This window comes from Rattus norvegicus, chromosome 19 (genome assembly GCF_036323735.1).
Source record: "Rattus norvegicus strain BN/NHsdMcwi chromosome 19, GRCr8, whole genome shotgun sequence".
NCBI classification, from domain to species: domain Eukaryota; kingdom Metazoa; phylum Chordata; class Mammalia; order Rodentia; family Muridae; genus Rattus; species Rattus norvegicus.
The window spans coordinates 29,956,995-30,029,083 of record NC_086037.1 but is presented as its reverse complement, the minus strand read 5'-3'; the positions used below and the strand labels follow the sequence as shown (position 1 = coordinate 30,029,083).

The window sequence follows — 72,089 nt, the reverse complement described above, 5'->3', positions numbered from 1 at the left end:
TGGCTCAGTGGTTAAAAGGACTTTTTTCTCTTCTAGAGGATCCAGGTTTGGTTCCCATGACTTTTTCTGGCGTCTGGTAAAACCAGCATAAACAGGACATATACATGGAGATAGATAGAGAGAGAGAGAGAGAGACTTGGACATGAATATATTATGTAAATATGTATCAATTATTAATCCCCAGTAATGATCAACATCATTAATTAATACCAGCACTGACATTAGCTATCATTAATTAATATTAATTAATAATGATTAGTATTATGGCAATATTAATTATTGCCTGTGGATATTTATTAATATCAATTATTATCAGTTGCTACTAATTAACATTAATTAATTTCAATGTATCAATAATATATAATATACATGTTAATAAATTATAATAATATCATTATAAATAAAATATAAAATTAAATCTTTAAAAAATTCCCCCAGAAAGTTAGAGTTGCAATTGGATAATCAAAAGCTGGGCGTGAAGGAGGGTTCCACAAATGGCAACTCTGGAGGTCCTCATCCCTGGGGTGAGCTTATTATCCCAAGATTCACACCCATGCCCAGCACTTGGTCACATAGGAACGATGTGACAGCCCTCAGCCTGAACACAGTGGCACATTAAGATGGACGGAAGCTTGGGGGTTGGGGATTTAGCTCAGCGGTAGAGCGCTTGCCTAGCAAGCGCAAAGCCCTGGGTTCGATCCCCAGCTCCGAAAAGAAAAAAAAAAAAAGAAAAAAAAAAAGATGGACGGAAGCTGGCCAAGAACACAGGGAGTGTCTACATTCCTACCCTACAAGGGTCTTCTCCCTCATCAACCTCCTTGGTCATAAACAGCCTTCCTGATGCTGCACCTCTGCCCTCTGTTAATGCTCTAAAACTTGTTCTGACCTCAATCTCCTCTAAAACCCCGTTCAGTAATTGGCCTCTAAACCCGTACACCAGCCTAACTTCCTATAAGGAACCTGTGACAGATGCTCTTGATGACACTTGTTCCTGTTCACATCCTGGCTCCTGTTCATTTCCACCATCTGTCACTCTATAACCAGGGGCTCTTTGTCTGGTTACTACACACTGTTCTGCTCACCCACACAGCAGCCCAGCAGAAATAGCCACCATTTGGATCAGGTTTACCCTAACGGTAAGGGGGTAAGGGGTCACTGGTAGATTAAATACTCTACTCAGTCACTACTCAGGTGCGATCGCCTGCTGGTTTCCCAGCACTCCCCAGCCCCAGGTCTAGTGAATATAGGCTTAACTAGGTACCAGCCTCTGTGCCTTCCTCTGTCACTGCCTCCTGTACCAACTCATATTTTCTGGGATCAACTCCCTTTACTCCGTTGCATTTCAATGAGATCCACAGATAATATTGGCACAAATCAAAGAGGACAATATCAAGATGCTTGATGTTGGCAGTTGCACATTTGCAAATGTTTGGGTATAAGCCAGTCACAGAGCAAAGGGGTAAAATAAGTGTCCTTTTGTCTAATCTTAGGGGCTTACCTCTATGTCCACGGGAGACAATCACTGATGGGACACCGAAGATCACATCCCCAATCAATTCCAGAAGTTGGTCTTTATTTCTGTCTGGGTCATCTGTGTGTCTTAAATACTTCTCAACGGCCACTGGAATTGCTTCTTCAGGAAGGTTCTAGAATGAATGATAAAAGTGACAACATGACTTGTAGGACTCCTCTGGCTCATTCATTGACTATAAATCTCTTGAGTCCTGAACAAATCCTGCATAGTGATGTGGGAACATCAGATAAGAGAGAACAGAGAGAACACTTCATTCTTTTCCTGACATTCTGTAGGTTAATAACTTGGGGCGAGTTCTCAGCTTTTCTTTGATTTACAGCCAGTTGCCATAGTCCCCAGGGTGCTTACAAGAAGAAAAGAAGACTTCTTCAAGAGCGATGTGGCTGTCATCGGGTCCAATTTCATATCAGAGGGTGGATAGTTCATCATCTATTTAAAAACATGGTTAGCATTTATTTTAAAATAGTCATTATCAGTCACAGACCAAACAGGCAAACTACAGCAAAGCAAATACAGATATTAGTTTGGTAATGGCTACTTTGGAGCTTTAAAACAATTGGGGAAACAGATTTACTGATACAGAAATCTAGTCATGAAATGTGATACTCTAAATATGTGTGTTGATCAGACCATGGGGCACAACGACCCTCAAAGCAGAGAGGAAACAAAACCTCACAGATGTGAGAAAGAGAAAGCAAACGCCATCCATTTCATTCTTTGCTATCTACAAAACCCTTCTGCAGTGAGAGCTGTGGAACTCTCAGCCTGTCTCAGTCCTATACAGAGACTTGGCCTAATTCCAGCATAGCTACTAGCACCTGAAAGCCACATGAAGAAAGATACTGGCCTCTCTACAATGACTGTGCTGGAAGTTTGCTGTGTTCAGAAATTAATCTCTAGCTAAGACATGGTATAGGTAGACAGTCACCAACACCTGCTCTAGACAGACTACAGAATACTTGGAGTTAGCCTCACCTCTCTGCCTATGGCAACCTCACATCCAGCCAAAGACCCAAACGCTTGAGAATAAATATGGTTCCTCTTTTAGTAACTCTCTAAAATGTAAATACACAGGGCGGCAATTCTTCTCCATCGTGGTGTCCTTACTTCATCTTGACCTTCTGTCACAAAGTGTTTCTCCTGCAGAAGAGTTTTGAATAAGAAATCTAATGTCTAGCTATTGAGACTCTCCACTCACTCCACAGTTCCTCTCCAAGCTTCTCCAGCCTTGAAATACCTGGGACTTGAGTCCAAGTCATGTTTGAGCTTCTTCCTCTTGCTTCCCTACTACTGAATGAAACCAGCTTTACTCTTGAACCTAATGTCTGGCTTTTGTTATTATCTTTGTAAAGAAAAATCCCTTCTTTCCCTTTAACAGGGCATTCTAACTCATGATGAAGTGTCTTTGAATCTTTCAGTGATATGAAATGAGAACATATGTGGAGATTTATGGCAAATGTGTCCAAGTTCATGGTGGAAGCTGTGCTTCCCATCAGACTCCTCTGAACTTCCAGCCCTTTCCCATTTAGAGACACCCATGTTTGTCTGATTGCCTGGATCTTATTTTTGTAGGCCTTCTCAGCCTGCACATTCTGAGCACCTAAGTTTAATGGAGTGACAAGCTGTTCATAGAGATAAGATTCCCAGGACTGGACCATCCAGGCTTAAAGGTTAGTCAGGCAGAAAATGTCCCCCTGGAAGTATGTGTGACAAGAGACAGATGCCCTAGGCACAAGCAGAGGTCCAGGAAGAACGTGTTGGAGGAGTAACGGGTAGGGGATGGTCTTATCAAAGAGATCTGTTCATGCTCACTGTTGGCAGAATCCAGCCAAACTCTTGCTTGTTGATTCCCACGATGTAGGGCACAGTGTTGAAGTCCTTCTCAGCCAGGATCTCCTCAGGCATCTTTGGCAGCACCACTCCATCAAGCACAGTGGGAACAAACGGATAGCTCTGAGGAAGAGAACAATATCGTGTCAGGGATAAGCCATCTCCCTTTCTGATCTTCTAAGCAAGAAGACAAAATAGACACTGTGGCTTGGGTAAGGGCTGTGGGACTTAGGGTACTAAGAAGGAGATAAGAGTGTCTGTGCCCCTAAGGCCTGATTTCGGGTACCTCAGTAGTAAGTGGAGGGTAACAAGGAAGAAGAGGGGTCTTAGCTGAAATTAAGTGTATATTATTGTAGAATATGGAGTTACATCTGTAGTAGATTATACTGTTTAGGGTGATTCTTTCCATTCCTGATAGTAATACTTGTGAGGTTGACACAAATTCTGCATCAGTGACTCCTGAGCCACTGCTGCTAGAGACTTACTGAGCGAGGCTCCTGGGAAGTTGCTCCCAACATTCTCATCCTCCTCCTATTCTATGTGGGTTCCAGTTTTAAAAACGTGTGTAATATAATAAATTTATTACAAGTAACCAACATGTAAAACTTATTTATAATAAAACTCCAGATTAATAGGATTTGGCATTTCCCCAACAATGGATAACGTAAGAATAAATTTCCCTGGGCTCAGATTCACAATCATGAAGGCTATGAATCTTTAAAAGTCTGTGACTTTTAAATGCATTGTCTCATGAATCCACTAATTTACCTAATTTCCAATCTCTTCCTGTTGTTTTTTACACACTAAAGGTATCACATGACTACTCTTCAGCATGGTTCCTGGAGAGCCAGTCAATTCTCTTTTTCTTTGGGGTGTAGTGTCATGTTGAGTCCTCAACACTGACTTCAAGGTCAAAGGCACCAGAGCTCAGGCCTGGCAGAAGCCCATTTATCACTCTGGTTTTCTCCCCAAGGTGACAGATCAGCATCACTATGTTCTAGCGCATCTTAAGCAGAGGAATATGTTAAAGTATACGAGCATTGAGAAGTGGTAGTAAATAGCCCACTGGTGGATACATGTGATTAGCGATGATGAGACAAGAAGTTAAAGCTCGACTGCAAATGGGATGCTATCTCCACAGACTCCCACTTGGCTCCCAACTCTCACTGCCACCCCTCCCAACCAATTTAATTGTAATCCATAGAAAACATATGTCATTACATCTTTTTTTATTCCGCTACTTGCCTCCCCTACTAGAAGAGAAGTCTCCAAAATAGCAGAAGATTATATGCACCTCACCGCCATGTTCCAGCTGGTAAATCAGCTCCAGACACAAAGTGAGTCCTTAGTAAATCATTCTTAGGTGACTGAGAGAGTCTCGTTTTACTCTTTAAGGAAGTTCTGGGATCCACGAAGAGTTAAACACAGAGGACAGAGGATAGCTGGTGCTAGCTGGGTATTAAACAGGCAGAAGGCAGGAGAAGAAGGCGATGGTAGACTTTCTTAGGTCATGGGAGAATGAAAGTCCAGGCTACTCCCTGAACAGCTCATCAACTGTTCCTTTGACAAAACCCTTAGTAGCATATCTGTAACATGATCGTGGAGCATTCTAGTGAAGCCTGTCCCTGCAGGCTCCTTTTGGGAATGAGGAATAGGAATGAGAAGGGGAGACCAGGAGAAGGGGAGAAAGGGACGAATAAGCCCAGTGTACAGAGTTGTTGACCAGAGCTCTCTACAGAGTTGGGGGTAAGTTCAATTCCAGTCTACAATCCTTCTGCCTATGCTAACTGACAAGTGAATGAGTGATTTCTCCTCTCTTGGCCTCCATAGTTCACACACAGGGATAACCAGAACCCCACAAACAGAAGTCTTATTCATAGTCATTTGGAGGGAAAGCACTGTTAAAACTAAAGAGGAATCTAATCCGGAAGGCGGTAATCCTCACCTGCCTGGAGTCTCCGTGCAAATCCAGCGAAAAAAGATTCTGTGAAGATAAAACAGAGGTTGTGTTAGGAAGCCATCCTGGTGCAAAGTTGATTCTCTGAGTTGGGTTTAGGGTGTGAGTGCTCTTTTCTTTCTGATTCCTACAGTGTTCTCTGCCTATGTGCACTGTGTGTATGTGTGTGTGTTGGGGGGGTAGAGTCAGGGTCATTGGAGCTCTGGAAAGTCACCTTCTATGGGTACCTGTCCTTCTCTTCATCTTTCCACCTGAGTGTTCTCCTACAACCCCCCATGGTTTCTCTGCAGAAACAGTGAACACAATATGATTGTATGTGGGGCATACGGGGACTTGAAGGGAGATTGTGAGATGGACTGGGGCAGCCTGGAGTGGCAGGAGATAATACTTGCCCAGCCCTCACTTGCCTCTTCCTTATTCTGATGTCATAAGTCTAGGTAACTACAGGTGCCATGGGGCTATACCTCCAAATATGAGTAACAGCTCAAAAATACCTACAAGATAGCATAGAGTTTATGCCAAATGCATTAATAACATTTGGAGAAAATTGGCTTCCAAAGAGATGCCATATAGATCTTTAGTGTTGCTGTTTCCAGCCTTTCAGGGAACAAAACCCCTGCATAGAGAAGTCAGCCAGAAATAATAGTCAACGCAGGGATAGAGAATGGCAAATGCTAAGCATGATCTCAGTTCCTGGATAGCTATATCCTGAGCCCTCTCTGCTCCTGAATGCCTTAGGTCTTAGTTACTGGAAGGCTCAGTCACAACGCATACCTGAAGCGAATGCTCTAGTCTTGTGTTTGAAAACTCCAATAACCATGCTCACTGAAATTTTCTAGTGCACACATTTCTGTGTTTCATATTTACCTTGTTCAGTGTGATTACAAAGGGAAGAGTTATCACATCCCTACATCTTCTGTTTTTCAGACATGTGTCCTGTGGGGTTCCTTATGATGACCAACTGCCAAAAGCATCAGTCAGCCCTCAAATGTCACCTCTGAGTAAGATCTCTTGGATAGCTGTAATGATGTGACTCCTCTCTTGCTGCCAGTACCCTGGACTACTCGCCGCTGACCCTACATATCCTGGGGGGTTGGACATGAAGTGGTGTGGAGTCAAAACAGTGGAAAATGCTGCAGCAAGCTCATTTGAACACTGCTGCAAGCTCCTTTAATAGCCTCCACCTGCGCTCCATTGTTCCCAAGAAAGTGTCTCTTCTGAACAGCAATTTCCAATTGGCTGGCATTGTCTGTGCCAGCAATCCTTGGTTTCTGCAGCAGTCCTCAATTAGCTTCTCCTGCTGGAGGTGCTTTTGTGGCTGCACGGCCCCCAGCATTTACATAGTGGTGGTCCTACCATTCCTGCTACACTCTCTGTATTCGCCATATACTTAACCCATTTAATATATATCTGTTTTTCTCTTTGAACTATTTTGGTAAACAGAAACTATTCAGTCTATTCTGAATCTCCTACCCTGACACCATGCTCCCTCAAATTATCTTCATTGGATTTATGGAATTGGGCAATATACAAACTGTTGATGGGCTGGAAAGATATTGACAACTGTTTAAAGTATTGGGTAAAAAGTTACTGATACTGACTGAATGATTCATAGATTGCGGGCAAATTGAAAGTGACAAGTTATGATATATCTATATAGATCAATGTACTCTCTTACATGAATTGGATGGAAGGATGGATCTATGGAAGATAAGAAATGGTCAGGCAGTTAATTGTCTTTGAATCTGTAGAAGTAGTCTCTGGAAACATGAAAAAGTAGGTAGTAACTTATAATTTAGGTAGCTTCTACATCAGCCAAGTGAAACTTGATTAATGAAAAAACAACACTGATGGTTTTTCATTATAAGAGAGAGAAACAATCTCAGTAATACAGAAGGCAGCCACTGTTGCCAAAAGGCAAAAGAATGCCCTGAATAGTTTCTCCAAAACAGCAGAAGAGATGAGGTGAAGAAGTCTGAGGTAAAATACAAGGTTGTGGAGCACTGGGACAGGCCAACCAACTTCACCTACCAATTTTAGTGTGGTCTCCAAGAGCTCTTCCTCTGTCTTCTGGCGAAGGCAGTGAACCATGGCAGCTGAAGTTGTGCTTTTACAACCAGATACAACAGCAATTTTCTTCAACAGATCACAGGCCACAGCAAAGGTCAAGAGTAGTATTTATACCTCTGTAAATACAGCCTAGAGTTCTATTCAATCCTCACTTTCTACTGATGGTATACGGTTGCCCCAGATTCTCAATATGAACAAGTAGGTGTGGGTTCTGAGCTCCTCAGAGTGTTGCCTTTGTTGGTTATTGGAATTTGATACAGACTATTTAAATATTTGCATCTTTATAATTTGTAGAAGCAGGTGGGTCTTGCTGAGTTCTAGGCCAGCCTGGTCTATAGAGTGAATTCTAGGGCAGCCAGGGTTACATAGTGAGACCCTCTCTTAAAACAGAAAACTAATTTATTAAGTGGGCATAATATTGTGCATGTGAATGTGTTAAGAGAAGCCATGTCCAGTGTGGTAAGGAAAAAGAACCAAGAGTTCTACTTCTGGTGTAGAGCTATTTCCTCCATGCTCTGGCCAAGTGTCTTTTGCCACCCACATATGAATTGTATCTTTTATATGAAGAAAAATAACATGTGATGTTTTCAGCTGACACACCAAAACTTGTACTCAGTGGTCAAGTGTCTAAGGAACATGATTCATGCAAAATCACTTCAGAACATGCACTGCTTGACCCAAAACAGGCTAAAGCAATTGAAAATGTCAGCTGTGTCCCATAACAAGAGAGATTTGTGAGGAGAGAAGACAAAAGGGCATAGAAACTGCCCAGAGTAGAATTTACCTCAGCCAAGGGCCTGGTGTTCTTCTTGACCAGGCCTGCAGTGAGGGCCACGCCACTTTCGGAAATGGCCTTGTGAAAGAGATTCTTGGCCAAGGGAGACAACACCTGTCAGAGATAAGTAGAGGAGTCTTTATGCTCACAGTGACTCACGGGATTCTGTGGGACCAGCATTTGGACCACCTTAAGGACCAGTGTGAAGCTTCCCCACTTGGTTCTGCTGGCTCCTGGCCACTGCAGGATTGCCTCGGTGGCTCTACAGGGCAGCCAGCAACAAATTTTACCTGATCCTGTAGCTGAACTTCATTTGGACAGCCCTCTGGAAACACTCATAGACAACTTCCAAAGAGAGTCAGAAGAAGGAAAAACTGATAGGAAGTCCATTTCAACAGACAGGGGTTCACACACAGAGTACCAAGGCAGAGAAAGCAGATTACCAAGCAAATAGTAACTGCAAACAGGCAGGCATAGCTACCCTTGTAGCTGATGAAGTATATTTTAAACCAATGCTAATTATAAGAGATAGGGAACACTACATATTAATAAAGGAAGAAGAATTCATCTAGAAGGTACCACAATTAAAAGCAAACATTTGGAGCCTCTTAATTTCATAAGACAATCACTAAGGGACATAAAAGGCTACCTAGGATAGGATATCAGAGGACTTCAATATGCAGCCCTCGTATTTGGAAACGTCTTCCAAACTAAAAATAAGCAAAGAAATCTCAGAGCTAAAATATATCATGAATCAACTGGACTTAAGTGATTTATACAAAATATGTCACCCTATACATAGGGAATACAAAAGCTTCTCAACTGCAAATGGAAACTTGTCCAAAACTATCATATCACAGTCCACAAATAAAATATTAAAAAGTACTAAGAAATTGAAATTATTCCTTGTTTCTAATAAGATCTCAACGAAATAAAAGTAGAATCAATAACAAGTATTTGAATAATCTCATCTTAAGCATATTATAATATCAATATGCATGTAAACACGTTAAAATTAATTAAATTTGTCCTTCAAGCCATTCGAATTTATCACCAGGTGTAAGTAATATATGGAGGAAATTAAAGTTATTAGATTGTAAGCCTGAAATCAATGTGTCATATTAACAACATTGGAACCCAGGAACTAAAAAAGAAAATGAACTGTGATGGCTTTTGTATAAATTAGGAAATTCTTAATAATATTTAGTTATCTCATCAAGGGGATAGCATGAAACAGACCTTGGACTTTTATCCTAGAACTAAACGATTTAAGTTATTGAACAAAATAATCTGTGAGAAAGTATCCAGAATAATCATGTGTTGAAGTATCCAAATAGTTCTCCATTTGCAAAAGCTAAAGCTAGATTTTAGGTTTCCTGTGGGGTCAGAGTGGAAGACAGAAGCTCTAACTCTATATAATTGTTATATAAGGGAAAATCATGGCAGAATAAAGCTAAAATTCAAAAATTGGAAAAGGCTATGCAACATAGGTAAATAAGAGTCCCAGGGACACACATACACCACAATGGAGAGGAGAGAGAATGGAAGGCAGGTCTACAGGAGAGAGATAGTAGATACATGCGGGGATGGATAAAAGCTGTGAAAACACTACAGTAATACATGTCCAATTGTCCTCCTTGGATTTATCTGCATCTTTCCTTATCTCTGAGGAAAACAAGACCATTTTCCTCGAAATATTCAGCCACAAGTTTGAAAATTATGGTAATATGTCTGCACTCTGATCAGTTCTCAGGAGGCTGGACGGTCACTGAGGACTCCCAGAAGTTTCCATCGATTCCCACAGTGTCTTCTACTCCTTGTCTCTACCCCAACTTGATTCCTCATATCACCAGAGTGTGTTTGAGACTGCTCCCTCTTGAGCCTCTACCCATCCTTCCTCACACTCATCTCTCCATTCCCCCCTAGACCCTCAGTCCCAGACACTGCTGCCCTTTTCTTTTGGTTCTTTTTTTCGGAGCTGGGGACCGAACCCAGGGCCTTGTGCTTCCTAGGTAAGCACTCTACCACTGAGCTATAATCCCCAGCCCCACTGCTGCCCTTTTTATTGGGGTTTCAGAGCCACAAGGCCAATTAAGATGACTCACTGACAGCTCTGAGAGCTCTAGTTCCCTCAATGTGTAGGTCTCGCTTGAAACAGTGATGCCTGATCTACCTTACACCCTTCCCCTTTACAATCTGCAACTTATTTCAACACTTCTCTCCCCTCTTCCAAAATGAATTATATGTTAACACAACGAGCAAAGAGAAAAAGAACTCAACTAATTGAGAAGAGAAATAATATATAGCAGTTGCTTTTTATTCTGGGGCATAAAAGTGCCTCTTAGAAGTCAAGGAAGCCAAACTAGATAAGATGGATGAAGCAAAGAAGTGCAGGTTGACAGGAACCGGATGTAGATCTCTCCTGAGAGACACAGCCAGAATATAGCAAATACAGAGGTGAATGCCAGCAGCAAACCACTGAACTGAGAACCGGACCCCCGTTGAAGGATTCAGAGAAAGGACTGAAAGAGCTTGGAGGAGCTTGAGACCCCATATGAACAACAATACCAACAAACCAGAGCTTCCAGGGACTAAGCCACTACATAAAGACTATACATGGACTGACCCTGGACTCTGACCTCATAGGTAGCAATGAATAACCTAGTAAGGGCACCAGTGGAAGGGGAAGCCCTTGGTCCTGCCAAGGCTGGACCCCCAGTGAATGTATTGTTGAGAGGAGGGCGGTAATGGGGGAAGGATGGGGAGGGGAACACCCATAGAGAAGGGGAGAGGGAGGGGCTAAGGGGATGTTGGCCTGGAAACTGGGAAAGGGAATAACATTCGAAATGTAAATAAGAAACAAAGAATTTAATAAACATGGAGAAAAAAAAGTCAAGGAAGTTTTTAATCTTCCACTGTGTATTGCTGAGCAATGAAAGTTTCAACCTGAATCTAGGTATTGAAAGCGAAGTTCCCATGGCTGGGGTGTGTCTCGTCTCCAAGGGATTCTATCAGAAGATATCACACCTAAATAAGGTCTGGTGCCAGGGACACTTACAAGAACAGAGACACTTTCACCTCCTGCTGACTCTCCAAAGATGGTCACAGAGCCTGGGTCCCCTCCAAAGTTGTCAATGTTGTCCTGGACCCAGTGCAGTGCAGCCACCTGGTCCAAGTGACCCCAGTTGCCCCGGCTGTGTTCATCCCCTGTGCTGAATGAAAGCAGGGTGAAATTAGATATGGCATGGCTGGACTCTCAGAGCTAGCAGTAGGCTGGGGCTCTTAGTGAAGTAAGCTGTGCTCTACATTCCTAATACATGGCTTCACCTGCCTCTCGTCTCTAGCAATGTGCTCTCTGGGACTTAACACTTATCTTCCAGGAACTGTGAACTGTGAAGATAGCCTAAGAGCTAGTTAGTGCTCCTCTAGAAACAAGACAGTCAAAAATCTCCAACTTCTGAGAGTGTAGTCAGTTCACACTGCAAAGAATAATAAATGAGTGGGAAGAAGTTTTAGTATCAAGTAATGAAAGTTCTTTGAAAATAAAAATAAAACCAGCTTATTAAAGATGTAGGGATGGGGGCAGTGTGTGTGGGTGTGTGTGTGGGGGGTGGTACTTCAGACTGCAGGACCAAGAAAGGCCTCTTGGGAGCAGTGCTAGCTGTTTAATAGAGACTCGAGTATAATGAGCAGGTAGGCTTATGAATATCATAAGATGTTACTGCTTGTCATAAAAGTAGCAGTTACAAAACACTGGAGCCATGGAAACAAACATCCGAGTGTATCTAACAGCAGACACAGGCTCTCTCTGGCAAGGGATTCCACACATGTGTGGAAACCATTTGAAGAAGCATATTTGATTCAGCCCCTATCTCTTATAGCATTCTGACTACTCTGTAGAAAATTCATGCCTTAGAAGTAACGGGTTTATAAAAGCTGCTGGTTATAACAATAATCCAGTCCTAAACTGTAAGATTTTTATCAGTGTGGAAGCAGGGAGTAGATGATAAAAGTAGATGCGGTCAGTTTGTTTTGAAGGTGGAGCCAAAAGGACTTGCTCATTGGTTAGATATTGAATAGTGGAGTCCAAAATGCCCTCTAGGCTTCTATATCAAGCAATCAGGAGGTGGCATAGCCAGTACCAACAGTGAGATGCAGGAAAAGGAGGAAGGTTCTGTTCTTTTCCCTCTGCTCAGAACAGCAGAAGCATGGCGTAACTCAATCCACCTCCTACAACAATGTGCCCACTCTGCAAAAGGTGGTCTAGAGACAGCTATTATCTATGCCTTGAACCATAAAAGGAACAACTCATAAATCTGCTTAGAAGAAGTGCAAAGAAGTAGAGAATTAATGGATAAGCGAGGTCCGCTAGTGGAAGAGCAGGATGCGTTCTGAAGGAGCCTGGCAGAGGTCTATAGATGCTTGCCATCACTAGAACTGAGTCCTGGCATCTTTGATCTGGCAGCTGTTACATTGGGATGTGCTCATGTGAAAGAATGATGGGGTACAAGAGTACTGCCCTTGGTGAGATCATAGCACCAGGGTTAGTTTCCTAGTGAGCCAGGAATAAAAACTGCAAGGCTTCCTCAGTTTCTCCCTCCAGCTTTGTGTCTCCTATGTGATCTCTTCTGCAAACTGAAGACTCCATTTTTGTCCCTCTAACAGGTTGATCTCAATATAAGAGCCCACACCAGACTCCAAACAGAAGGAAAAAAATGTATCTTGGATGATCAGCCTCTGAAATTCTTAACTCAATAAATAGTTTCCTTATAAATATCATAAGTATTGATCTGGTATTTTGATATATAATGAGAAAACAAATAGACTAATAAGAGTTCAAACTACCTGAAGAATCCCCAAATACCCAGACGGTATTGAATGACCACTACCACCACATTTTCATGAGTAGACAGGGCTAGTCCATCATAGGTGGATGCCCCACCTAACACTAGTCCACCTCCATGGATCCACACCATCACCTGGAGAAGGAAGCAACAACACAGATTACCAGAAAGCTCCTCAGAAGGACCATAGAAGTTGTACTGTTTGGTTACGTAAATCTAAGCTGACTCAAGTATGGCCTCACTGAAGCAGGGCTAGTACTGAGCAAGGCTACAGCAGGCAAACTTTCCTACCCATTGCTGGGGCCTAGAATGTCGTCTTCACCATTGTTTCTTCCTTTCTTCAAAGACTATGAATCCTGTCTGTACAGGCCTCCTTAAACAAAACATCATCACAGGAACATCTGAGGCCAATGTTGTCATGCTCACCCCAACACTCTACTCTCCTCATGCCTGGGCTTCATGTCAATGGCTCGTCTTCATCTTTCTCAGACTCCGTGTCTGACTGTGCATATGGTGATGCTGAGTACAACAGCAGGATGAAGGAACAAGTGATCCAGTGAGGAAATTCCCGTAGTCCCACCCTGAGCCTCTAGAGTAGACCCAGTAAAAGGCCTTTTCTCTTCCTCCTCTTCCTCTTCCTCCTCTTCCTCCTCCTCCTCTTCCTCCTCTTCCCTCTCCTCCTCCTCCTCTTCCTCCTCCTCCTCTTCCTCCTCTTCTCTCTCCTCCTCCTCCTCTTCCTCCTCTTCTCTCTCTTCCTCCTCTTCCTCCTCTTCCTCCTCCTCTTCCTCCTCCTCTTCCTCCTCCTCTTCCTCCTCCTCTTCCTCCTCCTCTTCCTCCTCCTCTTCCTCCTCTTCTCTCTCCTCCTCCTCCTCTTCCTCCTCTTCTCTCTCCTCTCTCCTCCTCCTCCTCTTCCTCCTCTTCTCTCTCCTCCTCCTCTTCCTCCTCTTCTCTCTCCTCTCTCCTCCTCCTCCTCTTCCTCCTCTTCTCTCTCCTCTCTCCTCCTCCTCCTCTTCCTCCTCTTCTCTCTCCTCCTCCTCCTCTTCCTCCTCCTCCTCCTCTTCCTCCTCTTCTCTCTCCTCCTCCTCCTCTTCCTCCTTCTCTTCCTCCTCCTCCTCCTCTTCCTCCTCTTCTCTCTCCTCCTCCTCCTCTTCCTCCTCTTCTCTCTCCTCCTTTTCCTCCTCCTCTTCTCTCTCCTCCTCCTCCTCTTCCTCCTCCTCTTCCTCCTCCTCTTCCTCCTCCTCTTCCTCCTCTCTCCTCCTCCTCCCTCTCTCCACTTCTTCCTCCTCTTTTCTTTCTCTTTCTTTCTCTCTTTCTCTCTTTTTCTCTCTTTCTTTCTTTCTTTTTTCTTTCTTTCTTTCTTTCTTTCTTTCTTTATTTCTTTCTTCCTTCCTTCCTTCCTTCCTTCCTTCCCTCCCTCCTTTCTTTCTTTCTTTCTTTCTTTCTTCCTTCCTTTCTTTCCTTCTTTCCTTCCTTTCCTTTCCCTTCCTTCCTTCCCTCCCTCCCTCCCTCCTTTCTTTCTTTCTTTCTTTCTTTCTTTCTTTCTTTCTTTCTTTCTTTCTTACCTCTCTCTCTCCCCACCCCTCTCTTCCTCTCAGGTAAGACTTTGTTTTTTAAAGACAGAGTAAGCATAACTGGACCCATAGTTGCTATGTAGCCCATGCTGACATCAAAGTTGCTCAAATGCTTCTGCCTCAGTCTCTTCAGTGCTGAAGTTGCACATGTGAGCCAAAGGCTTCTCTAGAGTGGACTCTTCTTGGCTAGTCTTTTTTTCTGATGCAGATGACCCTCTGATATATCTTGATATCTCCTATTTGTCCAGTAGGCTCAGGTAGTGATCAGAAGAAAGGAGAGGAATCAGTGACAGAGAAAAGGAAAGCTTCAGAGCCAGGGGGAACACCCTGCAGCTATTACAGGGCCAGCGGCATGCATCAGGACAGTTGGGGACAACACAGGTCTGTCAGAAGAATGGCAGAGTTGACAGCAGCATTAGAAGCACAGCAGTAACAGAGCCGGCAGGGGTTGCGACATTAGCAACCTCAGCAGAAGCATCGGTAGTAGCAAAATGCAATGGTAGATACCACCCTAGACATAGCAGCCTCAAATGTGACTATAGCAGAGAGAGGCAGGTGAAATGTCCCTGAGAATAGTGAGGACAGACACAGGGTAAATGGAGAAATCAAGAGGAGAGAGTGGACAGCTAAGGCTTGTGGACAAATAGGACTACAGAAGTCAAAGAAGAGATGCTACAGGTCTTGTCTTCTATAAGAGTTTAAGAGAGCTGCTGGGTATTATGGACCCCAGGCTTCAGCAACTCTTGTTCCTGAATGGGACAGTAGCAATAGCTGCTATCAGGACCTGGGGAATCCTGATATACAAGCCTCACATCTGTAATGCTTGACGTGCCGGGGAATCCTAACAGCTAACTAAATTGGAAGGTACAATGATAGTCCCTACCCAGAGAATGGAGTGTAGCCCAGAAGCTACTCTCTGGGGAAGAAGCCCCTGCCTTCTATAACTGTGACATTAGCAACTTCAGCAGAAGCATCAGCAGTAGCAAAATGCAATGGTCTATAACCTGTGTCATCATAGGGCTAATAACTCCAGTTCCAGGAGCATTCTCAACATCTGCAACCCAGCAGGATATCTGCCCCTAGCTGTGGGCTACTACCACGAATGCTCTCAGAAGCAAGCAGTTCTTTGTACTGACACACAATTCCTCGGGCCAAGGATGACCAGCAAATAACCATAGATGACCAGTTTGCCTTCTATTTGTGTGAGAAAAATCAGGGAAGAATTAGATTTTATCTGTGAGGCCATCACCTCTAAACACCAGCTTCACACATGAGGAAACAAAGTCACAGGGGGTTAAAGAAGCTACTATGTAGTACTGCTTTGGAGACTCAGGGAATGAAGGCTACATCACAACAACATTCCCAGATTTTAGGGAACACAGAAGGCAAGTACCATTGCCTGAGGCTCCTGGGGAAAATCAAGGGAAAATGTCTTGTATGGTGGAGGGAAGCTCTGGGTCTCTGTATTGGTTCATTGCTGTGGTGCCCATGGCTCGAGTTGTTTTAGGCCCTTCTGTTTGTACGGAGGAGCCACATGGTGAAACTCAGAAGGCTAGAACAGTTCCATAACTTACCGGCAGTCTATCACGTTTTGTCAAGTCAGCAGGCGTGTAAATATTTAGGTAGAGACAGTCTTCAGAAAACTGGAGAGAAATGTTCTCTTCCCGGTTAGTTAGAAGGTCATTGACTATTTGCCCTGCCACGGGGTCTTGGGAGCACCTGTGAGAGGAGAGAGAGCACCCACGGTTCTATTCTACCAGATGCAAACTGGAAACATTACCTGGCATCAACTGTGTGCTGGGAGATAGAATCTTTTTTTTTAACTTATTTTTTTATTTCATGTATGTAAGTACACTGTCGCTATCTTCAGGCACACCAGAAGAGGGCATCAGATTTCATAACAGATGGTTGTGAGCCACCATGTGGTTGCTGGGATTCAAATTCAGGACCTCTGGAAGAGCAGCCAGTGCTCTTAACCGCTGAGCCATCTCTCCAGCCCGGGAGATATAATTCTTTAAGTTGCTATCATCCCCTGGGGACACTGGAATGGAGGCCATGGGAACTGCATCCTGAAGCTGCAGTCTCCTTGTTCTACAGCAAGTGGAGAACTTACTGTGTCTCCCTCTCCAGAGTCTTCTATCTTCTCTGGCCAAGAAGAACATAGGCGCTTATATTGGTTTGCCCATGGAGATGACACTACTTGTACTGCCTAGACAGGACCCCATGTTCTGCTGAGCTTTGTCCAGTGAGCTAAATATATCGCTGACTGAGATTCTCTACCAGGTGAACATGGTCTAGTTCTGGGGGGACCACCATCACCACAGAAATGCTCTTAACCAGCAGACATTTCATCAGTAACCCAAGAGAACTGCTTTCCAATTCAGCTTCACCCACTGATAAACTGGGTCACCTTATTTCCTGACCTAGATCCCAATCTGCCAGGTCTCAATAAGGAGATAGCTATGTCCAAGAGCTTTGCAACCAACCCTGGCCTGCTAGGATTCTCTTATCAATTATTAAAGTAACCATTGTTACTCTCATAAAAGATTCCAAAGGCCATTCGAGATTAGAGTGGGTAATGTTACTGATGTCTTCCAGTGAGGAAGACTGATTTGCATTGTATGCGCACACATATAGGTTAAGTTCTTCAGTGAGCTCCACCTTCGTCTGCATTTCATAGATGAGAAGACAAGGCACGGGTGGTCAGAGACCTGATTAAATATCTCACCACCTTGAGATATGCTCATGTGGGGCAGTTCTGATATTCTCAGTACCTTACAAGAAATATTCCCAGATCCCAGGAGCCAAGCATTATTTTCTTGTAGAAGGAGCTGCAAAGATCCTCAGATGTCAGGATGACACAGAAATGCATGTCACGCACAGAAATGAATCAGTAGAAATGGTTCCACATTTCATTCTGAGAACTTTTCTTACATCATCAAGGGAAAGAGTGTAATACTCTTAAAAGCAATGACTCAAATGTCAAAAGAGGAATCCATTAAGTTCATGAGGATTTCACCACAAAATCAAGATTGACATTACATTTATTATTGCCATGATCATTATGTATTATTTGTTTCCCCAAAGGCAGAATAAAAATATTTCAGTAAGTCTAATTAATGTTTGGGCATGGTTTCTTAATGGAGAAGCTCTGGAGAAAATTTAAGAATAGGTTCATTGTTTAGGTTCAATAATTCTATTTCGTGGGACTTATCCTAATGTATTCATGAATATGTGGAGTAGTTTCAACAGTTCATCCTGATCATATGTTAAAGACTCGGTGCATATAATGCAGTGTGATGCTGGAATTAAGGCGATTAAAAGCAACAATCTGAGAGTCAGTGGCAGAGGATGACTGAGGCTGCCAGCATACTGGTCAGCGAGAGAGGCATTCATCAGAGTGATAGAGGCCTGTGACAGACAAAAGACGGGAAATATGTTGATGGCAGTGACAGCTGTTTCTGAGTAGTAACCTGTGTGGAGTCACATTCCTCGGCTCCACATCTTGTATTTCCTAACTTTTCTGTAGTAAGCACTCATTAAATAAACAACAAAAACATATAAAGTAGTGGGAGTTCAAGTAGTACACTATGAAGAAAGGATTCTAGGAGGCTAGGCAGTTTTAAGTGTTTCAAGTGTCCATAATGTTCTTTTATTTCTGGGAGTTGAAAGGCTTTTGTTAGGGGTGAAAAAACATTCTGTAGGCACTCAGAGAAAAAGACCCTCTGAAAAGCAGAGCGGGGACTTGGGGAGGCAGAAGTCCTCCATAATGTTACTGATTTCAGAACAAAGTAGAAGCCAGTTAGAGGACAGTGTTGAGCCCTTCCTATGTCATTGTGAGGCAGGTTTCCTCCAAAAGAGGTACAGGTCCACTCTTGTGACTTACATAGGAGGGTAGGAGGTGGTGTTCTTTACGAAGCTCCAGGGCTCTGCAGGCTGTGGTGGAGCAAACCTCAGAGATCCGAGAGGGGGCTTGGCAAAGGGGACTCCCAGGAAGACGGCCACAGGCTGTGTGAATCCTTCTAAGCTGACGTACTTCCCGAGGACTTTGCCTTGCAGGGTGTCCACTACGGGTAGTGACGATGGGTGTCCTGGTGGTCAAGAGAAAAAGAGAGCACATTAGGGAGAAAAACTCAGATCAGGATTTCTAATAGGTCTCCCTTTGTCTGAGGGATGTCTTGATTAACTGCCACAGTCCCGTAAGTCTCATTATGTTCTCAACATAAGATAATGTTGAAGAAAACAGTCCTTGTTTTGGAGGGCTGAAGGAATGGACAAATTGGAATTGCCCATGAAATGGATTAAGCAAAGAGGGGTGGCTGATAGTAATGTTTGTGACCCCGAGTAGAGTATAATCTTCAAAAGTCTCTGGAAACATGTACCCATTAAGGACTTGGTACTGTCCCATCAAATGTGCACATATATTTAATTCAAACACTCAAGGCACAGAGGCAGAGGCAGACATATGTCTGTGAGTTCCAGGCTAGCCTAGTCTACCCAGAGAGTTCCAGGACAGCCATAGCTATACAATTAGATCTTGTCTTTAAAAAAAAAAAAGCAGAGCCTCATTGTAGACAAAAGGATGTACGAGGTATCTCTCCTCTCTCAGGAGTCTGATCTTATAGGACAGGACCATAGAGATACTTGGCCTAATGCTGAGTTGAAATATGTATCCTAGAATGAACACTTCTGATTTTTTTTGTCTCAAAAGAACTTCTGCTTCTCGCAGATGCAGAAGTGAGCGGGGGAGGTGCAGAGCATGCAGAACAGCAGCAGCACACAGAGTAGAACAGATGGTCTGTTGGGATGGCTGAGTTGCGCACCACCAAGCCAGAGCCTGTAGCTGTTAATGGCTACTCAGGAGCGAGAAGGTGCCTGCGTAGGAGGTCTTTGGTCTTGCTCAGTGGACAAACACAAAGTCTGAACAACTGCAGAGTAAAGGAACTTTTTAAGTTCTAGGATATTCCCCCATTGGCTCTGAGTTGGGTGATCCAGAGTAGAGCCTTTTATGGATTCCACTATTTCTATATATACTTCTATATATTCTATGTACTTCCATATACCTCATTCTTACACAGGAGACAATCATTTTTCATTGCTCTGCTCCTTTGATCTGTCCTACTTCTGTGTATTATGGGATCTGAGGAAATCAGCCCGATCTTCCTTCAAGAGACAGGGGCACTTGTGCACACCTCCTCATGATCACCCATGGCTGCACTCACATGGTCAACTACCTCAATGCCTCAGAGCACTCTTACTGGTGATTCCTTTTCTATCACTCTTACAACTGCTCCCATATTCATAAGGAAAGCATACTTCCTTCTGCAAGTGTGACATAATAGAAAATGACTCCCGGCTTCCACCTAACGGAAGAATAACCCACTTTATTGAACACTCTGTACTGAAAACAGTGAACAAAACAGGATATGGGATGCAAGGTATCTACAAGTTAATTATTAAAAAAAAAGGTGTTTCCTGCTGTTATTTCCTGCTAATTAGTATAAAATATTAAGTTAATTTTTGGAAGAAAGTTATATATCCTCAGATTATGCTTTGCTGACTTTTATTTTACTTATGATTATTAGGGTTATCAGGACAAAGCCCCATGATAAGTCTAAAATATATTTATATAAAGAAGAACAGCCATTAACACTGGGAAAATCTTTATGAAAAGCAGGTTGCGAGCTGTAACCATGCTTCGTGTGACTAAAGCAAACACGATGCTTCCCTCCTTTCTTCTTGTTAGTTATTATCAAGGCATTGAGAGAGACGCTTTCTGGAAAACTTGTATGTTAGGAAGTCTGTGGATGGTGACAATGTGAGTTGCTTTCTGCTAGACACCGTCTACTTTTTATAACTAGGAGGAGAATGCCATAAATTAACATGAAGATATGAATGAGAAAGGAAGAACTGATCCCTCCTCGATGTCGAGGCAAGAAAGAGGATTTGGTGTCAGGATTTAAACCTGGCTCAGCTTGAAGGGGCTTGAGACCCCATATGAACAACAATGCCAGCCAACCAGAGCTTCCAGGGACTAAGCCCCTACCTAAAGACTATACATGGACTGACCCTGGACTCTGACCCCATAGGTAGCAATGAATATCCTAGTAAGAGCACCAGTGGAAGGGGAAGCCCTTGGTCCTGCCAAGACTGAACCCCCAGTGAACGTGATTGTTGGGGGGAGGGCGGTAATGGAGGGAGGATGGGGAGGGGAACACCCATATAGAAGGGGAGGGGGAGGGGCTAGGGGGATGTTGGCCTGGAAACCGGGAAAGGGAATAACAATTGAAATGTAAATAAGAAATACCCAATTTAATAAAGATGGGGGGAAGAAGAATAGCAATTTTTGCCTTAAAAAAAAAAAAAAAAACCTGTTTGCCCGGAAACCGGGAAAGGGAACAACATTCGAAATGTAAATAAGAAATACCCAAGTTAATAAAAAAAAAAAAAAAAAAAAAAAACCTGGCTCAGTGAGAGGCAGATCCTACTGAGAAACTGGTGAGAGGTACTAGGATGATGCTGTAAGGCTGGTAAAGATGATAAGAGGCGATTGAAGTTCAGTGTATATGGCAGGGATGCGTGCTACCACTCTGCCGGTGCTACCGTGAAGCGATAAAAGCTCTGCAAGCAAGAATGCAGGGACAGCCACAGCTAAGGGTAAGAATGTCTACCGTAGGGCATCAGAATAAGGGCACAGCCTTGCAGAAGGACTGGGATAAGGGTATAGGTTGCAGAAGATGCCAAGTGTTTTGAAGAAGTGAAGGGAGCAACGTCTGAGCAGATTTAGACATAGCCTCCATCGGACCAATACCCACCTCCCGCTGAGATAGAGTGGGTAGAAACCAGACTTCTCAGAATAAGAAGTGTTTGGCTCAGGTGGGAGTTATGAACAAGGCCAGGTATAGCAGTCGCCACTTACATGTGTGTAATGTGCACACATCAACATCGTGAGCAATCAGCCGTGTGCTAGAGGTTCTTTTCGGTTCCTTTAAGGTATTTCTCCAAGATTTACCAGGGAATCCCAAATGATCCCACTTATCACAAGAACATGAGCTTGTAAACAGCTCTCTCTCTCTCTCTCTCTCTCTCTCTCTCTCTCTCTCTCTCTCTCTCACACACACACACACACACACACACACACACACACACACACACACCCCACAATGGAAATAGAATGACCAGCAGAAAAAAAACAACAACAAAGCAAAATCAACCAAACAAAAAACCTCCATTCTAAACCCTTCTCTGCTTTGCTCTCAGCTCCTAGTTGAGACGATAAAATTGAAGCAGGTTCTAAGCTATCGGTGTTCTTATAGATGAACGCCAGCTCTGGATCCAGGAGTCATAGATAGGATAAGTGGGTGTTTGCAGTGTGTACAGCCCTATGGATCTCAACTCCTCACAGATAAACACTGAGGCCCAATATGTAATCTTGTATTAACCATGAATTTAAATTGCTCATCTGATGTGTTGGCCTATGTTACTTTTCTGTGGGGACTGTGGATCCTGGAATACATCAAATCCAGAAGCACTCTCATTTATCTACCCCCTTCCCTCACCTCTTCTCACCTAAACCCACCCTAAATACTATAGAAAGAGCCACCTAAGGCATCCTCACAGTGACCCAATGGGGAGGGTATTGTCACCACTTCTGTAGAGAGAGGAAGACACAAGATCACCACGCTGAGTACTTTGCCTGAAGACAAGTGGTTTGGAAGTATTTGGCTGTGATTCTGAACTTTCTACCAAGCTTCCCTCCATGATCAGGCAAAATGTAAAGGAGCAGTAAAGGAGCAGTTAAGTTAGTAAGGGGCTTTCCTAATCCCCTGTGTGACACATGTGACTAGCTCATTGCCCTTCTGTACCTGCCATGTGATCTTAAGTCCCAGCGTTTGTTTTTCTCTGACACAGCATGTCCACTCACTCCAATAGCTGGTCTGGGATATTTGTTTAAACAGTAAAAACTGCTATGGATCAAAGCTCACAACAGCTTTAAACGTTTGTCACTTTTGCCCAACTCTACCCACTATTAGCTTTTGAAATGTGACCCCCCACCAACGGGACATTTGTATTCCATAAAAACTTACCCCCTGCTGTGAATGCTGCAAGAAACACCAGGATCAGAGCATAGAGGCACATGATAGAAGGCTACAGGCTTGGGGGACAGCGAGATCTCCAGCCTATGACAAGGGGACCACACGGATCCTGGATCCTGCCGCACTCCTGGAGATTACTAGCAAATTCCTCTCAATCGATTGTATGCTACCAGAAAAGAACAATCCTTCTATTCCAAAGAGTCCTACGGGGCTTTTCAGGAGTTCACTAAGCCATCCCCACCCAGAGTTTACTCTGCTTTATCTAAATTGTTTGGACTCTACACTTAGATTGCAGGAGTCCACAAACTGGCCCAACAACTTCTTATGTAAGCATCTCTCAGCATGGCATTCACAACTTAGTGCTCTCTTATTTTCCAAACCCAGGCACCAGCTCTGCAGACACCTTCAAGCAAGGTGAGTCTTAGGTCTTGGGTCCTTACATCAAGCCCCTCACACCCAAACAGTTGACCACCAGAGAGATTAGGGCACACCCCCCCCCAGCTTCTCTTTGCTGGTAGAGTTTTAGATCTCATTTTGGTGAAAATCTTACATTGCATCACTTTCTTTTTGCCAAATTTATCTTTATAAGATTCCTGTCAAGTGGTCTAGTCTTCTGTCATGCACTGACATGGTCAAGGAACTCACAACCTTTCAGGGGAGAGAATTGGAGAGATTTTTTATATAAATGAACATGGTACTTTTGTTTTAATAGTTTTTAAGTTAGCCTCCTTAGTAGTGGGTTTTATTATGGAGTTTGATGTAGATTTTGTTATTATATTATTGGTCTTTTTCTACTCTTCCTCATCCCTTTGTGTCTCTCAGCTCATCCTTTCCATGATAATAGTCCCCCTTTGTACTTTCATTCCTCCTCCTCTTCCTCCTCCTCCAACTTCCTCTCTCTTTCACACACACACACACACACACACACACACACACACACACACACACACACACACATATATCTCTTTCTCTCATAGACTCTTCCTAGCTTCATGACCAATTGGCAATATACATACAAGAATATAAACATTAATATCTAAAACCATGTATGAGAGAAAATGTGGTATTTGTCTTTCTGAGTCTAGGTTGTTTTGTTTCTTTTCACTGTTTCTGAAATTCTATGATTTCATTTTTCTTTAACGTTGAATAAAATCTCATTGTGTAAATGTGTCCCATTTTCTTCTTCTTCTGAATGTCGATGTTTGGACATCTGGGCTGACTCGTTTTTAGCTATTGTGAATACTACAGCAATAACTAGGAACTATAGATACCACTTTGGTAGGATTTAGAGTCTTTTGGGCATAGATCCCCAGGTGGTTAAGTTGGGCCATACAGTTCTGCTTTAGACTTTTGAGAAAGCTCTATTTTCCTTTCCATCAGTTGTTACATCCATATGCACACACTAACAGTGAATAATGGTTTGTCCTTCCAAACACCTTCGCCCATATTCATTGTTGTCTGCTTACTTTTGTTGCAAACAAAAGGGAAGGCACACTACCAAACTCATTCTGCCAAGTTATGATTACCTTGATGTTCAAGATCCTTAATGAGACAATGATAAAACAATAGACTGATGCGTTTATTGGCCATAAATATAAAACTCTCAACAAAACAATTACAACTGAATTCAAAAGCACATTAAGGGACTAGAGAGATGGCTCAGCCGTTAAGAGCATTTGTTGCTCTTGCAGAGGTCATGATTTGGTCCCCAGTACTGATGTCATGCCTCACAGCCACCTATAATTCAGGATCCAGGGGGATCTGATGCTCTCTTTGGATCTCCTCATGTACATAGAGGCAATACATTCATAAAGTAAAAAGAATAAAAATATTTCAAAAGAGAACTAAAATAATTTGAGGTGGGGTGGGGATATGAACCTGGGTGGATAGGAAGGTGAAGAGGAGCTGAGAGGGGGACAACATTTTGTGTGAAAAAAATTAAATAAATAGTTAAAAGATAATTTAAAGTAACAGTTTAAAAGGAATACAGTAACCAAGCTGTTTAATCTGAGGGAGGCAAGTTTAGCATATTTGAATCAATAAACTTAACACAACACGTAAATAATTGAAGACAGCTGCAGAAAAACCAAGTTCAAGACTATCTCGCTAAGAAGAGAAGGGACCATTTCAGCATAATAAAGGCTGTAGGGCAGACCCATAAGCCAGCATTATACTGAGTGAGAAGACATTGGAAGCATCTGCCCTAAGATCTAGAAGGAAGCATGGTAAATGCTTGCTTCCCTTTACTCCCAATCAATATAGATGTTTTATCTGTACAGATAAGAGTAAGAAGAGAGAAAGGTAAGACGGTACAAATTAAACATGCAGCAATCAAATTATTCCTATTTACAGATGACATGATCTCATACTCAAATGTACTTAAAAGCTCTATCAGAAATCTCTTAGTTCTAATTAGTACTATTATCAGAGTTAAAGGATATAACACTAGTAATATGTATGGTTTAGCAATTGTTCGATATATCAATTCTAACTCACTGAGATAGAATCAGGAAAAAATATCCCATGTATAATAGCTTTAAAACTACCCAGGGAAAAATGTAAACAATGATGCCTAAAAAGACTTTTATGGAGAAAACTTTAAGACACTAAAGAATGGTACATGAAGATGCTAGAAGATAGAAATAAATCTGTTATCATGGCTACTCTTGGAGAATTCCGTCAGTTTTCCTGGAGATAAATATAGATTCCAACATGACTTGGCAATTCCAGTTCTATAGAATTGAAAACAGGGGCCATACAAAACTGGTCCACAAACTACAACCTGACTCATTATAGCCAAAAGGGGAAAGCATCAACCAATAAATGAATCAATAAATGCTAACAATCTATAGTACAGGATACTATTGAGCCACAGAAACATGCTACAAAGGTAGAAGAACTTCAAAATATGAAAAATTAAAGAATCCAGACACAAGAGCCAAAGGCTGGGTGTAAGTCTACTTACGTGAAGTGTTTAGAAAAAAATGCATCTTTGCGTTCATTTGCCAATTGTTCTTGGGGACAGTGTTTTGAATGGAGGGCATCAGTGCTCAGATTAACCTTGTGATTCATGTTAGTAGACTGAGGCTCAGCGTGGCTAAGGGACTGTCCGCTTTGTGTCATAATATCAGTGTGACTGATAAGAAAAATGTGTGTGATCATAGAACTATATTTTCAAGCACCATGTCCTGGCGTCAAATGTTTGGGGATAACCAACTTTGCAGGTTGCCGAGCACATACATCACTGAAGAGTGAGACATCGGCGGTATCTTCCCTGTGATCTCCAGAACCCTTCCCTAAGTATGTGTCTAGCCTTTCTATTGATGCTTTCTGCATCCTTCAAGCTCACAGTAAGAATGGGCGATAGATGTCGCATAGGTCTGTCAGAAGGGCAGATGGCTAGACAGAAACCTTGTTCCATAAAGAGGCAATGCCTAGGTGACAGGAAAGTTCTCAAGATTCCTGTTCTCTGTCTCCCAGCAAGGAGTTTTGTGGGAACACCTTCGGAAGTCAGCACTTAGTGAGAGAAACGGAATCAGTTCAAGAGAATGATTGTCCCTGACAAATGTTGACTAGATGTTGAGGTCCCCCCTCTTATCAGAAAAGACATTTGTTCTTTAGAGAAAAGGTAAAACCTTCTCCCCACATCTCTGCCCACATGAAGCAATATCAGTGTTGTCCAAAGAAGTCAGGACTGTCCCCAACTATTTAGCAACACATACATGTACTTATTAGCGATGCTGTCTTTGCCCTAGCTGGCTGGCCTTTGAAACCTGGCAAACATCCCTGGCATTTGGGCTATGAAAACTATCAGGAATTTTCTTACAAAACATAAAACATAGGAATGGATTATGTTCAGCACATGTTAAATCTCAGCCCCACTTGAGAATCAAGCAAAATGAAGAAGCCATGTCTAGAACTTGCCTGCTCCTGCTGCAAATGGCGACGCCGCTCCTACTGTAATGACGACTCTTCAGCAGTGATCAGTGACGTTCATTCTACGAACCCATACCTGACCTTAGATCATCCCAATAGTTCCAATGATCCTGTGTCAGGTGAGCTGAGGGACACCTCACTTTCTGTTTATGTGTAAGCTGTTGATAGAGGATTCCTATTTCCCCCTTGGATTTTTCTATGTGGAAATCAACATTCTAAGAAGTGACCTGAAGTCCTAAGAAGTTGGCAGGACATGGCAGTGTAGATGTCTCTGGAGGCTTCAAACAACCTCCCACAAGCCAGCTCAAGCCCATACCTTTTAGTGGGTGCAAGGACAGGACACGCTAAAACAAGCTTTATACAAAAACAAGCAACGCAGTACTGATCCTTCCCCCACCTTTGCTTGTTAGTCCTATGACTACTTAGGAGTGGACTGAGGTGGAGAACGCCCCACTGCCTTGAAACCCACCATTTGTTTTTGTTAACCTTTTCTAGAAAGGATTTAAGTTAAGGGTGGTTCCCCATGAGGAACTGGTTCACACACCATACTCTATGACTCACCATGTACAGAATCTAAAATTCTAAGAGAGCTTCCAGTGCCCTCTGGACATAAGCTAAAGTTTTGAAACCTCACATGTGTTTATTTTAATGTTGTCATGACTTCTCTTTTATAGTGTGAGAGCTGTCGGAATCTGAATGAACTCCCTGTTTAAAGCCTTAACTGCACCCAATAATAAAACACTTGGAGATGAAGGAAAGGATACTGTGTCTTTTGGTCTGAGTATCCTAAGACTCTAACAAATCATGACTTTGTACAAAGGCAGCCACTAGTTCATTAAAAAACCATTTTTCTCAGGCTGCCAGTTCAGCAATTGACTATTCAACCTAGGACTTAGGACTTAAGCCACCCTTAGTTTGGTACAAAACCTTGTAGTCAAGAATTTCTGGTTCAAAGGGTTTATATAACCCTCTGGCCACTTTTTGGCCTCTGTGTTCTAGACACCCATGCCTTCTATCCTGTCTTTGCTCTGCAGTTAATTTTCTTTTTTATTCGTCCATGGAAATATGAATGCTGTCTCTGTCCTTCTTAAGTGATTTCCCATCTCTGCATATCACTCGCATAATTAGTTTTGTCTAAGTGCATTAAATCTTTACTCCAACAAATTTATTCAAAGGGGGGAGGCTTTTATATCACATTCATAAATAGGAAAGTATGTTAACATATAGTAAATTAAAGATAAATGTGTTACTATGTTTTGTAAGGGTAAAATAATAGCACAAATAAAAGAAAAACTCTAATATAAAATTAACCACCCCGTCTGTAAAAGTGTATAATGAAAACTAAGTCACTCAGTGTGGAAACTGACCAATGATGAATATACAGGAATTATGGATGGTGTCACCTATCATCTTCTATCTTCGTCCTTAGAACTTCTGAAGGGTTTCATGCCACCTTGACCTCCTGGGGTCAATATCTGTGTTTTCTTTTCAGATAAATTTCTTTAAGTCAATTCAATGGAACTGAAAAGGAAAAGAGGTCTTGATAGGAACCTCTCTTTAGAAGCTAGATACCATGGGAAGGGGTCCATCCTTATAAGGTCAGGAAAATGATTAAGAAGATGAAGATGAGTGGTGTCCTAATTTCATTTCTAGTGCTGTGATAAAACACCATGACCAAAAGCAACTTGAGGAGGATAGGGTTTATTTCATCTTATATTTTATCATGAAGGAGAGTCAGGGCATGAGCTCAAGGCAGGATCCTGAAAGCAGAACTGAAGCAAAGACCATGGAATAATGCTTCTCAGTAGCTTGCTCGGTCTGCTTTCCTAGTACAACTCAGGATCACCTGCTAAGAGGTGGCACATAATGCCACCCCAGTACTGGAGGTATAGCACGGACTGTGGCCATTCTGCCTCCCTCTTCTTGCAACCTGTTCTGAACCTCCTTTGGGGCTTCAACTATGGGGAATACTCTGAGGCCATAGACACAGACTAGATTGTCTGGCACTAAAAAGGGAAAATGTCACCTGAGATTTCTATAAAGAAGATAAAGTTTCGCTTACCCATAACCCCCTCCCAAGAGACAGGCTGTCATGTTCATTGTCCTGGTCTAAGCAAGAAGTTCTCAACCTAAGGAGTGCAACCTCTTCCTCCTAATCCTCCTGGAAAGCAAGATATTTACATTATAATTCAAAACAGTAGTGAAACTGCAGTTATGCAGTAGCAATGAAATAATTTTATGGTTGGGGCTTACCACAACACAAGAGACCACATTAAAGGTCAGCAGCATTAGAAGGTTGAGAAAAAACACGAGAAGAAAGAACTTAGGCTGTGTGACTCTCTTTTCACCTATGATTGTTTCCATGAAATCTGTTGTCATTCATTCAAGAATATATTAGAGGTAAAATAATACCCTGAAGTTAGATTTCTGGGTTAGGGAATTCACCCTCACCTCAGCTCATCTCAAATTCACCCAGTGAGGCAGGAAATCCATACTTTGATTTAAAATTTCAATCATTATCTGAGGTAGGCAGTACACTAAGGCTTCAGGCACCATTTCAGGTTACTGTAGGACAGTAGTTCTCAACCTCGCTAATGCTGTGACACTTTAGTGCAATTCCTTATGTGGTGTAACTCAAGCCAGCTGATGAACTTTGCAATGATTAAGAGTCTTCCACTATTTTCAAAGGCAAAACAATCCAAGATCAAGGGGGTCGTGGAAATCCGCTGAGGCCCAGCAACCCTGTGGCCTCATGAAGAGATGTATGAAAGTCATGAATTATGTTGCAGTTTCAGATGCAAAGGAGAGCTCCAGGATTTTGGAGATTATGTGTGATGATGACCAAGGACATCAGATGTGGAGTAGGGATGACATAAGCCACAAGACAAGCTGTACGCATTGTAAGTGGCAGAAAAAGAGCTCAGGTGATCCTAAGTCTCCAGATGTCACACAGGGAGCTACACTGCTGGATTTTGGGTTTCCCATTAGCAGAACAAATTAGCAAACTCTTCAGGCATTTTTCTCACAAGCATGAAAATACTTTCTACTTGGGATACGACGTGTCAATGTTTATGTTGGGTGGGATGTCATCATCTAAACATAGTAGCTGTTAGCTTCCTAATTAGATCACCTACCTCTTACTGCAAGAGAACCCCAGGTCTGGTGATGTTTCATCAAAAGGGAAAGGGGTGGGCAAAGTTGTTAGACCCTCACCCAAGATTCCAGCCACTCTCTTCTGTAGCACCTTCATATTATACATATATATATGTATATATATGTATATGTATATGTGTATATACATATATATGTATATGTATGTAGATATTTATATATGTATGTATGTATTTATATTCATGTGTGTATATGCACATATATAATTATATATATTATATATGTATGTATATATAAAATCATATATATTTTGTTCCAGGTACATTGTTCTGGAGGTGCTAGAATATACAGAATGTAGAAAGAGTTACCTGAACCTGGAAGTTCATCAGTGCAGCTATGGGATTGTTCTCATCCATCCTGGGGTGGGACTTTTCTGAGATGAAGCTTTTTTGTAAGTAACCATTAAGTAACCCTAATATAAGCCAAATACAGTCAAACATTGGGTTGAATTATCTTGGTTTTTTTCTTTCATGCCATATCTGAGGTTAACAGATGTTTGTTTATGACATCCAGGGAAGTTAACAAAACAATATCTCAAGTATTCTCCAATGTACTTGTCTTCATTGGATTTTGGAGGAAACAGTTATTCAGCCAACACACGAGTAACAACTCTTTACAATGTCACCTCTTTCTTCATCCTTCTCTCTCTAAGGTACATAGATTCCTCCTGAGTGAAAAAAAGAAAACATGATTTGATTCCTCAGAATATTTTTTCAACTTCTTTACAAATTGAGGTAATAAAAAGTCTATAACGTTTTACTGGCTTTGCACAATACACCCTGCACCCTGTGAACCTTACAGCTTTAACAATAAGACACCTCAGAGCTCAACATGTCCCCGAGTTTGCCTCTTTGCTGCCTCTCTGTCTCTGATTTCCATCCAAAAGTCATTTCCTTGTTTTTTTGGCCCATGAGCTGCCTGTGCTGGAACTCCAGTCTACAGGTACCCTTCCTTCTGGTCATATTCTGGCTAATGGGGCAGCCCTTCTCCATTGAGTGTTCCAGCAAACAGGACAAAGAGGAATTAAACAAATCGGCTGTGCTGTTTCAAGAGTGCTCTCATATTTGCAAGGATGACCTCTGTCTGCCACCTTCCACAAATGTGCCATCCTCTGTTGTTGCAAAATATAAAAAAAAAAAATAAAAGGTCTAAAACCCACTCTAGGTCCGGCATTGCAGTGCCCCAAGGTATCTGCTGGATATCTCAATTCTCAGTCAGCAAAGCCTCTCACACGCTTGGCTCTATCCCATATCACACTGTCGAGGGTCTCTCTCTGAGCCGACAGCAATCTCTCGACCTATCTAGTTCCCAAGGCAGGTTTCCATGCCAGAAACACACATCCCAACTCCGTGGTGTCCCAGACCAGCCACCCTACACTCCATTACACTTAAATCTACACATGAAAGAACACGACACAATAACCTTTGGCCCAGTTGATAAGATATGATTGCCCACCTAAACATACAGAGCCCAATACACATCCATCTCTTAAAAACATTCCTAACAACCTGTAAAGGTACAGCATCGAATCTTAACATCACCTGCCATATTGTCTTGCCATGGCTTCTCTCCCTGTCCCTCCTGTCTCTACTCTTTTCTGTTCCAGTCTCCTCCTCTTCCTTCAAACTTTTCTCCCACCCATCCTTCCTTCTCGTCCAATGACAGGCCTCCTTCTATCTTGTGCCTGCTTCACCTGTGACATCCTCCCACACTTCCTTATCTTTTTTAATGACTTTTGGTTGAAAGTCGATTTTATTCAATATTATAATGGCTATGCCGGCTTGTTTTTTTTCAGACCATTTGCTTGGGAATTTGTTTGTCTTGGTCTCTGAGGTGTTTCCAGTATGCAGCAAAATGCTGAGTTTTCTTTAGGTATCCAGTCTGTTAGTCTATATCTTTTTATTGAGAATTGAGTGCACTGGTGTTAAGAGATATTAGGGAATAGTGATTGTTGCTTCCTGTTATTTTCTTATTTAGAGGTGGAAGTATGTTTGTGTGTCTCTACTCTTTTGGTTTCGTTGCAAGATTACTTTCTTGCATTTTCTAGGGTGTAGTTTCCCTCCTTGTGTTGGCTTTTCCATCTATTATCCTTTGTAGGGCTGGATTCATAGAAAGATATTGTGTAAATTTGGTTTTGTCATGGAATGTCTTGGTTTCTCCATCTATGTTAATTGAGAGTTTTGCTGGATATAGTAGCCTGGGCTGGCATTTGTGTTCTCTTAGGGTCTGTGTGACATCTGTCCAGAATCTTCTGCCTTTCATAGTCTCTGATGAGAAGTCTGGTGTAATTCTTATAAGTCTGCCTTTATATGTTATTTGACCTTTTCCCCTTACTGCTTTTAATATTCTACCTTTGTTTTGTGCATTTGGTGTTTTGACTATCATGTGATGGGAGTAATTTCTTTTCTGGTCCAATCTATTTGGAGTTCTGTGGGATTCTTGTATATTTATGGGCATCTCTTTCTTTAGGTTAGGGAAATTTTCTTCTATAACTTTGTTGATGATATTTACTGGCCCTCTAAGTTGGGAGTCTTCACTCTCTTCTATACCTATTATCCTTAGGTTTGATCTTCTCATTGTGTCCTGGATTTCCTGGATGTTTTGGGCTAGGAGCTTTTTGCATTTTAGATTATGTTTGTGTCGATGTTTTGTATGGTATCTTCTGCCCCTGAGATTCTGTCTTCTATCTCTTGTATTCTCTTGGTGATGCTCACATCTATGACTCCTGGTCTCTTCCTTAGGTTTTCTATTTCCAGGGTTTCTGAAATTCAAAGGTTTAGAAAGGTTTTCTTCAAATATTAACTGTGTTAGAGCTTCTAAATGTATTACTAAATATAGTATAGATAAAACTTCACATACACATATATTAAATATCTACATAGATGTTGGACATACTTTGATATTTTGTGCTTTCTTTTTTGTTTCTATTTCCACTTTAAATCCTGGATGGTTTTGTTCAATTCCTTCACCTGTTTGATTGTGTTTTCCTGTAATTCTTTAAGGGATTCCTTAAGGGATTTTTGTGTTTCCTCTTTAAGTGCTTCTATGTGTTTACTTGTATTGTTCTGTATTTCTTTAAGGGAGCTATTAATGCCCTTCTTAAAGTCCTCCATTATCATCATAAAATGTGATTTTTAAATCTAAATCTTGCTTTTCTGGTGTGTTTGGATATCCAGTATTTGCTTTGGTGGGAGAACTGGGCTCTGATAATGCCAAGTAGTCTTGGTTTCTGTTGCTTAGGTTCCTATGCTTGCCTCTTGCCATCAGGTTGTCTCTGGTGTTAGCTTGTCTTGCTATTTCTGACAGTGGTTTGACCCTCCTGTAGGCCTGTGTATCAGCACTCCTATGTACCTGTTTTCCTCTTTTATTTCAGCCAGTTCTGGGAACAGAGTACTCTGCTCTCAGTAGTGTAGTCACTCCTGGTGACTGACTTTCAGCTCTAGGCCCAGGTACGAACCGGAAGGGTCCTGCCTCTGACTGCTCCAAGTCCCTGTGCCCAGAGAGCACAGATGGCACTAGGTGATTTCCTCTTGGGTCAGGAATGTGGGCAGAGAATAGTCTCCTTTGATTTCTCAGGCGTGTCCACACTTCTGAGTGTCCAGCTCTCTCCCCCAGGGGATTTGGGTACAGGGAGCTGGTTGACTGGTTGAGTTCAGTTCCAGGCACAGACCTAGACTGCAGGTTCCTGCTCTTGATAGCTCCTATATTCCTGTGCCCAGAGGCACTGTGCAGTTTCTTCTTGGGCCAGGGATGTGGGAAAAGGTAGGCAGAAGTAGGAGTCTGTCCTGCCGTCTCAAGATTGTCTGCACTTCTGGGTGTTCAGCTCTCACTTCCACCAGACTTGTGAGAAGAGCTCCTGTGACTTTCAAACACTCATATTAGCCCCTACTTCATCTCTGGAACTTTAGTGAATGTTAGTATTGTTCTCCTCCATGTTGGATGACGGCTCCCATCTGAGGTATAAGGCATGACTAAATTCAAATCCCATTTTTTTTCTGCAACATGTTTCTTTTCTCTTTGATTTCAAAGTAACTATTTGCTATGATACCTCTTGTGAATGATCTTTTTATAAATTCTCTCTCCCTCTTTTTCTTTTTTCTTTTCTCTCTCCCTCTTACTCCCATCTCTTACTCTTTCCAGGGTACATGCATTTATAGTCAATTCAAAATACAGACACTTATTTGACCGTAAAAATGTCATTTATTCTCTAAATTGGTGCCATAAGTACAAATATTTCTCTTTCCTGGGTTCTCCCTGTCTCTTTGACAAAATTCTTCAGGATCCTCCAGATCCATCTTCCATTTACATACATCTTTAGTGGAAGAACTATATCTTGGCTTGCTTGTTCTGAAGATGACAGAGACTTGCATTCACAGCTCGTTGTGGTGTGGCTGAGGTTGTCTCTTAGCCAGTAACTGTGTCCAAAAAGCCACTTCCTCTGCTTTCAGTCTCTGCGATTGCTGGGTGGTGGCACCAATCTGCAGATATTCTTCTTTCTGGTCATACTGTGGCCAATGAGGTAGCCCTCGGCCATTAGGGTTCCTGGGAACAGAATAAAATAAAATTCCTCAAAGCTACTCTGTGATTTCTGCATTTTTACTGAAATGTACAGTGATTCCTGGATTATCCATGCCAAACCATCTCACTATCATAAGAGATAGAATTTTAGGAACTACTCTTCATCCCAGTGAAGACCTTGGAAGTCTGGCCTTGTCCAATATCCCCAGTTCCACCTTTGTCACCATCCTTACCCATTCCGAGCAAAGTTGGCCCAAAATTTCATCACCATCTTGCTGAGCTTGATCTCCTCTTCTGAGGCACCATCTATGAGGAAGAGATGGGGAGGAGGGGTTAAAAACCCATCACTGCTAAAAGCATAGCTCTTGGGCCCACTGTCAGCAGAACTTGGTACTGCTTAGAAAGATAGAATTCTGCACCTTACTCCATAACAGCTTAGTCAAAAGTTTACAGAGTCCTGGTTAACTGTGCACACTTTCAGACTGAGGAGAACTGATCTAGGAGTTATCAGCAGAATGCAGCCCACCTAATACTGCCTTCATTTTCTATGCCAATTCATTTGTTCTTTCACACTCGGGGTTGAAATGTTACATCATGGGGTTTCTTCCATCCCATAATATTGTTGGTTCTTAAGTCTTTTCTTATCCATGTAAATTTGTGAGTGTTGGGAAATATAATAATGTAGATGTGGTAAATCTTTACTTTACTTAACTGGGAGCTTGTTACTACATCTGATGTTCCCTGAACAGCTCGAGAGTGTGTTGTAGTGACACAGAGTTTCTGAAATTCAAAGGTTTAGAAGGGTTTTCTCCAAATATTAACTGTTAGAGCTTCTAAATGTATTACTAAATATAATATAGATAAAACTTCACATACACATATATTAAATATCTACATAGATATTAGACATACTTTGATAGTTTGAATATGCATGGCCCAGAGAGTGGCACTATTAGGAGGTATTGCCTTGTTGGAGTAGTTGTGGTCCTGTTGGAGGAAGTGTGTCACTGTTGGGGTGGGAAATGAGACCCTATTTCTAACCATGTGAAAGCCAGTCTCCTCCTGTTTGCCTTTGGAACAATATGTTGAACCCTCAGCTCCTCCTGTGCCATGCCTGTCTGGGTACTGCCATGTTCCTGCCTTGATGATAAAGAAATGACCTCTGAACCTGTAAGCCAGCCCCAATTAATTGTTGTCCTTCTAAGATTTGCCTTGGTCATGGTGTCTGTTCACAGCAGTAAAACCCTAACTAACACAAATACTAATATATGTGGATCTGATTCAAAGCATCAATTGTGACCTTACCCTCAATCATGCTCTGGTATGTTATTTTGAGTATAAATTCAAGAATGAGATTCATGTCATTAAGTGGCCTATGTATGATATACGTCTCAATCTCTTGTCAATGGTCAGGGTTGTGAGAGAAGTTATGCTCTCTATAGAGTAATATATGTTCTCCTTCATGTATGTTAGACCAGAAGAAAGGGTGACCATATCCATGTGTAGCTCACTTCCAATATACTGAATTAAGGAATCAAGATCAAGACTAGAAAAACTTGTTCAAGAATACCAATCCAAGACCGGAGGTCAGACTTATCAATTCTATACACATATCAGCAAAGAGATATTACCTCTTAAAATTGGGGCACCAAAGACAGAGTAGAGATCATCTGCATGGTCTCCTACTACATGCTTGGGTCTTTGGGGTGATGAGAAGCTCGGGTAGTATTGATACTCATACATGTAGGTGGGAGCTCCAGCATCTGTAAAGATGTGAATTCATAACAGTTCCTGTTATTTGACATACACCTAGACGAAATCAAGGCTCTTATCTTCAAAGGGAACTCCTGTTTATAAGCACATCAGAAAAACATCTTCAAGAAAACCCATTCATTTGCTAATATTTGCATAGTTAACAAAAATAAAAGTGATGTTTGAGTCTTATGTTAATGCAACTAAAATGAATATATAAAATGAGCCTGGCAAATATGCTCTATAGGTGTCAGTGATAAGACACTACTGTTTGTTCATTTCAAGAAGATCTTTGACACACTAAGTGTCTCCATTCAACCACTCTGGAAATCAGTCTAGAGGTTCCTCAAAAAATTGGACATAGTACTACCTGAGGACTGCTGGGCATATACCCAAAAGATGCTCCAAAATATAACAAGAACACATGCCCCACTATGTTCATAGCAGCCTTATTTATAATAGCCAGAAGCTGGAAAGAACCCAGATGTCCCTCAACAGAGGAATGGATACAGAAAATGTGGTACATTTACACAATGGAGTACTACTCAGCTATCAAAAACAATGACTTCATGAAATTCATAGGCAAATGGATGGAACTAGAAAATAACATCATGAGTGATGTAACCCAATCACATAAAAACACACATGATATGCAATCACTAATAAGTGGATATTTGCCCAAAAGCTAGGATTGCCCAAGATACAATCCACAAACCACATGAAGCTCAAGAAGAAGGACAACCAAAGTGTAAATGCTTCAGTCTTTCTTAGAAAGGGAAACAAAAATATTCATAGAAGGAAATTCAAAGACAAAGTTTGGAGCAGAGACTGAAGGAATGGCTATTCAGAGACTGCTCCACCTGGGGTTCCAGGTCATATACATACAGCCACCAAACATAGACAATATTGCTGATGCCAAGACGTGTATGCTGACAGAAGCATGATATAGCTGTCTCCCGAGAGTCTCTGCCAGAGCATGAAAAATACAGAGGCAGATGCTCACAGCCAACCATTGAACTGAGAACATGGTCCTCAATGGAGGAGTTAGAGAAAGGATTAAAGGAACTGAAGGGGTTGCAACCCCATAAGAACAACAATACCAATCAGTGAAACAGAGCTCCCAGGGACTAAACCACCATCCAAAGAGTACACATGAACAGACCCATGGCCCCATCTGCATATGTAGCAGAGGATGGCCTTGTTGGGTATCAATGGGAGGAGAAGCCCTTGGTCCTGCCAAGGCTCCATGCCCCAGTGTAGGGGAGTGTCAGGTTGGGGAGGTAGGAAAGGGTTGGATGGGGGAACACCCTCATAGAAGCAGGGGGAGGGGTTTTATGGACAGGAAGCAGGGAAAGGGGATAACATTTGAAATGTAAATTTAAAAATGTCCAATAAAAAAAACCAGAAAATTCCTAGAGACTGAACCAAACCTAAGTGCACCTCTCCTAATAACGTCATTTATTTTTCGTTGAAGTGCTGTTTAAGTTATTGTGTGTGTTTGGGGGGGGTTCCAGCACTTTGCTTTGTTCACCCCCTTTCTCATTTTACCTCCCTCTTGCTGGAAATTCCTTCTCCAATGAACCAGTTTGCATTTATGTCACATGTGTTTCATTACATTCTTACCCCTCCCCTTCCTTCAGATCTCTTCTTCTTACCTCATGCTCCCCATTCTAGTTACACATACAAAGACGCAGACACACAGACACAAAGACACAAACAGACACACACAAATGCACACACACATACACACACACATTCCCACACTCAGCCACAAACAGAGACACACACAGACATACACATACACGCACATATTCACGTATACAGACACAAACATATACAGACACAGGCACACACACAGTAATCTAGGTTCCACGTGTGACAGGAATGTGTTGTTTTTCTGAGTCTGAATGTTTCCTTATGAGGGAAATCATAAAGATTTCTATCCATTTTCCTGCAAGTGCTGTCAATTTTTTTTATGGCTGAGGAAAATTCCATTGTGTATTTATACTGTATTTTCTTTAGCCATGCATCTGTTGATGAACAGAGAGGACAACTCCATGCCTTAACTGTCACAATAATAAACATGGGTGAGTCAGTATCTCTATGATAGAAATCATCTCAGTACAACTTGTTCAGAGATGTATCTTTTGTGTATTAGTAAACCTGTCTTAAAGAAATGGGGCATTCAGAAATGAAGAGCAATATAGAAACAAAAGCTTATGGCATAAATTACCTCTAGACAGGCCTTGTCAAAATTATTGAATTCTTTGAAGTGAAGCAGAAAGATACTGGTGGTTAATAGGAAGAAAGACAGCACAGATATCAAAGACGCAAGTTGATATAACAATGCTCAGACACGGGAGGACTGTAGTGACACATGAGACTCTATCCTCAGACCACTCAAGTCTATAATGATGATGTGAGAGACTCTGTCCTCAGCTCAAAGAGTGACAATGCAAATGGCACCCACAAATGAGCCATAGCTCAAAGAAAGTGTTCATTCATAAAGAAATGTAAATTCAGATGTCAACCTTGTACAGTGCATATAGGATGGAGAAAGTGGGGGGGGGCTCCTATATGCAAACAAGGACAAACTGTTACCAGCTATACACGGGCTGTATGTGTGAGAGATGATTGTAAGCACAAGGCAGTTACATGTAAAAATGAGTAAGAGGCACCAAGTCAAACCAGATATGACTGTAAGCACCCACTGTGCAGAGCCATCAGGCCCCAAGAGAGGGCAGCCACATAGGTAGAAATAAAGTGATATTTTCAAAACAACAACAGCAAAACATCCCAGGAAAATAACACTCTTAAGTCTTTGTCTATCAATAACTCTCTCCAAGATACTCTCAAAACAAAACAAAGAGTCTTGCCTCACTTTAAGAGGGGCTCATGAGATAGGAACAAGAGATCTGAAGGAAGGGGGAGGGGTAAAGTAAATATATTGCATTGAACTCAGGGGCTGATCTTAGGGAAGATAAAGTTTACATACAGTGAAAGGATCGAACTGGAGATCCTTCCCATGCGGGAAAAATCAGGAAACACCAGGCTCAAGTGACTTTGGGATAAAAACATACAAACATTCCAGCAAAAATGTACAGATTATGCCAACCGATTTCAACAGAAGACCAATGGTTTTCTAAAAGTTCCTTCACAACATTCTTCAGAAATATATTTTGTGTGCAGAAACAAGGAAATTTTCATTAAAGTTAACAGTAATAAAGTTGTAGCAAATACCTTTTCTGAAAGGAATAGGTAAAACCAAAACCAAAAGGTAGATAATTAATTTTTTTTAATTATAAAAGTTAAAACACCCATGCTGAAGTCAGAGAAGTCGACTCAGCAAGTAAAGAGCAGATCAGAAGCAACTTATGAAGATTTGGAAAATATTTAAGCAATAGAGTGCTGGCCTAGCATACTAGAGGGTCAAGGTTCAACCCCCAGCACCACACACACAGACATAGAAACTCCTCTCCTCTCCTCCCTCTCTCTCTCTCTCTCTCTCTCTCACACACACACACACACACACACACACACACACACACACACACACACAGAGAGAGAGAGAGAGAGAGAGAGAGAGAGAGAGAGAGAGAGAGAAACAGAGATAGAGACAGAGACAGAAGAGACAAAGAGGCAGAAACAAAGGCAGGCAAATACACAGGCAGAAAGGAGAGAAATTTATGAAGCTATAAAAATGTATAAAAGGTTCCGTGCCTTTGGACCTTTGCCTGCCTGCTTGACTAGAGGAGGCCAGGGTAGAGCGCAGGGATCTGAGAAAAGTTCCAGAAATGATCCACAACTTTCCCTCCCCTGTATGCCAGAATCCCAAGGACACTGCAGTTACAGAGGCAATGGCTCCCTACTCACCCTTCCTGTACACAGCACTGTGGGGAGCCTGCTAGAGCAATCCCATTTATAATCTAAATGACATCATTCAGCAAAACAGACAGAGCAATCTATACATTCACATTGGGGCACAAGAAAGCCCGGATGCCAAAGCAACATCGAGTAGTAGGAATACTGCTCCTGGAGGTATCAGAATATCTGATTTCAAGTTATCCTCAGAACCATAGCATTGAACATAGAAAGGTAAAGGAAGAGATACATGGATTAATGAGATAGAGCAAAGGACCCAGATACAATATCACATGACTACAAACACCTGTCTTTACAAAAGTCCCCCAAAACATACATGCTAGGAAAACTGGATATCTCTATATTGAAAAATGGAAGTCAATCCTTATTTCTCAGCTTGCACAAAAACAACTCCCAATGGGTCAAGGGCTTCAACATAAGATTTGAAACAGTGAAACAGGTAGAGGAAAAAGTAGAGTATATGTGTCAAGGTGTATGTATAGGACTTTCTGAATAGGATTGCAATTGTTGAAAAAAATAAACCTAGTCATCAACAAATGAGATTTAATAAAATTAAAAAAATACATTTTGTACCGCAAAGGAAACTCAGTCAGCTGAAGAAACAGCCTACACAATGGGGGAAACTCTGCCATTTATGTCTGGCAGAGGATAAATAACTAGAATATACCAAAAAAAAAATCCAAAAAACTAAATATCAAGAAAACAAACAATAAAAAAAATAGGCCATGTAACTGAAATATTGTTGTGTTGCAGAAAATGATTTTGAAATTCTGACCCTCCTGCCTCTTATCTGTATTGATACCTGCATCTTTATTGATGGTCTAAAAGCAGCCACCAATAAAGGAAGCGTTCAAGCTCAACATTAAAAAGAATTCTAATACTATAATTCAAGTGGCAAGATGACAGGTATGTGCCCTAGCCCAGTGTGTAGGGTGCTGGGGATTGAACCCCATGGCTTTGGGCATGCTGAGTAAGCACTCTAGCAACCTATAGGAAAGTCCATCCCCGGTGTTGTTTACAGTTATCAACGACCAGGTTAACTTCCTGCATTTGCACCTCATCCTCATAGTCTATTGATTGGGAAAAGAAAAAAAAAAAAAACCTAACAGGATCTCTGCTGAGTCAGACTGCACACTGACTATAAGAACGTCCCACATCTGTCTTTCCTAGAAAGTACGCAGGTTAGGGGCCAAAGCAGGTGACTCTCTGCCACTCTCCAGTGGACTCACCTCTGTGGTCACGGGACACCATCACTGATGGGATAGAAAATGACACATCCCCAATAAAGGCAAGGATTCCATCTCTGATCTTGATGGAGTCATCACTACCTTTTCTGTACTTCTCAATGGCAACTGGAATAATATCCTCTGGTATACCCTGAAATAGATATCAAAATTGATCCCCAGCCTCTCTTGGGGATTGAGGTTTCATTGAGGCAGACAGTCCTGTGACCTGTGTAAATCCTTCCTGGGGTGATGCAGTGGGAGACATTAAATCGATCTGTAATTTGGCCCAGTCCCTCCAAATACCTGCATTTTTCAGCCACAGTTCTCTAGATGCTTACATATAGGGAAGCAAATTTCTCCAGGAGCGTAATGGCCATCTTCTTGTCCAATTCTACATCAGCTGGTACAAATCCCATCATCTATTGAAAAATGATTGAGCATTGGTGAGTGCTTAGGAATGAACAGAAAAGGGCAATCAGAAATACCATGCTCTAACTTAGAGATGAAGGCCATAGCTGTTCATCCAGTGGTTTCGGGTCTCTCATGAGTTTGACAAAATGAAATCAATGAAGCAAATGTTTTATATAGAGAAATTCAAGGAAAAACTGAGGGCGCCCTGAATACCTACTTATATCTGGGAACAAGTCCCCTGGAAAAATTATTCAAAGTTAGAGCAGAAGCGAAAAGCTCAGAGACAGAAGCACAGGTCATACCCTTCTGAGACTCACTTTCTGATATTTGGGTCCAGTAATTGCCTCACAAGCCACAAGAACACTCAGTCAGATAGGGATGGTTTCTTGAACATGTTCCCCAGGACTGACTGATTAGGGCCACAGTTCAGATTTGGGAACTGAACAATGACCCAGTAGAAACATGAGAAAATTTTCTTATAATGACATGCTAGCCAAGTAACAGTTAACTAGGCCTTAACAGTTTACCTACGCCTTATCATTCTATCTAGGCCTTAATATTTTACCTAAGCTTTAACATCTGAGGCAACAGCTATGCCTGTGCTCTTTGATCTCTGAAATCCTTCTGTAGAGGGAGAGAGCAGTAGAACTCTCCTGTTGGCACTGATCCCCTTCAATTTCTGCACTTGACTCCAGAGACAGAACAAGGGACTTCCTAAGATTCATGCAACCCTAGAAAATACCTATTTGAGAAAGTTCAATGGTTTTGGGTGAAATTCCTCTTTCACCTAGCAAAACAACAGCAGCAAAACACTGTTGAGAAGTCTGCCCATGAACTGTACTCTCTCTTAGAGCACCGGCTATAAAAATCCTCAGCCAGCATCCAGTCATTTCTTTTATTTTTGAAATGTAAAACATCAAAACAAAACTTTCAGCTCAAGAGCTTAAAGGTAAATTTTAATGTATTGTCCACAATTTGGGATAAAGGTTTGGGAGGCTAACTTGTTCCTTCTTTCGGTCCTTGGGAAGACAGATACCTTGCTCCTTTAAGGCTCTTACTCCACTTCGAACCTCTGCCTGTTGCCATGAAGATGAGACATCCTCTTCTTCCTACATCTTGGAGATGTAGGCATATGGACTCATTACCATCACTCCACAGCGTCTTGCAGAGTTCTCAACAGTCTGGAGACACCTCCAGCTTTGGAGTCAAGCAGTTAGTTCAGATAATGCTTTATCATTATATCCCTGCTGCCCTGTTACTGATTAAAATATGCCCCACCCTATTCTTTGTACTATTAGCAGTGAGTGTTTTAATCTTTAAAAATAATCTATTTCTACTCCATTCAAAAATCAATGATAACCCAGAAATCCCTTTCTTTGACAAGCGGCCAAAGGCCACTGAGCATCCCTGTGGAGACGTACAGGATCTGAGAGTCCAAGCACAAGGAGGAGATTTACCTCAGCCCAGCTCTCCTGAACTCCCAGCTCCTCCATCACTTTCACCTTGACCTTAATTATTCAGGCTACATAATGGTTATACCAACAGACCTTACCTAGCCCAAGAATTTCAAAATCCATAAAGAAAAGGTAAGCAATTAGTATAGAGTCCCCAAGCCTGTGCGTCTCAGTTGGGCTACACCAGAGAATGTTTCCTTGGAGGAATACGCCAGAGCAATGGGAACAGTTGTCCCAGACACAAGGCATGGCTTTAAGTCAGAATTCATGAGAGCACAGAGTAGAGGTACGATAGCTGTGCGTCAGTGGATGAGCATCTGTCAAAGGGATTTGTTCATGCTCACTGTTGGCAGAAGCCAGCCACATTCTTGCTTGTTGATTCCCACAATGTAGGGCACGGTGTTGAAGTTCTTCTCAGCCAGGATCTCTTTTGGGTCCTTCGGCAGCACTACATTGTCAACCACAGTTGACAAAAAGTGGTAGCTCTGGAGAAGAGAGCAGTGCAGTGTCAGAAATCCCCCACATCTCTTGCTATGCTTGTCTAAGGGAACAGTTGGAACACAGACCCCATGACTGAGCAGTGTGCAGAAATCTGTATCTTTTAGAAGGCCTATGAGCCACAAAGACCAAACTTTTGACATTTGTGAATGATAAGACTAAAAATAAATAGTTAATTGAAGGGAGGGGCATTTTCATTAAATATGTATAAATAAATAAATAAATAAATACCTCATATGTTCATATATATTATATATATATATGATGTGCTTCAATCATAAATATTCTCTAGAATTGATTTTTCACTATTCCTAATGGTTAAGTCTATAAAGCTTCCATGAATATTAAATTTGTGAATCCTGGGCCCTTTTTGCATTGGAATTTTAGATCTAGGTTCTTGGAAACCATTGGTCACAATAATGTCATCATCCTTATATATGGAACCCTATTTAAATGTACCTTAGATGACATATATTTCTCACCAAGAACTAGCATATGTAAGATTTATCCACAATAGAGTAAAATGCCATTTGACCAGGGATTACTACTTCTTTAGCCCTAGGTAACAAAACACCTTTTTTAGCTTTAGCTGCAATTCAGCACTGGCATGTGGATGCTACCAGAAGTTTAGATCTTTTACTAACTTTTTCATAGTTTTGTCATGCACTGTAGCTATCACATAACCATTCCCCTCAAATTACAAAACTGCAAAGCCTGCAGATTTCCTTGAGATCATTTACGTGTGCTGTATTGCTGTCAGGATGTTGGCACAGACATCACAGTCAAGGGCATGGTGTCTAAATGGAAAAGGCTATGAGTAAAGAAAAGAGATGGTACCATTTGGAGCTTAATCCAGGACAGCCCAAGTTGGAGCTTGAAGAAATGAATGTCCCAAAGCAAGATTAGAGAGAAGAGGGGTCACAAAGTGAGATACCCTGAATAGAATCAGGACATCCTTCTTCCCTTCCTTATTGAAGATATAACTCAAGGGAATTTGTGCTTTCAATCTTAAGTCTCCCTAAAGGCCAATGTGTTGTAGGTTTGGTCTCTAGCCTGTACTCCAAGAAGAGGTGGTAGAACCTTTAGGAAATGGGGTTACATAGGAGTTCAGGTAATGAAAGTGTCCGTTTAAGGTAAACTTTGACCCCATCTCTTTCCTACTTCCCTCTTGGCTTCCTCTAATTCTGTCCCAATTTCCCACTTTCTTCCCTTCCTCCCTTCCTTCCTTCTTTCTTTCCTTCCTTCCTTCCTCTTCCTTCCTTCCTTCTTTCCTTCCTTCCTTCCTTTCTCTTCCTTTTTTCCTTCCTTCCTTTCTCTTCCTTCCTTCCTTTCTCTTCCTTCCTTCCTTCCTTCTTTCCTTCCTTCCTTTCCCTTCCTTCCTTCCTTCCTTTCTCTTCCTTCCTTCCTTTCCCTTCCTTCCTTCCTTCCTTCCTTCCTTCTTTCCTTCCTTCCTTCCTTCCTTTCTCTTCCTTCCTTTCCCTTCCTCCCTTCCTTCCTTCCTTTCCCTTCCTTCCTTCCTTCCTTCCTTCCTTCCTCTTCCTTCCTTCCTTCTTTTCTTCCTTCCTTCCTTCCTTTCTCTTCCTTTTTTCCTTCCTTCCTTTCTCTTCCTTCCTTCCTTTCCCTTCCTTCCTTCCTTCCTTCCTTCCTCCCTTCCTTCCTTCCTTCCTTCCTTCCTTCCTTCCTTCCTTCCTTTCTCTTCCTTTTTTCCTTCCTTCCTTCCTTTCTCTTCCTTCCTTTCCCTTCCTTCCTTCCTTCCTTCCTTCCTTCCTTCTTTCTTTCCTTCCTTCTTTCCTTCCTTTCCCTTCCTTCTTTCCTTCCTTCTTTCCTTCCTTCCTTCCTTTCTCTTCCTTCCTTCCTTCCTTCCTTCCTTCCTTCCTTCCTTTCTTTCATTCATTCTTAACCTTACTTCTGATTATAATGAGACATACCATAGTTTGCTAATCTATTTCTTGGTATACCTGGCTTGAAAGATGGAATTCTTTGAGAGAGACAGATATTTCCTACTTTACTGCTATTCATCTCTGAAACCATAACCTGTCACAGAATAATTTCTTTAAAAATGCTAAACATCTGAAAGAATTGAGATTCTTTAAATTTCATAGACATTTGAGGGATAATCTGGAATCCCGTGGAGTGGTCAAGAGGACAGGGATATGAAATTTAGCATGACTAATGTCACAAGACCTTGACTGCAGATGGGAAGTGAGAAGAGGGGAGACTATGGAGGTCACTACTGGAGTTTTTCTGGTTCAACAGAGGGAGTGCTACATCTCTCTGCGTAGCTTATGACTTATGTTCCTCAACAGTGGTTTTCACCACCTTGGTTAAGCACCTCAGCCGTCTGAGAGTGCAGCCTCTTTTCATTGGTCCTTTTAGTACAATAGTCATAACTGAAAAGATACAAGGTTGCTAATTGAGAGCACTAATCCAGAAGTGTCGGCACTGCCTCTGGTCTTCTTGGCCCTGCTAATCTGTTGCTCTGGACCTCAACAGTACGTACACACACACACACACACACACACACACACACGAAAGGACTGTGAGTCCACAAACAGATATTCTTTTAATCGTAGTCTAAGACTATTACAGGTAGCTTAAAAGGTCCTTACCTCTTTGTTATCCCTTTGTGAACTGAGTTTAATCAGATTCTGTGGAGACAAGAAAGCCATTATGGTTAGAATCTTCCTGGTATTAATCACATCTTCAGACCTACGCTTCCAGTCTCTTCTCAAGCAGATAAGAGAAACCTACATGGCATCTTCTCAGGACATGCACATGGTAGAGCAGGATGAGGCCCATGGAGCGGCAGCAGAAGGAATTAACTAGTGCTATGTCCCAGCATCAGAGTGACTGAAGCTCGGAGAGATATCTGTGCTGGCATCCTCCTTTAGCCCTAGCCCTACCTCTTCTTGTAACAACACCCCAAATTTTTCTGTTGAGAAAATGGTGACTGAAGTGCCAGAATGTTTTATCTTTGATGGGAGACTAAGCTACACACACAACGGCAGAATGGGATGAATCCTCTGCTCCTCCTCTTCGCTAATTTGTCTTCAGGCATTCAGAATGCGAGCTGGGTCACTATGTCTCAGAACACAGTGATAGATTCAAGACAGTGCTAGTCAAACAGACTGAGAAAACAGGCATGGTAGGAGGACTAGATAGTTCCTAAGCACATAGGGTGTGAGTGTAGATTGCTGTTCTATGTAAGCTTTACAGGAGGCAAACATACTTCAGAATGAGGCCAGCAAAACAATGGGGAGCTAGGGTGTAAATTCTTATCTTTAGAGCATCTGGAATAAGCTGTACTCAAATCTGAGTTATTCGGTGTTTTTTACAATCCATTCCTTTTCCTGTTGAAGGCTTCTAACTTGGGTGTTAGAAAACCCCAACTCCTACAAGCTCACAGATGCTCATTCCAGCCCATCATGATGGAGATTTCAATGCTACTCCATCTAATGGGCCTGATATAAGTGTGTGCTCTGGTTAGAGTACCTCATGGTCCCAGTTGGCTAAAGAAAAGCTGAATAAATGAAGCCTGTGGTAGAAGTTCACTAGACTACACACGCACCATTTTCTTCATAATCTCTAAGAGCTCCTCTTCTGTCTTTTGACGCAGGCAGTGAACAATGATGGCAGATGTGGTGGTTTCACATCCAGCCATATCAGCAATTTGCTATAAGACATAACAGACAATCGCAGATGTCAAGAGCAACATCAGTATCTTCTACTAATGTAGACAGGTGCTCTACCCTAAGTGCCATTTCTGAAGATAAAAGATTTCCTGAAAGTACTCCAGATCAGTAAATTCCCTAAACAGGCCCAACAAAATGTTGCCTCTGTTATTGTTTTTGATGTGTGTCATGAACACATCTGAGCCTGTTATCTTAACTTTTAAACTACAATGTTGCATTCACATTTTGGTCATCCTTCTTCTTGAGCTTCCTCTAGTGTGTAGATTACATCTTGGGTAATTCAAGCTTTGGGGGGGGGGAATTAGAGGAAGTATTGAAAGAGTTGAAGGAGCTTGCAACACCATAAGAACAACAATGCCAACCAACCAGAGCTCCCAGGGACTAAACCACTAAGGAAAGACTATACATGGACTGACCCAGGGCTCCAACTGCATATGTAGCAGAGAATAGCCTTGTTGGGACACCAGGGGAAGGGGAAGCCCTTGGTCCTGCCAAGGTTGGACCTCCAGTGCAGGGAAATATGGGGGGGGCAGAAAGGGGGATGTATGGGGGAATACTCGTATGGGGGAGGGGGAGAGAAGGGGAGGGGGCTTATGGACAGAAAACCGGGAAGGGGACTAATATTTGAAATGTAAGTAAAGAAATATATCTAATAAAAAATTTTAAAAAATACAATGTTACAAAAATGTATTATCTTAAGGGGAAACCCTGTGCAGTAGATAAAAGGCAAGGAATTCATGATTCCACTGTCCACTTCACATCCACTGTCTCCATTTACAGACCTTTCAACCTCTAGTTTCCAGAATCTGTTATATAAGGAGAGATAATACATGTGTCATGCTTCAGAGGGCATCCCGCCTTCCCATATAACCCATGCAGAATTGTAGAGCATCTGAATAATGTAATGCATAGGAAGAAACTTCAGAACCTGCATAATGTAGTTTAGATGAAGCCCTAGAAGTAATTTCTGTTCAGTCATTCTCACTTTGCAAATCCCTGGAGCACATAGCTGAATCCTATGACCAGAAGGACATTTGAGGACTTCGGGAAAGCGTATGGTGATTTTCCAGGGTAAGACCTACCTTAGCGGCTGGTCTAACATCCTTGGTTAACAATCCAGGAAGGAAGACCACCCCACTCTCAGAAATGGCCCTGTGGAAGAGGTTCTTGGTCAGTGGGGACAACACCTGTCATGAAAAGAAGAGGGGAGTTTAAGCTTCCAGGCAGGTCAATGTCACCCTCTTACCCTCTGAAGGCTCCTCTTCCCTGGTTCTTCTTGGATTCTCTGGCCATAAGACTCCACAAAAGAAACTCATGGAAGTATACAAAGATAGCTACTTCATATAATACTGTGTATAAGGAAAAATTGGGAGATATACCAAGATCCTGACATTTGGGATATTCAATAAATAATCAACTCAGAGTTTACCATGTAACTCAGCAATTATAAGTAACAACACTGCATGAATGTTTAATGCTTGGGGAGATATTTATGTCATACTGCATTTTAAAGATGAGTTTCATTGTTAAAACAGCACGATTAGATTATAAGATTCAGAATATAAATAAATAATATATAGACAGGCAAATAAGTAAATACGTAGAAGCCACAGTGACCCATATAAGAGCCACAAGGATATGAATTATATTTTTCTCTTTAACATTTATCTGTAGATTTTCTTTCTTTCAATTTAAATATGTATGTATAAAATGCAATCACTGAGTTTATATTCTGTTTAACTCTGTAGTTTCATATGGCTAACGGAACTTTCTATAACATCTCCTTAACTCCCATTTTCCATATAAGCATTTTTCACAGCTCAGTTTGCATGTTTCCCACACCTACTACCCACTCATCTATGTCTCAGCTTCATAGAGCCTTCCTCTCTGCCACTTCCCGCAAAAGAGCTCGCACTTCTCCTCCAAACTCTGATGCCCACCCTGGTAGTTATGGACAAGTCATAAGGACACCTCACAGAAGATCTTTTCTTCCCTCCACACTTGAGTCCCCTACCATGTAGATCTACCTTGGATCCAAACAATTACTTCTTCCAATCTGTGGTTTGTCATCAACCTTATTCCCCCACAGAAGCGAGGTAAGCCCCAGTCCTAGCTAAGAAGGTGCTGGCACTCCATAGTACTTGGAGAGGTAGTGTCCTCTGCACTAAGAGTTTGGCCCTCTTGGGTTGACCACATCCTAGTGAAGGCCACACCTCCAAGAAGATATGGACAACATAAAGTAGATATGACGAGTTTAAAATAATATTTAGAAAAATGGACACAAAGTTAAGTGGGGAATGGAGGGCAGGTGGATACGCAGGAGATGAGGAATGGGGAACCATGGATACCTTCAAAATTCACTGCATGAAATTCTCAAAAACTAATCACAGTACAAAAATGTACAAAATGAGATTCATTTTTTATGGAAGAAACATTCTTAAATACTTGGAAAATATGGTAAGTAAAGGAAAAAAAAACCTCAATTAAGTGAAGAGGCCAGGGCTATCATTGATCCAAGATGCCTACAGCTCTGCGGACACCAAGTAAAATTCCCACCTCCCTAGAAACCAACTACCATTAGTTCAGTTGTAGGCAACAGACCATCTAATATAGTGCAGGAAGAAAAATCAACGCCAAATGCAGGTTTGGGACCAGCAGTTGGATGATCTCTGAGTGGTCCCATCAACAGCCACATTAGCAAGACTGGACACGAGGCGTGGTACCCAAGATACTTACAAGAACAGAGACACTGAAACCTCCTGCTGACTCTCCAAAGATGGTCACAGAGCCTGGGTCACCCCCAAAGTTGGCAATGTTGTCCTGGACCCAGTGCAGCGCAGCCACTTGGTCCAAATGACCCCAGTTTCCCCTGCTGTGTTCATCCCCTGTGCTGCAAGAGACATAGAAGGGACATGTTGCACGGCAGGGATCTTAGGACCATATATGTACTGGGGGTGCATCCTTTGCGGCTTTCCGGAATCCAGGTGAGATCAGCATCCCTGACACAGGACTCTGCCTCTGCATTAGGCTGTCACTCATTATTCTGACCACTATGTACATGAGTCCAACATACAGCCAACTCTGGTGTGAAGGCTGCAGCGTCTCTTGAAACAAAGTAAAAACAGGGCAATGTTCAGCTCCCAGAACAGAGCACAAACTGACAGACAAAGTGAGAATATGGTGTCAGCGACTGGGGAAAGAAAATCAGGTAAGGAATAAAGCAATGGTGGAGTGAGTTTTAGGCTCGTAACCAGAGAAACCCTCTTGAGTTGGTTACTTGTACTAGAATCCTAAGTAAAATGAGCACTCAGTGAGTTGCAAATATCCAAAGAAGAGAATTTCAATTAAGATGAGCAGCAGGATAAAGGATCTGGACCTGGGAGAACAAAACTGTGTGTGTAACTTCTGTGTGATGCAGGTAGCGTAGTGCTGGGAGTCTTGGCATGGCTTCTGTGTCATTGCAAATCATGTGAGGGTTATGCAAAGGCAAGACACGGATCAGACAGTCATTGTTTCACTAAGTATTCTGGCCATAGTGTGCAGCACTGTCACCTAAAAGTTGTAAGTTTGATTAAAATGATCCTAATAACATTAACCCATCCCACAGAAGCAAGGCTTTCTTAGGTGGGAAAGTGGATCCAAAGCAAGTGGATGGAGTATATTTTAAAGATAGACTTGCAAGGATCTGTTGTCTGACTGGGGACAAAAATGGCATAAGCCTAGAGTCCAGGATGAATGCAAACCCCTGCGAGTCAATGGGTGTTTGTAACAGCAACAGCTATATAGGTGCCTTGTGGGGGACAGATGAAGGCCTTGGTTGGTGTCAGGGGTTCAACTTCTCCTTGTGAAGTGGGGAAATTCTGTCCATGTTTAGAGAAGATGGAGAGGTAGGTGAAAGGACTGTGTAGGATTTAAAGGAGAATTGGAGGCCACAAATAGAGTGGAGGTGTGGCTGGAATCACCCAGAATATTTATACAGAGGGAGAAGGAAACACACAGTCCCTGAGGTCAAAGAGAGGGGAACAGAGCAAAAGCAGACATGGTGGTCAGGAGGAAAATAGCAAGGTCAGGGCAAAGAACCTTCTCATCGTAGCTAGTGTTATATGCTGTCTGAGGTTGGATGAACACTGGTAAGGTTGTAGTAGCTTCTAGGATGATGACTTGGCTTCATGAGGACTCAATGGTTTGGATATGCTCTCTGCCACAAGAGCTCATGTACAGGAGCTTTGGTTCCTAATGCGCCAGGTTCATTCAGTGTTTGAATTTGTAGAAGGTGAGGTTCTTCATTGGGTGCACTGTATTTTGATGCAGTCTGTACGCTCAGGGGAATCATGCTGTATTCCAACAAAGTGAGTTGATACCGAAGGGACGGGATTGAGTTTTCATTTTCTTGAACTTCCTGCTTTACCATGTGGTTGTCTCTTTATCCCATAGACTCAGTTTCCCTTCTTCCATAGTGATGCATTATAGCTTAGGGCATCACCCTATATTCAAGTCTGAATAATTATGCAGTCCTTGGTTTCCAGCCACCCCAAACACTGGCCTAAATAGATCTGGTTTCCTTATCACTGACACATTTCAAACACATTACTATAGAGCTACTGAATGTAGTAGCCAATATGCAGAGAGGAGTGTCCACAAACCCTACCTGAAGAATCCCCAGATGCCCAGGCGATACTGAATGGCCACTACCACCACGTTTTCATAGGCAGAGAGGACCCGGCCATCATAGGTTGATGCCCCGCCCAGTGTCATTCCACCTCCATGGATCCACACCATCACCTAGTTAGCAAGAAAAGAATCATACTTGTTCTAGGAAATAGAATTGGGAAGGGGCTCAGAAGGGGCTTAATTTTCCTGGCGTGGCCCTCCTGATTCAGGGCATCACACTCAAAGTTCACCAGGGCCGAGTTGGGTTGCAAAAGTCTTTCATCCTCAACTTCCCTGGCTGGAAGCCAGGATGTCACCTAATTCAATGTCCCCATCCTTTTTCTTAGACCTACGTGCCACGTCTTTCCAGGGTTCTTCTCACTGAAAGCATCATCAAGTGAACAACGATGGGTGAAGGTTTTCCCAGCACTCTGACATCCTGACATGTGGATCATTCTTATAGCTGAATCTTTTAGCTTCTACCTCCATTACCTGCGATGTGTCTCGATGCTCATTTCTGGACCCTGATGGGTACCCTGACCCTGTGCTTCATTGCTCCACCTCTCCCCCACAATTCTCCCCATTTTGATAATCCCAGTTTATATCCACCTTCTCTGTCAAGACTTCAGATATCTGGCTATTAAGAGTGTCTATAGCAGGTTCTTTTAGAGGCCTTGAGGCTGATCAGAGATACAATAGCCTTTAATGTCTGGCCTCAGAATTTAAAGAGGTCCCGTTTCATAGAACTGAAAGAAGATAAAGTTGAAGTCTTACACGACACTGTCCGACACTGTTCATAAGGAACGAGAAAGCAAGGATAATCGGAGCATGGTTAAATGACAGAAACAAAGATCACCCCATTTGATAGATAGAAAAACTGAGGCACATGTGCTGGGGATCCCACAGCCAATGAAAGGTACAAATAGGGCTTAAGCAGACATCTGTCACCAGCACCACAGCTGAGCGCCTAACCAATGAAGCTCATGGCCATAGTTCAATGATCTGTGCCAGGAGCAGGACCTCGCAGAGCTCCGACTAGAGCGTCAGGGCTTCTGTGGTCTCTGCCAGGACTCAGGTGCCGCTCAGCGACCTCATTTGTTCACCAAGACCATGTCTCTAGACCCTGGGAACATAGATGGACAGTTCCTTGCTTTCCAAACTCCACGAGTTTCTATTTCTCCTCCCCTTAGGCTCTCTGCAACCTACATGGAGGGTCTGAGTCAAGCTCATCTTAGAGGAAAGATGAGCCAGCAGGTTGGCCAAGGAAATGTTGAAGCTGTTATCTTATGTGTCTGTAAGGACCAGCTGACATGATCCATGAAGTTAAGGCTATGAGAAACTGTCCATGTTCTTGCTTCTCCTCCTGGCTCTAAGTCTGGCTGTATGGATGCAGAGTCCAAAACAGAAGGGGAGCAAATGAGTGAGGCTGAGATTTGCTCTCACCTCCTTATACGATGCAAACATGTTTAGGATGAAATATAACTCTGGTGACTTCTGCTTCCTCCCACAATTCTGGGTTCTGTTACAGGTGCTCCCAGGACAATGGGCAGATGCTCACACCCTCTCTTATTTCACTTCAAAGATATCTCTTTTATAATAGCTTCTCCCCAGAACTCTGCCCTGTAACTGGCAGCCTGCCCTTCCCTGGCCTCCTCATTCTATGGGAAATGCTGACTCATTCAGCCATCAGCATGTGCCAAAGGCCACTAGGGAGGGGAAGGAGATACAGTACAATCACAGGCGGTGACAAAGGACATGAAAAGTGCTTATGAGATTACCCCAGACTCCTCCCTCCACACTGCCATCATGGACCAGGAGAGTTTCACCCTGGCAGTGAAAGTTGTCTTAAGTAATGTGAGGAGAAAGGTAGCACACATCTCCCTCAGCAGCCCCCGCCTAAGGGGGCAGGTGTGAGGATAAAAGACCCAAGCGCTTGTCCTGCCACTCCTTCTGTGTTCTCCTTCCTACCTGAGTTTTCCTGTTTTATTATTTATTTGTTCATTTCTGTCTGGTGGAAGGAAGTTCTTGGTCCCTGACTCAGTTCTGACATGTGTACACTTGTGTCTGAATGCCTTCATCTCCTTCCAGTCACCCCAAAGACCTGGATGCTGTAGCACTTAGGACTAGATCAGTGGTTTCCACACTTACTGGCAGCCTGCTATTCTTTGTAAAGTCTGCAGGAGTGTAAATATTCAGGTAGAGACAATCTTCAGAAAACTCGAGATGGATTTTCTCCTTTCTGTTGGTTAGGAGATCATTCATCCTCTGCCCTTTTGCTGCATCTTGAGAGCACCTGGAGGGGAGAGTGAACACCTGAGATTCCAATGTGTAGAAATGGGTGATGTCACCTGAATCCCACCCTTGCACCAGAATGTTGGTGTTGTAAATGGAGGACGAGAATCCAGTGTAATTAGTAAGAGGGACTTTGTGCATAAGTGGTGGGAACCCGGAGATCCCTGATCCAGTAGGGAAACACTTAGCATCCCTCCCTTTCCTAGAGCCTTTGAGACACTCTGGGTAACGGAGAGATGCTCAGAGTCTGACCTACGTGGGATATGACAGTCTCGTCACTGTTTGGGTAGTGCTTTGTTCTTCACTAGCTCTAGTGCAGTGGGCGGAGGGTGTCCCTGATCATTCATCAAGTGGCCTTCTTCTAGTCCTTATGAGATTTCTGTGAATCTGGGAGTTATACCAATAACTGTTTATCATGTGGCAAGTCATGGCTGACATCTTTATGGGATGACCCCAAAGACTGCATTCTCATAGTTAGTCACTGATATGCTAGACAATACTGACTCAGTACTTTTCCCTGCTCTGTGTCCAAATCTTCAGGTTCAAGTAAAGCCAGTGTTATCTCTAATGACCTCTGTTAGCCTCTTATGCTATCTGGCCAGAAAATGACTCCCTCCTGCACCATATAAAGACAGATGTTCTCACAGAATGAGTCCCGGACCCACTCATCAGCTTACATAGGTGGATAGGTGGTGGTGTTCTTCACGAAGCTCCAGGGCTCTGCAGGCTGTGGTGGAGCAAACCTCAGAGATCCCAGAGGGGGCTTGGCAAAAGGGACTCCCAGGAAGACAGCTACAGACTGTGTGACTCCTTCTAAGCTGACGTACTTCCCCAGGACTTTGCCTTTCGTGGTGTCCACCACGGGTGGTGAAGAGGGGTTTCCTAGTGGACACAGAGGAATGATAAGATCAGACCTGTATTCCAATGTCATGAAGGAGAAAGAATTGCCAGGAGGAACAGAAGAACTTTTGGTTCCTCTCTTAGAAACCTCTAGAAACCTCTTATATTTTTTTGGTTGTGAGCTACTCTTCAATGGCTGAGTCCTCTCTCCAGCTTACTAAAACAGATGCAGAGGTCCATAGCCAAACACTGGGCAGATCTTGGGGACTCTTATGGAAGGGTTGGGGGAAGGATTCAATGCCATGGAAGGTATAGAAAACCCTACAGGGAGATCAACAGAGTCAACTAACCCGGACCCTTGGGGCTCTCAGAGATTGAACCACCAACCAAAATGCCTACACCGGCTGCCCCTGTCCCTCCCCTGAATATATGAGGCAGATGTGCAGCTCAGTCTTCATCTGGTTCCTCCAACAACTGGAGCAGGCTGTTCTTAATGTTGTTGCCTGTCTGGGGACCTAGTTTCCCTAACTTGGCTCCCTCGTCTGACCTCAATATGAAAGGACGCACCTAGCCTGCAGAGACTTGATGTGATGGGCTAGGGGGCTATACAAGGGGGCCTCCACACTCACAGGGGAGAGAGAGAGAGAGAGAGAGAGAGAGAGAGAGAGAGAGAGAGAGAAGTGTGAGGGCAACAGTATGATAGGATGGGGGACAAAGAGGGGCCAGCAATCAGGATATAAAATGAATAAATAAAAAATTAGAAACAGTTATTCATCAGGAGTCTGGTGTTGAGCAACTTGATGTACTGTGGAATGAACAAGAAGTGGTCAATTGTCTCAGGAAGGTGAGCCTTACAGGAAAACAGACATGCTAGGTTGGAAAGAGTGAAGTCTTCTGATTGGTGACATTGTGGAAGAACTGAGACATTGAGCAGGAGGAGGGATGACTATGAACAATGAAAATAATAGAGTGATTAAATAGGAAGCAAAAGCAAGAGGTCCAGATAGAATAAGTGCTTGGCTAGGAAGGATGAACAGCCTATGGGTGGAGTTCACGGAGAGAAGAAAATCCTTAGGATTCAATGTATTTCAGGAAGGTCACTGCATGCCTGGTTAAAGGATTAGATTTAACATGGTGGGTAAATATGTAACAGAAGTGTTTCTGTATTGAGAAATCAGTGACCTAAAATACTCTGTTCTGTCTGTGTAGGATCCTCCAGGAGAAAGAGGGATTGGAGTGATATCCATCTGATGGTTGGCTCCATTCTTGAACAGCAGACAATCATCGCTAATTCCCCAAGAGCTTCCTTAACTGTTCCTCCACTTTCTGTGGGGCCAGAAAGAAGCACTCTGAGCATCAGGAGGATAACCACCCATTTCACCACAACCGATGCTGGTGTCCCTTTATTTGAATAATAGCCTTCTTGTCAGAGTAGCATTTTAAACATGTGGTTTCTGATCTTCCTGACCTAACTGTTCCTCTTTAGCTGAAGAAAGTAAGGCCAATTCCTTTCCTCAATAAGGAGAGAGAGAGAGAGAGAGAGAGAGAGAGAGAGAGAGAGAACATGACGTGATGTGCGGTGGGTAGGAAGGTGGGGAAGAGCTGAGAGGAGCTTGGGAGGGTAAAGAATATGATCAGTATTATATAAATTTTTCTATAACAACGATAATGTTCAGTCAGAAAAAGAAAATTTCAGATTTTCTTTCAGAAATATCCTTGTCACCAGAAAGTCTTTATGGGAACAAAGATAGTTACCCGTGAGCAGTGAGCTCAGTGACCAGTTCCATAAAATGGACATTTGATTGTTTTGATTTCTAATTCTCGTTATTACAAATAAAAGCAAGTGAACTTACGGGGAATCACAGGTACATTTGCTCTCCAATTTATGATGTTTTGACATCATGGCATTTGTTAATGATATGTTTTACTTTAAGATCATTAAATTATCAGATTGAGATCTTGTCCTAAGTCTGAGATGAGCTTTATAGAGAAGGGCCATTAATACTGGGAACTTTTTTGTGAAGTCCTGATTACAAACTTGGGGTCATGCCTGGTGTCCTCAGAAATCAATCCCCAGCTTGTCTCCTTGTGTTGTGGCTGTTAATTATTATTGTTTTGTTTAACTTTTTATTTTTAAACACACCACTGGGAAACCTGGATATGAGGCAATGCATAGATTGAAACATGGGAGATTTTTTCCCTTTATGAATTTCAAGAGTTGTTTCCTATGCTTGGACACTGTTTATAATCAGGAAGAAACTGCTTTATAAATATGAAGTTATGTATTCTCATATACAAAGGAGGCTTGCTCCCTGCCCTGATATGGGGCTAAGGAAGGAAAGAAGGCTACAGGTTAATCTGCAACAGCAGCTCCATGTGGGATGGGTGTGATGGGAAGGAGGTGAGATAGCCTGGTAAATGGACCAGGGCTGTTAGGGTGCACTTATGACTGCTTTGCTTGAGAGAATGAGACACAAGGAACCAGCTTAATTTCTAGGCAAGTTTAGGCTATACAGCAAGTGAAAGTATAATCTGAACTGCATAGTAAGACAGACACAAACAAAAACAGCATTGCATGTGACCATCTCCATATTGAAAGGTCAGAAAGGGGCAGATGGCTCTGTCCACTTGAGCTGAGGGTATTAAGTGTGTGTGTGTGTGTGTGTGTGTGTGTGTGTGTGTGTGTGTGTGTCCACTCCTAGGAGTGTAACATAAGAAAAAGAGCCAAGATTACAGAGAGACACAGCTATAGCTGAGTGAGAACACACACGAAGAGTTCTGTCATGAGAAGGCATAAACCAGGGAAGCCTAAAGAAGTGGTGGAGGAAGAGGAGGAAGAAGGGGAAGATGAGGAGGAGGAAGAAGAGGAGGAAGAGGAAGAGGAGGAGGAGGAGGAGGGATGAAAACAATGCTTCAGAGATGGGAGAAGGCAAAGTCTGATTACAAATGATAAAGCATGGCTGAAGTGATTGTGAACTTTCAACCTAGAACAACATGTGCTTGCATGCAAGGGGTGGGTGTGGGGGAAGAATACTGCTAACAGAAGCTATGACATACATCATTGCAAACATATATGATGCCTACTTTATACCAGAGGTGCATTCTACTTTCTTGTGTTCATAGCAATAGCCTTTCTAGGTAATTATGGATATGTCCATTTAACTTGGAGGCATCCTGTGTGGAGTTCCTAAAGATGCAAAGACAGTGGTGTTGCCATGGTAACTAGCAGCAAAGGCATGTTCTGCCTCAAATCTGAGTCTCTTTCCAGGCCTTTCTCAATGTCGCCTGTTCACGTAAGGTGAGGCATTGGAGGAACTGATTACGGGCTCTGGATTCAGGAACTAGAGCTATCCCAGGACATGATTTTCCAGACAAACTTGGAAGAACATACCAGTCTCTTCAGGCCACTAACGTGGCTCCGATATAAACAGGAATCAATGCTATAGCCACATATTTACCATAAATTTAGTCTGTGTGTCTGATGTTTAGGAGACCATCATGACTGGTGGGGACTGTCCCTCTCAGAGTCTATCTATTTCAGACTCATGACCCTAAACATTTCCTTTATGATAGCATGGACTATTGCCTACCTGTTCACCTACTCTCATCACCCTGAACCTGATACCAGACACCTAAGATGTGCATTGCTCCCTAGAGTCCTTTGAAATGCTAATAAAAGAGGCATTTTTTGCTACAGGCGCCCCAGCCTGAGTCTCCTCACTGATCTGGCACTTCCTGTACCCCCTACCTCAGTACTATGTCTCTCTTCTTGGGAACAATGAATAACAAAGTGTTTTTTCAATGACTATTAGGTCCTGATGTGTTAGCTTTATTATACTGCATATTTTCCAATAATACATCTTATATTTATGTATTAATAGAAATAATACATAATAATTAATAATACATAATAACAATACATCTTATATTATGTTTTAATAGAAATAATACATAATTAATAATACATAATAATACATCTTATATTTATGTAGTAATAAAAAATATGCATGGAAGGCCCACTACATGTAGAGTCACGAAGGGGCTCCCTCTCAAGTGTACCTCTCCTCCAAAAAATGTTAGAAATGAAACCAACTAATCCTCTACATTTAGTGAATTAAGGAAACTGAATTGTCTTGATTCCCTTGGGCCAGAGCTGACTCCTTGTCCTCTGCACCTACAGTGCAGGGCCTCACGGATTGTCTTGTCTTCTGATCTCAGTATGTACTGTACCAAGGTGTGGGCAGCTTGGATGCAAATTCACATCAGGAGAATGACTTCTCCTGCAGAACTTAATCTGTCTTGTCTGCTCCAGGCACACCCTGTAACTCGTTGTGTCCCCACAAATTTGCATTTCCAAAGTACTCACCATAAACCACACAGGTTGCTAGGGACACCAGGAACAGGAAGCTGAGGCACATCTTGCATGGACAGGTGCTCCAGTCAGTAGAGTTTCTCACTCTGATCCACAAGGAAGGGGAGTGTAAGGTCCTGCCCACATTCTGGGAACCCGTCCAGGAGTCCTGCCCACAGAAGCCAATTACACAATGCAGAACTACACAAAAAACTCTTCTTCTCCCTAAGCCACAGCTCTTCCAAGTTTACCTGGCTTTATCTAAACACACATCTACCTGTCATTTGCTGTCTTATATCTAAACAATTAATATGGAAATCTCAGATTACAGATGGCCATGAACACAGTCATCAGCTTCTAACATAAACATTTTCCCCTGTATCACTCTCTCTTCAGAATGCCAGGAGTTCTCAAACTGAAGCAAATACTTATAGGCAGTGCAAAGCTTTAGTGAGGTAATGGGGTTCTTATAACAGACTGAAACATTTTGGAGACTCTCAGGGCTCCATAGTTGTTCACCAGGGAGATCAGAACACATCTCTCTCCCTTTCCTAGCATTTTGGACTCTTGTGTTTGGTAAACTAGGTTAAACTTCAACTACCCTCCTTGGAGAATTCTAGATTAGTCATATAACAGTCTTGCCAAGTGACCCTCTCTTGGGAAACACTGAACCGAGTTTGGGAGTTCATTCGCTTCAGGACAGAGGTTAGGTATAGAACTTTCTTTCACTAACTGTATTCCATTTCAAAACACTTGCTTTTTACCACCTACCTGTCCATTGATTCAGGCATACTTTGAGCATTAACCAGACCAGATGTGAGGACAGAGAGAGGCTGATATATGTGTGAAAGCTCCAACCTATGGATCTAAGGGGTAAGCATGCACCTGGGAGAGTCCTTCACCAGGTGCTGATGAAGGAAGATGCTGGATCCCCTCACAGGACATGGCTTAGGACAGTGCTTTGTTGAATACAGCCTGGTACAGCTGGCTGAGCAAATGATACATCCTCACGCAAGGGAGCTGTGAACATCCCTGTGATTAACATGGAAATACAGAGGATCAGCTCTGGAGAGGAAAACACAGGTTATAAATTATCACTTAATTTAAACAGTCCTATTAACAGAGCTACAGTAATTACAATAATTAAAACCATTTGTGATACCAAAATGCCTCTACAAACAGCATTTATTTCTAATATTTTAAGGGGCAGAAAGAAACAGCCCAAATAAATGTTCATGAACTAAACAGGCAATAAATTGGTCACCTGTGCCCCTCACTAAATACTGTTTATAAGGATAAGGTATTACAGTGCCACCCAAACTTGAAAATATGAAAAATAAAAGAAGCCAGTCACAAAGCTAATAGGCTTCAGGCTCCCAGTTCTGTGAAGGTTCCAGAACATGGAGATGAACAATGATGACTGGTTACTGAGGAAAAGGACATCAAGGGACAATGGAGAGTTGCAGAGGCAGGGGAGCCTGCATTTGGGTTTCGCATCTGTCTGAGGAGTGGTTGGAATGTGCCCAGCAAGTCTGCAGTGATGTGTAGCTCTCTATGTGCATCTTTTTAAATGTGCTACAACCTGACAGCTTGTATGATTCCTATTTATTTAAAGTTTCTATTTTATTCATCCTTCTATTTCGTCGACAAATATTTGAGAGCCTGCAAACCCTGGCCTCAGTGTTCTCTGTGCAGGGCAAATCGTGCTCAGAATAAGCACGATTCTCACTGGTGGACCCTGAGGCTCAGTTTGACTGAGGGACTGGCCATAGATCACATCTCACAAAAAATAAATGCTGAGGTTGGAGAAAACCTGTAGGGCTATATGGAGCTATAGTCTGTAGACCATGGAGCTATAGTCTTAATTTCTGTGGATAGCATCAATTATACATAAATGACTTATCTGAGGAAACACTCTCCTGGAATTTCTTCCACCTTTCCTCATCAAAATACCCACATGAAACCTCCTACTGCCTTCCACTGTGTTTCTAGGCCTCCAGGAAGGATGAGCACAGAGTACCCTAGGGAGGGGTCAGGGGTTCGGGAGACTGAAAGCAAGACCCATGGCATTCCAGGGAAAGACCCTGGCTGGGTAAAAGAAGAAACTGGGTTGTTTCTGTTAGTGTGGATTTCTTTCTGGAAAAGCACTGCTTAGCCAGAAGTCACAAGGCTCAACCCTCCTGGCATTTAACTGGAGATATGGGTTTACTTATAGCCAATGAAGTAAAGCGACATTGATGGGGGTGGGAGCTTTCTCCATATAGGATTTTTTCCTACAGCCAGCTGGAAACCACACCCGTGAGACTGAAGAGATAAGGCAGTGGCTGTACCTGGGACCAAGAAATTCATCTAAATTTTTGAGTAATTATTATGTACATACACACACATTCACACACACATACACATCATACACATGTATGTTTTGGGGAAGCCATTTTTGAGAGGTACAGACATAACACAAGAATTCTAACACAGTAGCATAGGAGACTTTGTTAGTTTGGTCTCTAGTCTCTCACCTAAGTTGCAGCACAGAAGCTCACTCAGATAGCCTTTTTCAGAGATATCAGAATGAGAATGGTAGTGTGAATGCCATTAGTGACTGGCAGGTGTCCTAGAACTCCACAGGACCAGTGTTCCTGTGTGAACTCCACCTTCTAAGAACTCCTACCCACCTATGTTAGGAAGTTTTCTGAAGCAAAACAATGCCATCCAGAGTCCTCTAGCCCTGGAGTGATTCTCAGCCATTGAGTAGAATTGGCAGTAAGTATCAAGTCTCCCCTTTGTTGGAGTAGCCTTGAAACAGTCTTTGCCCCACTTTTCCCTCTGTCTTTGACCTTGATCGCACACAGCATTAGCTGCTGGGTAGTAAGCCCTTCCATGGTCCTTTCCCTTCCCTCCCCCATCATTGCCCCTTGCAATTCTCAAAATAAACTCCTCCTGCAGTGCTTTTCTCAAGTTCCTTTTGAAGACAACCAGTACCGGACAAAGGATGCATGTATTCTGAAATCTGAGATCAAATCGCTATGTGTCTGCTCAAAGTCCAGTTGTACAGGATCCACCCTCAAACTTCTTAATGTGATTGTGTTTAGATAAAGGCCCATTAAAAGGTTAGACAGTAAAATAAGAGCATGATGGTGGGTGCTAACTCAATTTGACTGATGTCTTCATGGAAGGAATTAGGGTATGCAAAGTGATATCACTTGTCAAGTGTGCACAGAGGACTCAGCATATGTAGAGAGGAGTAGGGGGAGGGGCCACTGAAAAGAATAAACCAAGGCTTGGAAGGAAACCAATCATAGTGGCAACTTGAGCTTAGATGATCAGCCTCCATAAACAAAAGACATGAAGTTAATAGTCTGTATTCAGCGCTGCTGTCTACCAAGCCTGGGTCATCTCACTAAGGCAGCCCAAACAGAATAACCTCTAAGCACAAAATGATAATTTTCTTGTTGGCCAGATGTGAGAGGGCAATGCCACATAGCACAAAGTAACTCAATCTCAACATCAGAAATGAAGTCCCACGCAAATAACTTCTACACAATTGTGATTAGTAATCTCCTTCCCTGCCTGATTCATTAGGGTGATCACCCAACTGGCAGACTTATCCCAAGACAAAATGCCTTGACCTTTAGCATAGTAACATTGTCAGTTCAACGACCAAAGATAAGGAGGGAATGGCTAGCCTTAGAAAGTCTACAGGTGCAATGTGTTCTTTGAGCTTTAGTAAGATTTCCTTTATGCATGTAGGTGCCCTTGTATTTGGAGCACAGATATTTAGGATTGAGAGTTCATCTTGCTGGATTTTTCCTTTAATGAATATGAAGTGTCCTTCCTTATTTTTTTGATGTCTTTTGGTTGACAATCAGTTTTATTTGATATTAGAATGGCTACTCCAGCTTGATTCTTCAGACCGTTTGTTTGGAAAGTTGTTTTCCAGCCTTTTACTGTGAGGTAGTGTCTGTCTTTGTCTCTGATGTGTGTTTCCTGTTGGCAGCAATATGCTGGGTCCTCATTGCATACCCAGTTTGTTAATCTGTGTCTTTTTATTGGGGGAATTGAGTCCATTGATGTTAAGAGATATTCAGGAATGGTGATTATTGCTTCCTGTTATATTCATATTTGGATGTGAGGTTATGTTTGTGTGCTTTTCTTCTCTTTGTTTTGTTGCCAAGACGATTAGTTTCTTGCTTCTTCTAGGGTGTAGCTTGCCTCCTTGTGTTGGGCTTTACCATTTATTATCCTTTGTAGTGCTGGATTTGTAGAAAGATATTGTGTAAATTTGGTTTTGTCATGGAATATCTTGGTTTCTCTATCTATGTTAATTGAGAGTTTTGCAGGATACAGTAGCCTAGACTGGCATTTGTGTTCTTTTAGGATCTGTATGACATCTGTCCAGGATCTTCTGGCTTTCATAGTCTTTGGTGAGAAGACTGGTGTGATTCTGATAGGTCTGCCTTCATATGTTACTTGACCTTTTTCCCTTACTGCTTTTAATATTCTTTCTTTGTTTTGTGCATTTGGTGTTTTGACTATTATGTGATAGGAGGAGTTTCTTTTGTGGTACAATCTATTTGGAGTTCTGTAGGCTTCTTGTATGTTTATGGGCATCTCTTTCTTTAGGTTAGGGAAGTTTTCTTCTATGATTTTGTTGAAGATATTTACTGGTCCTTTGAGTCGGGAGTCTTCATTCTCTTCTATACCTATTATCCTTAGGTTTGATCTTCTCATTGTATCCTGAATTTCCTGCCTGTTTTGGGCCAGTAACTTTTTCTGTTTTACATTATCTTTGACAGTTGTGTCAATGATATCTATGGAATTTTCTGCTCCTGAGATTCTCTCTTTTATCTCTTGTATTCTCTTGGTGACACTTGTATCTATGGCTCCAAACCTTACTAAAGCTCAAAGCATACATTGCACCTCACACAATAATAGTAGGAGATTTCAACACCCCACTCTCATCAATGCACAGATCATGGAAACAGAACTTAAACAGAGACATAGACAGACTAAGAGAAGTCATGAACCAAATGAACTTAACAGATATTTGTAGAACAGTCTATCCTAAAACAAAAGGTTATACCTTCTTCTCACTACCTCATCATACTTTCTCCAAAATTGACTATATAATCATTCATAAAACAGGCCTCAACAGATACAGAAAGATATAAATAACCCCATGCGCCTTGTCAGACCACCATGGGCTACAGCTGGTCTTCAATAACAATAAGGAAAGAACGCCCACATATACATGGAAGTTGAACAATGCTCTACTCAATGATAACCTGGTCAAGGAAGAAATAAGGAAATTAAAGACTTCTTAGAATTTAATGAAAATGAAGGTACAACATACCCAAACTTATGGGACAAAATGAAAGCTGTGCTAAGAGGAAAACTCATAGCTCTGAGTGCCTACAAAGAGAAACAGGAGAGAGCATATATCAGCAGCTTGACAGCACACCTAAAAGCTCTAGAACAAAAAGAAGCAAATATATCCAGGAGGAGTAGAAGGCAGGAAATAATCAAACTCAGAGCTGAAATCCACTAAGTAGAAACAAAAAGGACTATACAAAGAATTAACAGCACCAAAAGCTGGTTCTTTGAGAAAATCAACAAGATAGATAACCCTTAGCCAGACTAACGGGAAGAAACAGAAAGTGTGTCCAAATTAACAAAATCAGAAATGAAAAGGGAGACATAACCACAGAATCAGAGGAAATTCAAAAAATCATCAGATCCTACTACAAAAGCCTATATTAAAAAAACTTGAAAGTCTGGAGGAAATGGACAATTTCCTAGACAGATACCCAGTACCAAAGTTAAATCAGGATAAACCATTTAAACAACCCCATAACTCCTAAAGAAATAGAAGCAGTCATTAAAAGTCTCCCAACCAAAAAGAGCCCATGTCCAGATGGGCTTAGTGCAGAATTCTATCAGACCTTCGTAGAGACCTCATACCAATACTATCCAAACTATTCCACAAAATTGAAACAGATGGAGCACTACCGAATTCCTTCTATGAAGCCACAATTACTCTTATACCTAAACCACACAAAGACCCAACAAAGAAAGAGAACTTCAGACCAATTTCCCTTATGAATATCGATGCAAAAATACTCAATAAAATTCTTGCAAACCGAATCCAAGAGCACATCAAAACAATCATCCATCATGATCAAGTAGGCTTCATACCAGGGATGAAGGGATGGTTTAATATATGGAAAACCATCAATGTAATCCACTATATAAACAAACTGAAAGATAAAAACCACATGATCATTTCATTAGATGCTGAGAAAGCATTTGACAAAATTCAACACCCCTTCATGATAAAAGTCCCGGAAAGAACAGGAATTCAAGCCCATATCTAAACATAGTAAAAGCCATATACAGCAAACCAGTAGCTAATATTAAACTAAATGGAGAGAAACTTGAAACAATCCCATTAATATCAGGGACTAGACACTAGTGTCTCCCTACTTATTCAATATAGTTCTTGAAGTCCTAGCCAGAGCAATCAGACAGCAAAAGGAATTCAAAGGGATACAGATTGGAAAGGAAGAAGTCAAAATATCACTATTTGTAGATGATATGATAGCATATTTGAGTGATCCTAAAAGTTCCACCAGAGAACTACTAAACCTGATAAACACTTTCAGCAAAGTACTGGGTATAAAAATGACTCAAACAAATCAATAGCCTTCCTCTACACAAAAGAGAAACAAGCTGAGAAAGAAATTGGGGGGGGGGGGTGCTGGGGATTTAGCTCAGTGGTAGAGCACTTGCCTAGGAAGCACAAGGCCCTGGGTTCGGTCCCCAGCTCCAAAAAAAGAAAAAAAAAAGAGACCAAAAAAAAAAAAGAAATTAGGGAAAGGACACTCTTCATAATAGTCCCAAATAATATAAAATACCTCGGTGTGACTTTAACCAAGCAAGTGAAAGATCTGTACGATAAGAACTTCAAGACACTGAGGAAAGAAATTGAAGAAGACCTCAGAAGATGGAAAGATCTCCCATGCTCATGGACTGGCAGGATTAATATAGTAAAAATGGCCATTTTACCAAAAGCGATCTACAGATTCAATGCAATCCCCATCAAAATTCCAACCCAATTCTTCAAAGAGTTAGACAGAACAATTTGCAAATTCATCTGGAATACCAAATACCCAGGATAGCTAAAACTATTCTCAAAAATAAAAGGACTTCTGGGGGAATAACTATACCTGAACTCAAGCAGTGTTACAGAGCAATAGTGATAAAAAAAAAACTGTATGGTATTGGTACAGAGACAGACAGATAGACCAGTGGAATAGAATTGAAGACCCAGAAATGAACCCCCACACCTATGGTCCCTTGATTTTTGACAAAGGAGCCAAAACATCCAATGGAAAAAAGATAGCATTTTCACCAAATGGTCCTGGTTCAACTGGAGGTCAGCATGTAGAAGAATGCAAATCGATCCATGCTTATCACCCTGTACAAAGCTTAAGTCCAAGTGGATCATGGACCTCCACATCAAACCAGATACACTGAAGCTAATAGAAGAAAAAGTGGGGAAGAATCTCGAATACATGGGCACTGGAGAAAATTTCCTGAACAAAACACCAATGGCTTATGCTCAAAGGTCAAGAATAGACAAGTGGGATCTCATAAAACTGCAAAGCTTCTGTAAGGCAAAGGACACTGTTGTTAAGACAAAATGGCAACCAACAGTATGGGAAAAGATCTTTACCAATCCTACAACTGGTAGAGGCCTTATATCCAAAATATACAAAGAACTCACGAAGTTAGACTGCAGGGAGACAAATAACCCTGTTAAAAATGGGGTTCAGAGCTAAACAAAGAATTCACAGCTGAGGAATGCCAAATGGCTGAGAAGCACCTAAAGAAATGTTCAACATTTTTAGTCATAAGGGAAATGCAAATCAAAACAACCGTAAGATTCCACTTCACACCAGTCAGAATGGCTAAGATCAAAAACTCAGGTGACAGCTGATGCTGGTGAGGATGTGGAGAAAGAGAAACACTCCTCCAATGTTGTTGGGGTTACAGACTGGTACAACTATTCTGGAAATTAATCTGGAGGTTCCTCAGAACATTGGACATTGAACTACCTGAGGACCCAGCTATACCTCTCTTGGGCATGTACCCAAAAGATGCTCCAACAAATAACAAAGACACATGCTCCACTATGTTCATAGCAGCCTTATTTATAATAGCCAGAAGCTGGAAAGAACCCAGATGCCCTTCAACAGAGGAATGGATACAGAAAATGTGGTACATCTACACAATGGAATATTACTCAGCTATCAAAACCAATGACTTTATGAAATTCATAGGCAAATGCATGGAACTGGAAAATATCATCCTGAGTGAGGTAACCCAATCACAGAAAAACACACATGGTATGCACTCACTGATAAGTGGATATTAACCCAAATGCTCGAATTACCCTAGATGCACAGAACACAAGAAAGTAAAGAAGGATGACAAAAATGTGAATCCTTCACTCCTTTAAAAGGGGAACAAGAATACCCTTGGCAGGGAAGAGAGAGGCAAAGATTAAAACAGAGGCTGAAGGAACGACCATTCAGAGCCTGCCCCACATGTGGCCCATACATATACAGCCACCCAATTAGATAAGATGGATGAAGCAAAGAAGTGCAGGAGCCGGATACATATCAATCCTGAGAGACACAGCCAGATACATAGCAAATATGTAGACATGGCAAATACAGAGGCGAATGCCAGCAGCAAACCACTGAACTGAGAACGGGACCCCCATTGAAGGAGTCTTAGAAAGGACTGAAAGAGCTTGAAGGGGCTTGAGACCCATATGTACAACAATGCCAACCAACCAGAGCTTCCAGGGACTAAGCCACTACCCAAAGACTATGCATGGACTGACCCTGGCTCCAACCTCATAGGTAGCAATGAATAGCGTAGTAAGGGCACCAGCGGAAGGGGAAGCTAAGACTGAACCCCCAGTGAACGGGATTATTGGGGGGAGGGTGGTAATGGGGGGAGGATGGGGAGGGGAACACTGGAAGAGAAGGGGAGGGGGAGGGGTTAGGGGATGTTTGCCTGGAAACCAGGAAAGGTAATAACAACTGAAATGTAAATAAGAAATACCCAATTTAATAAAGATGGAGAAAAAAAAAAAGAAAGGTCTACAGGAGGAAACAGGAACCTAGAGAGGAGGTATTTCATCACTAGGTCAGACCAATGTTGATAAGAAGCCAGTGTTGATAAGAAGCAACACCAATACCCAGACATGTTCCTGAGATCTGCCCAAAGACCAGTGCCTTTACCTGCAATGAAGTTTCCAGAGACCTCAGGTTTTAAAGATGTTCTTTCACACTCTGTGACAAGGTGTGAAGACCTTCACTGAGTATGGGGACTTAGTACAAGAATCAGTGTGCAGACAAGTTCTACTTTGCAAAGATGGGTGTGGGTTTACATTCCAGGAAGAAAATATGGTCTTGAAGAACAAGCACGCTGATAAAACATTCTTTCCTCATCAACTCCAGTTCTTGTTTTCCAGATATTTTTAGGAGTGAAGCCTGACCTGGTAATAATGAAAAGTCACGGAAGATGAAATGTACATGTTCAAAATTTTAAAAATAAATAAAATTATGAAGCTCTATCTGTCCTTATTTACATGGGATGATCTGTGGAGACTTCCAAATTAAACAAAAAAAATCTGTTTCCAATTACAGAACACACACACACACGCTCGTACACACGCATATATATACATTTTGCTTTCCCTAGTTAACTGGCCTTTAAAACAGCTCTGGCACTCCATTTATAAAGATTGTACAATGCTTCCTAAAGAAATATTCAACATTCTTAGTATCAGGGGAATCCAAATTAAAACAACCCTGAAATTCCACCTCATACCAGTGAGAATGGCTAAGATCAAAAACTCAGGTGACAGCAGATGCTGGCGAGGATGTGGAGAAAGAGGAGCACTCCTCCATTGTTGGCGGGATTGCAAGCTGGTACAACCACTCTGGAAACAGTCTGGTGGTTTCTCAGAAAATTTGACATAGTACTACCTGAGGACCCAGCTATACCTCTCCTGAGATGCTCCAACATATAACAAGGACACATGCTCTACTATCTTCATAGAAGCCTTATTTATGGTAGCTAGAAGCTAGAAAGAATCCAAATACTCTTCAACAGAGGAATGGATACAGAAAATGTGGTACATTTACACAATGGAGTACTACTCAGGAATAAAAAACAATGATTTCATGAAATTCTTAGGCAAATGGATGGGACCAGAAAATATCATCCTGAGTGAGGTAACCCAATCACAAAAGAACACACATGGTATGCACTCACTGATAAGTGGATGTTAGCTCAAAAGTTCAGAATACCCAAGATATAATCCACAAACCACATGAAGGTCAAGAAGAAGGAAGAGCAAAATGTGCATACTTCAGACCTTCTTAGAAGAGGACATAAAAATACTCACAGGAGGAAATATGAAGACAAAGTGTGCAGCAGTGACTAAAGCAAAGGTCTTCCAGAGACTGCCACACCTAGGGATCCAACCCATATGCAGCCACCAAATTCATACAATATTGCAGATACCAAGAAGTGCATGCTGATATAGCTGTCTCCTCAGAGACTCTGCCAGAGCCTGACAAATACAGAGTCAGATGCTTGCAGCCACCCATGGACTGAGCACGAGGTCCCCAATGGAGTGTCGCAGACCACCCAGGGGAGTATATCAGCAGAGGGACCAAGGCTTGGATTTCAGGTAGAGAACGGATTCGGTGTGACAGACAGACATAAACTCCAGGTGTGTGCTGCTGCAAAAAGCTTTACCCCTTGGCACAGATTTATGCAGTTAGAACAGGTACACCATAATTGGCAATCATCTAGCTCTTATTCATCACCCCACCAATGTCCCTTGCAAGGAGGAAAGCTGAACGTACAGTCCAGGAAACAATTCTCAGTTGCAGACAATGGTTTAGAAAACTCCAGTTATACTGCCAGACTTGTGGGCACCAGACATACATTCAACATTTACTCTTATTTTAATAAAGTTTAAACTCTATGTTTATGGCCCCTCAAGATAATATGGAAACTTTTGTAACCATTCTATAATTTCTTTCATTTCTTGCTCACTGTTAGTTTCTCTTTTCCTTCTAGTTAACTCTTAATAAGTTTGCTCAACTTGTTAGAACTTATCCATGATCATTCTAAAAGAATCACTACTATTCTGAATCATGCTAAACAAAACTTTCCCAAAAGTGGGGAAAGACTTTTCTCGAACAGTCATGTTCTTAATGGCTGCAATGAATTTCTCTCCTGTTTGCTGGGAACTAATGGGTGCAGCAGTTGAATTCATCGCAGCCGTTGAGTTCATCAGGATCATGATGATGTGAGACGTTTCTGTCTCTGAACTTTCAGTTCCTGAGACATCTAAAGGTCCATGACCATCTTCCCACACTGCTATATTCTGAAAATCAGATATTGCTGACAGGCTCACAGTTGCTAAGATCACCAAGGCTAGAACACAGAAGGCACCTCCACTGCAAGCACAGACCCTAGTCATCATCTATTTGTAGGGAGACTGCCAGGACCTTTAGGAGGCCAAGCCATTCCAGGCACATGCCTCTGTTCTGGATAGAAAGGAAGCACAAGAGCTTCCTGTCGCACAGACTCCACTGGAGTCAGTGTGGTAGTTCCCAGTGTTTTGTTTTTAAGACGATGTTCCAGGATATCTTGCCTGAAGGTACGGAGGGACTTCAGGATCAGCCTAAAAAGAATAGGGAAGATTAATAGTACAACAATCTCGAGCCCTAACCTTATGACTGTGAAGATGCAATATTGAATCCAATCCATAGGATTCAAAGCTTTTAAACTTTTAGTAAACGATGCTGCAAGTTTATCCACATCCCAGGCATCTAACTGTCTCTGACTCATGGCTGAAATCTGTTCCTGCAATTGTTGCAAGTCATAAGAAATATTTGTATCCTTCCAAACTCCTAGCAAATGAGCTTTAGTTCTACTCCAATTCTCTGATTCATTATAAGGTAAAGGAGTCACACAGATATAATGAAAACTAGAGTGACATCTGGTGGCAAGCCTGGTCTTAGTAGAATCAACATCTTGTCCTAATTCCAAAATCACCTCTTCTAAGGCATTAATTCTTGCTTCTAATTTTCTATCAATAGGGTGTTGCTCTGAGAGAGCCACAGAAATATTTCTATGCATTTCATTAACAGAAGTAGCTGTCTGCATCTCTTTAACTAAAGCTGTAGTGGGTATGGCAAAGGATGGTAGGAAAGTGATCAATGTCAAAATTCCTAAAATTAAGGAGGCCACAAATCTCTTAGGTCTAATTAAATCATTAATGATGTCTAACGCTTGTAATCCAGAATTATCAAACCAAGGATCAGAGCTCAAGTCTACTGGCAGCATAACATAAGCAGGTCGTTTTACAATCAACATAACAGCAAATTCTTTATCCAATCCAGAGGAAACGCAGTTAGACAAAATACAGGCTTCACAAGTTACGTGATAAAACAAGAAAAATATTAGTAGCGGTCATTTTAGAATGAGCAGATGTTACAATATCCTTTGCTTATTTAGTTAAATTCTTCAGCTGCGTCAGAGTTGGGAACTTCCTCTTCTCTGCGATCTCCTCTAGGAAAAGTCCCTGTAAGGCTGCTTGGTTTTTTTTTTACAGAGTCTGCTTCTGTCTGTGTCCTCTTCTCGA

General features: G+C 42.1%; 2 protein-coding genes across 2 annotated transcripts in view; both read right to left on the bottom strand.

The window, feature by feature from the left end:
• The window catches only part of Ces1e (carboxylesterase 1E), a 36,456-nt gene extending 13,545 nt beyond the window's left edge, over positions 1 to 22,911 (bottom strand). The window contains exons 1-11 of the mRNA NM_031565.3: positions 22,669 to 22,911; positions 18,468 to 18,672; positions 16,156 to 16,300; positions 13,012 to 13,145; positions 11,225 to 11,378; positions 8,176 to 8,280; positions 7,353 to 7,457; positions 5,310 to 5,348; positions 3,347 to 3,487; positions 1,883 to 1,963; positions 1,499 to 1,646 (exon numbers count right to left, since the gene is read on the bottom strand). Of these exons, the coding sequence (NP_113753.2) occupies positions 1,499 to 1,646; positions 1,883 to 1,963; positions 3,347 to 3,487; positions 5,310 to 5,348; positions 7,353 to 7,457; positions 8,176 to 8,280; positions 11,225 to 11,378; positions 13,012 to 13,145; positions 16,156 to 16,300; positions 18,468 to 18,672; positions 22,669 to 22,720 (1,309 nt within the window). The 5' untranslated portion in view covers positions 22,721 to 22,911. The remainder of the gene's footprint in view (positions 1 to 1,498; positions 1,647 to 1,882; positions 1,964 to 3,346; positions 3,488 to 5,309; positions 5,349 to 7,352; positions 7,458 to 8,175; positions 8,281 to 11,224; positions 11,379 to 13,011; positions 13,146 to 16,155; positions 16,301 to 18,467; positions 18,673 to 22,668) is intronic.
• An 11,053-nt stretch (positions 22,912 to 33,964) lies between these two features.
• Ces1f (carboxylesterase 1F) lies at positions 33,965 to 59,451 on the bottom strand. The gene is made up of 14 exons (NM_001103359.2): positions 59,366 to 59,451; positions 54,837 to 55,041; positions 54,016 to 54,160; positions 51,866 to 51,999; positions 49,954 to 50,107; positions 48,300 to 48,404; positions 47,094 to 47,198; positions 46,135 to 46,173; positions 43,372 to 43,512; positions 41,501 to 41,581; positions 41,166 to 41,313; positions 35,934 to 36,065; positions 34,536 to 34,608; positions 33,965 to 34,326 (listed from the first exon to the last, which is right to left on the bottom strand). Exons 1-14 carry the CDS (start codon positions 59,415 to 59,417, stop codon positions 34,155 to 34,157), a joined length of 1,686 nt encoding a protein of 561 aa, NP_001096829.2. The 5' UTR covers positions 59,418 to 59,451; the 3' UTR covers positions 33,965 to 34,154.
• Between the last annotated feature and the right edge of the window lie 12,638 nt (positions 59,452 to 72,089).

Excerpts from the sequence above, each read along its gene's own strand:
- Ces1f (NM_001103359.2), bottom strand. The coding sequence starts at position 59,417 with ATGTGCCTCAGCTTCCTGTTCCTGGTGTCCCTAGCAACCTGTGTGGTT. Across the intron at positions 46,174-47,093 it reads TAGAGATTATGAAGAAAATG|AATCTGATTAAACTCAGTTC; the intron begins GTGCGTGTGTAG and ends TTGTCTCCACAG. Across the intron at positions 34,327-34,535 it reads GCCAACTTTGCTCGGAATGG|GAACCCTAATGGCCGAGGGC; the intron begins GTAAGGATGGTG and ends TTCTGTTCCCAG.